The following is a 72,089-nucleotide window of genomic DNA, read 5'->3' as shown; positions in this document are numbered from 1 at the left end:
TGCCGAAGTGGCGCGTCAGGGGGCAGCGTCACAACGGCCTCCGGCGGATGTCCGACCCACAAGCAGTGAGTCGGCAGTCACGCCATCTGCCCCGGCGGCGGTTGCAGCTAGAGCTGCTCCGTCAACCGAGGAGAAGGGACCATCGACCCCGCAGGTGGGCGCAGCCGAGGCCGCCTCAACCTCCCAGGTCCCTCCCAGCGCAGGCAACGGCCGGCGTAGCCAAATCCCTCAGGGAGCGCCATCGACCTCCGGGCTGGTGGGCGCACGGGTCTTGCCCTCCAAGGCGGGACTCCCCCTGAAAACCTCTCGCTCGCAAGAGCACGTGTCCGGCGCCTCACAAGAGGCAATGGACACAACACCTGTCCTCAAGGCACACCAAGCGCCTAAGGAGCGGCGAGGCTCGCTCGAACGCTCCAGGAAGGGCAAAACTCCCGTTACAGGGCCTTGAAAGGGCTCTGTAATTTAATCACTGTTTTTCCATAATCACTACTTCTGTTTCTGTACACACAGCACCTATTAACTCCCAATATGCAACCACAAATAATTCAATGGAATGTCAGAGGTCTTCTCAGAAACCTTGATGATGTGCAGGAACTTATACAAAAACACAATCCAAAAGTGCTGCGTTTACAGGAAACACACTTAAAAACAAACACACAAACTTTCTTCGACAGTATCTAACTTCTCGCAAAGATCGCGATGATGCTGTCGCATCATCGGGCGGTGTTGCCATAGTCACTCATAGAAGTATAGCGTGTCAACCTTTACAGCTACAAACGCCCCTTGAAGCAGTGGCGGTTCGAGCTGTCCTATTAAACAAACTCATCACCATTTGCTCGCTTTACATACCCCCGCATTACCAACTAAACAAACATGAATTTCAGTCCTTGATAGATCAATTGCCAGAATCTTATGTTGTTCTTGGCGGTCTCAATGCGCACAGCAGCCTGTGGGGAGACTCTCGTATCGATGCGTGCGGTCGTCTTGTTGAGCAGTTCCTTTTTTCGTCCGGTGCGCGTCTGCTGAATAAAAAGACACCCACATAATATTCTCTCGCAAACAGAACATTTTCTTCAATTGACCTCAGCCTAATTTTCCCTTGTATACTGCCTGAACTCGAATGGGAAGTGACCAACAATCCTTACGGGAGCGACCACTTCCCCATACTGCTAAAAACACACAAAGAAAAAGAATGTCTACCACAAGCTCCTAGGTGGAAGTTCGATACAGCCGACTGGGAGAAGTTCCGAAACTTAACTAGTATCTCATCGAATGACATGCCTTCTTTAGGAATTGATGCTGCTGTACAGTATATCACAGCCTTCATTATATATATTGCATCTAAATGCATATCAGAAGTAAATGGCTTGGCATGTAAACGGCGGGTCCCGTGGTGGAACGACGATTGTAGGATCGCTCGTAAGAAGCAAAACAAAGCGTGGGGGTTGCTACGCGCTTGTCCCACTGCAGAGAATCTAGTCAACTTTAAGCAAGTAAAATCCCAAGGCAGGAGAACCCGCCGACAGGCCAGAGGAGAAAGCTGGCAGAAGTATTTATCCAGCATTAACTCGTTTACACACGAGGCCAAAGTCTGGAACAGGGTAAATAGAATTAGAGGGCGACATACATATTCAAACAATTGTTCGCAATCTTTTCTCATATATAAACAAATAGAAGAACGTAAGCCATTAAGAAGAAAAAGTCGACAGAATGAGACTTACAGCCATCCTTTCAGTATTGCCGAATTGAGAGCTGGCTTGAGCGCATGCAAGAGCTCCGCACCAGGATGTGATAGAATCGTGTACGAAATGCTAAAAAACTTAAACAATGACACGCAAGTGACACCACTTACACTTTTCAACACTATCTGGGACGCAGGGTACCTTCCGACCGCATGGAAAGAAGCCATTGTGGTCCCTGTTTTAAAACAAGGCAAAGATCCTTCCTCAGTGGCAAGCTATTGCCCGATAGCCCTCAAAAGTTGCATGTGTAAGGTATTTGAAAAAATGATAAATCGGCGACTGATCCATTTCCTTGAACAGAAGAAAATGCTTGATCCCTATCAGTGTGGCTTCCGAGAAGGGTGCTCCACAACCGACCATCTTGTACGTATTAAAGGAAATATCCGGGACGCATTTATACATAAACAGTTCTTCCTCTCGATGTTTCTTGATATGGAAAAGGCGTATGACACAACGTGGCGATACGGGATCTTGCGAGACATATCGGAAATGGGCATTCATGGTAATATTCTCAGCGTAATAAAAAGCTACTTGTCCAATCATACCTTCCAGGTGAAAGTCGGCAATGTGCTGTCACGTCCTTTCACACAAGAAACTGGTGTACCCCAGGGAGGCGTCCTCAGTTGCACACTCTTTATTGTTAAGATGACAACGCTTCGTGCTTCCTTACCACCAGCCATTTTTTATTCCGTCTATGTGGACGACATTCAAATAGGCTTCAATTCCTGTAACCTCGCAGTATGCGAGAGACAGGTACAGCATGGTTTGAACAAGGTGTCACGGTGGGCAGAGAAAAATGGTTTTAAAATCAATCCTCAAAAGAGTTCTTGTGTGCTGTTTACAAGGAAGAGAGGCCTGGTTCCGGATCCTTGCTTGAAAATGTGTGGAGAACAGATACCTGTAAACAAAGAGCACAAATTTCTAGGTGTTATACTTGACAATAGACTCACATTCGTCCCACACATTAAACGTCTTAAAGAAAAGTGTCTGAAAACAATGAACCTAATGAAACTTCTATGCCAGGCTACGGGGGGTAGTGACAGGAAGTGCCTAATGAATCTTCATAAGAGCCTCATCCTGTCACGATTAGATTATGGTGCCATGGTATATAACTCTGCCGCCCCGAGCGCCCTAAAGATGCTAGATGCTGTTCACCATCTAGGTATCCGCTTAGCCACGGGCGCTTTCAGAAGAAGCCCGATTGAAAGCTTATATGCCGAATGCAATGAATGGTCTCTCCACCTACAGAGATCATACATCAGCGCTACATATTTCCTTCAAGTACGCTCTAATCCTGACCATCCATGTTTTGATACCGTTACCGATAAAACGTGCGCTACACTTTTCAGCAACCGTCCCTCCATAAAACAGCCTTTTTCGCTGCGTGTGAAGGAGCTTAGCAATGAAATGCATGTCCTACTCCTCGAGCATCGCTTAATGAACACAATCAAGCTCTTACCTCCTTGGGAGCGGCAGGTGATACAATGTGACATATATTTTATAAAAGTTACAAAGCACGCTCCTGAGGCCAAAATCAGAATGCATTTCCTAGAACTTCAGTACAAACACTCCTGCGCAGAGTTCTACACAGACGCTTCGAAGTCAAATGCCGGGGTATCCTATGCAACCGTCGGCCCATCCTTCTCGGAATCCGATGTACTACATCCGGAAACAGGCATCTTTACGGCCGAGGCCTACGCATTACTCTCTGCCGTGAAGCACGTATAAAGACTTTCAAAAGCAGCGATCTATACAGACTCTCTAAGCGTCGTGAAGGCTTTGATGTCACTCTACAAACATAAAAATCCCGTATTCAATGAACTGCATTCGGTATTATGTAAAGCGTACTCATCTAACAAGAATATCATAATATGCTGGGTCCCTGGCCATAGGGGAATCGAAGGTAACGTTCTCGCGGACGAGATGGCCACGTCTATCACATCGCAAGCTCTTAACCCTACCGCTGATGTGCCTGTCACAGACCTGAGGCCTTTCTTACGAAATAAACTCCGAAATCACTGGCAGTGCACGTGGGACGCGCAAACAAATAACAAACTACACGTTATAAAGCCCCAGTTTGGTTTTTGGCCCTCCCCAACAAAATGTCGGCGAACAGATGTCCTATTCTGTCGCCTCAGAATAGGAGACACATTTGCGACCCATCATTTTCTACTTGCTGGAATTGAACCTCCAACCTGTGGTGGATGCGGTGAGAGGCTGACCGTACTCCATGTCCTCTTGGAGGGTCGGAAAGCCGAACCTGAAAGAATGAAACATTTTCCACTTGCATACCGTAATTACATCCCTCTACACCCGGGTATGTTTCTTGGTAAGGAACCGCTTTTTAACACCAAGGCAGTCCTCGACTTCTTAAAGGATGTAGTTCTACAAGTTATAAGCCCATTAAATTCGTAGAGTATCCTCGCTCTAGAGGATGGAGCTGCGAAAATTGTTTTGAATAGCACATGCCTCCAGGCCCTTGTGCTTCAAGGGCTCTAAGGAGGTAGTAGTGCTCTAGCATTTCTTATAATCTGATATGTTTTACCTATCGCATCATTCTTTTTATATGTTCATAGTACAAGTCATACGTTATCGCCTTACTTTATTACACATATTTTACGCTCTTTAGAGCGTATATTTTAAGGCCCCTTTACAGCCACGTCACACCAATTTCATAGTAATCATAGTTACACTGCACACCCACTACCACAGACATGGCGCTCTTTGGCCATACCTGGCCCTTGCGTCATAAAACCCCATACATCATCATACCAAACAATTACTAACATGTCTGGCCAAATCTCCCTTCAGGAGGATATTAACCGCTTGCAACAATGGTGCGATTGCTGGTTAATGACACTTAACCCAAATAAATGCAAAGTAGTGGTATTCTCCCACCGACGTAACCCATTAGCTTACCCATACACAATTAATAACGTAGACGTAGAAACTTCGCAGTCTCACAAATATCTTGATGTTATCCTTAATAATTACTTGACTTGGAGCACAGATATTACTAACGTCATCTCATCTTCTACTAAATCCTTTGGTTTCTTAAAACGAAACTTCAAGCAAGCACCCAAGCATGTGAAATTACTAGCCTACACAAGCATAATCAGACCTAAACTCGAATACGCCTGTGCCGTATGGAGCGCTCATCAAGCATATCTAATCAATGCACGTGAATCGGTGCAAACCCGTGCCATAAGGTTCATCCGTTCAACGTATTCATACGATGTCAGCGTATCATAATTGGAAAAAGAATCCGGATGGTTCACACTCGCTGATAGCCGTCGCATCTCAGCTCTCTCTTTCTTTTTCATAAGTTTTATCACACCTCACTTAATCAACCACAATACATTATTCCCGCTGCCCGTACATCACTTCGCGCTCGGCACGTGTACCAAGTTGGCCGCCCTCGAACTCATACTACTACTTTTTCAGGCTCGTTCTTCTTTCGCGCAGTAACAGATTGGAACAACCTGCCCCACCAAATCGCCGCCATAAGCTGTGCACCTACATGCATGCAAAAACTAACACACCATTTTTTCAGAATAAGAAAAATGTACGGGATATGCTATCTGTGTGTGTACTATATGGAATGATGTACCTAATTTTCACGGGTGTTGTAGCTTATGCTCTGTTATTCTAACTTATGCTCTGCTATTTGTAAACTAATGTATAATAAATATATGTATGGCCACCCGTTATGTAATGCCCCTGTGGGGCTTTTAAGGTAATAAAATGAAAAATGAAAATGAAAAGGGTTGGCAACTGTTACGATTGTGATATTGCGACCGTTATGACACAGCCAATGACCGATACCTTTGCGGTTGTCAACAACCGGTGACGAGACGTCCGTGCTCCCGTCTGCAGACAGCCCAGGGCGCAGAAGTGCCATTCCATGCGCACAATTAGGTTGGCTGTGTTGGTTGCACCCAAGTTCGTGAAAATTTGTGCAGTGTGCCTTGCGAGGCTGTTTTCATTTCATGTGGTTGATTCGCTGTGCGTTTGTGCGCAGTGTAAAACTGTGCAAGATGGATTCACTGGCAGGCGACGACTTGTTAATTGAAGAAGCGCGTTAGCGACCCGTGCTTTTTGACCAGCGTCTGAGAGCGTACAGGGACAAACAACGTCAACAAGACGCATGGGAGGAGTAATCCACAGTGCTGATACAACGCGGTAAGATTTAATTTAATGTTTGTGGGCTTGATGGTGACGTTAGTAGAACCGCTGAAGTGTATCGAAACGAGCCTCTTATTTCGGTGAGAGCGTCGCCCGGGAGTGTCTGCGCGGCTGCGATCTGCCGGGTTGCTCCGTGGCGCGTGCGTCAATTCGCTGAGCGGCATGCTGTCTCCCTGGGCGCTTTCTTATGCTAGCGAGTTTTCAACCATATGACATCTTGTAAAGATTGTGACACGGTCTAAATAGTGAAGGCTTATTCAGACAAGGCCGACACGACACCGATTTTATTGTGCCGACTGTGGACGACAGAAGTTAACAGGACGGCAAACGCGTGGCCAACGGTTTAAAAGAAGGAAGAAGTCGGCAGACCGAAATTGGTGTTGTGTCGGCCTAGTGTGAATCAGCCTTTAGGAATAGTATATACGAACACCATTGTGTCTGATCGCTGCAAGTGAATTTGGTATATGCTATGAAAGCTATCCTGCACAAAACACAGCGTTAGACTACCAAATGGGATTAATGAAGTGTGCATAATGCGATATGACTTTCAAAGTTGTCACATAAATATTGAATTGATACTTTCCCATTCGGTGAAATCATGTTTTCGTCGTGTTTGAAGTATTTGAGATTTCGGATTACATTTCACGGATAATGTTCGCTCCGTTTCTTGGAAATCAAAATGGCGCAAGACCCGGGAGCGTTTTGGCAAGTGTAATACCGATCTTCACAACAAAGCGGAGCTAGCGGGCTGTATTGTTTTTCTACATCCCGCCAGTATATTTTAGTACATTTTGTCTCTTTTCTTCAGATGGACAACTTTGAATTGTAGTGTGCCGATGAAGTACCCACTGGCGAATAAATTCATTCGTTTTTAGGAAATCAGTAACAGAGTACCGTGTATTTTTCTCTTTTCATCCACGCAGTGCCTGACAGTCAACACAGATGGCAGAGCCTGCGACAGAAATTTTTTCGGCTGCGCAAGGCATACGTGAAGTCTGGAAGCAGCTCCGACGCCGTAAAGAAGAAGTGGGCACTCTTTGACAACCTGACATTTCTGAACGATGCAATTCAGAGCTGAAGGTAAGCTACCTGAAGTTTGCGTTTTAAATTGCTCATTGCAAGTCGGTGCGCTAAGCGCCTGCTATGCAGTGCTATATCTGTGCATGCCCCGATACTTCTCTCGTTTTCTCTGCCCCCCTTCTCTCTGGAATAGTATTCTATTTCAATTCATGCTGTTCCTGTGCACATGTTTGTTTGGCACGCTGAAGTGGAAAAGTTGTTTTCAGCAGCCTCAACATGTTGTTCGACACTAACAGTTTATTTTAAAAATATTATCGCGTCCATTTCAACGTCAGTTTAACTCAATGTTTATGTTTGAATAATTTTGAAATCCTTCAGATCCAAAAAAAAATTGCACATGATGCATAGCATCTTTCTATTTTGAGTGGACACCTAATGCTGGCGGTCACAGATGTTGCTCTCATTTTGTTTGACGCAGCACTGTGTCCAACATAGAAAGAGGACCCAGCCATGTGGCACCGGAAGTACGACGTCCGCGTACCTTTATTCCAAGCAGTGATTCGAGCATGTCGGCAGAGGCACAGTTTCAGTCATTGTATGTGGACAGCAGCGAAGATACCAATCTAATTCAAGGCGTTCCCATTGTCCAAGCTGCAGACGTCACAGAAGTCGGCGACACACTAGCTCCGTAAACCTCACTGTCCGACAATGATTTCGCTGAAGGTAATCACCAAGGACCTCCTCCAAGCAGGGCCGGTTGAAGTCCGTGTGTCGTTGCACGCCCCACCCCACATAGAGGCCACAAATAAAGGACTCTCCCAGAAGAGGAAGCAAGCCAGCGTTGATGAGCTAATGGTCACGGCCTTATAGAAAATAGGGAGCGGCTAAATGAACTAAAACCATCATGGAATACCGATCCAGACGAACTATTTTTTTGTTCAGCATGAAGCCGCTTTTAGCGAGACTGGAGGACGGCAAGAAAGAAATGAAAAAGCTCCGAGTTCACAAGTTGTTAATGGAAGCTGGTTTCCCATCTTGTGTGCCGGGAAGTGGCAATAAAAATATTTGAAAAAGACACAGGAAGTGCTGCAAACAAAGTATTTTATTGCCATGTCTTTGTTTCATGGAAATTGTGATATGTTTTATGCATGAGCTCAGCTGCGCTCTTCTACAAAATACACACTGCTTCTTTCTTCTGCGGTTCTTTTGTTGTGAGCGAAATAAATAATTGTTTCTTGAACGCATGAAAATAATTTACCATGCGTTCACGGTGAAAGTAGACAGCACTTCTTCATTAAAGGAAACTGCCATGGCAGGGCGCCAGGTCTATGGAAGTGGGTGACAAAGCTGTCACGCACGTCTGCTGCCCTCCTAGAGTAGGTATTAGAACCTTGCGGTACGCTTGGGGGAGTGGTGGGGTGGATTTCCTCCAGTCACCTGAAATAAGCTCTCCTGAGCTTCCACTGGTGTCTGTAAACTGCAGAGGACAGTAACCACCAGCCTGTCTTCCCTCCTGTAATAGGAAATTGTTCAGGCAACAGCAGACAGCTACTGCTAGGACGGCATTGTCTGGTAGAAGGCTCATCCGGTTCCTCAACTCCCTCCAGCGCGCACACATAACGCCGAAAGCATTCTCAATGCACCTACGAGCTCTTGAGAGCCTGTAGTTATAAATCCGTTTTGCACTGCTGGCCGCTTGCATCCCAGGGTACGGCTTCATCAAATTTGTCTTCACAGAGAAGGCGTCATCGGCCACGAACACATAAGGGAGCACTGGGCCTCCGTTTGGAAGTGCACAAGGGGCAGGCAAATTCTGGTGACCATTATCTACAAACTTCCCCAGCTCTGACGCCGCGAATACACCACCATCACTTTCACGTCCGTAGCATCCTATATAAAGAGAAGTGAACTTGTAACCGGCGTCACAGGACGCCATCAAATTCACTAAACCCTTGCTTATAATTGAAGTACAAGGTACCGGAGTTCGGTGGCGCATCTAAGTGAATATGTTTGCCGTCAATTGCGCCCCGCGCAGTTTGGAAAGTTCCACTTCCAGCAAAATTCTTCGGCAATGGCCTTTATGCTTTGCTCATTTACTGGTTTCAAAAATCTAGGCTGAAGAACGATCCATACCGCCAGGCACACCTTCAGAACAAGTGTCGAAACTCTCGATTTTCCGACCTTGAAGATGTATGACCGAGACTGGTAGCTGTTTTCAGTGGCCAGGAACCTAAAAAGAGAAAGTGAAAGCATGTATGAAGGTGGGAAAAGTGGTAAAAGAAGGCAAACTTCAATATAAGTAACAACACACGCAAACGATTTAGCGAAACAGTGCTCTGTAGCGAAACGCATATGCAGCGCACAAACTCTTGAGCGGCTCGGTACTATGCCATGATGGAGGCTAGTGTGCCGACTACAGTGTGTCGACCGAGATGGATTTATGTGCGCCGCAATATGATTCCTACACGCATCTCCTTTTGCTAGAGGAGTACTGCCTTTAAAGTAAAAAAGGAAGGCTTTGCCTGAACTCCCACACCGCGGTGAGTTCTGTTTCCACAGAAATAGTTATCGTGATACTGGTACTCTGCAATATTGTCGTACAAATGCCGCTGCTGATGAACGTCGACACCAATTATTTTCAGAAGTATGATAAGATGTCGGCAGAAAATATTGAGGAGCTCCGTGCTCTTGTTGAGGGGCCGCTCACGAAGCCCTTCGTTGTATGGGAACCCATGCCGTCACGCGCAAGACTTGCAATGACTCTCAGGTAGTTCACCACTTTCCATTGATGAACTGCAAATGCGAGTAAGCCAAGCTGACATTACTTCGGCGTTGCCCCCCAGGTACATGGCAACAGGGATGCAAATTCAAGAGGTCGCCCTGGCAATCTCTGTGGCCATCTCCGCAGCTGATACTAGCAAGTAGCAAGTAAATAAATATCGTCCTATGCGCGGGCTTTCCCGCGCTAGACGTCCATTGGTCACGTGGCGAGGCGGGCCGTCATTGGTCCGGAAACGGTGCTGCCCCCGCGATGCAATTCCAACTTGCCCAAACCTCGCCGCTCTAGCCGCTAGTGTCGCTGCTGTTACTCGAAAGAGGTTTTTGTGTCGCAGCGGCTGGAAGCGCGAGCATTTTCGCTTTCATGTGAAACAGGCTCTAGGCTTATCTTCCAACAGTCTTCAATGGGAGCGAACATTGTCGGATTTTGTGAGGTCGTCTACGGGCACGGATGTAGCCTTGGCTCCTATTCTTGCAGGCAACGCTAACCGAAGTCTATACCTCTCCTACTAACCGTAGCAAGTCCGGTGACGTGGATGTGAGCGCAGCGTCGACCAGCAGCGGCAGCGTTGCTTTCACACTGTGTGGTACAGCGCGAAGCGAGACAGCGCACACGTACAGGAACAAAACGGGGAGAAGCGCCTACTGCCAACTGAAATATTATTGCCTCCTAGAAGGAGTTATATAGAAAAATGGTCTGATTGTTGTGTTCATATGGGAGGTTGTGGCCAAGTACTGCACCAGGGTGGCCAATCCTGCTCTGGTGAGGGAGTGCGTTACCGATTCTGGTCACCGGGATCAGGCCGCACTTCAGGCCTGTTTGTGCAATTTTATCAACACACGGATTTTTCTTTCTTTCATTTTTTTAAATCCTGTGGAATATTGCGCGGCGCCGCGACTCGAACCACCGTCCGCTTGCACGCGAGGCGGATGCTTTACCTCTACACCACCACTGGAATCTGAACCTGGCAACGTTTAACGCTAGAACGTTATCTAGTGAGGCGAGTCTAGCAGTGCTATTGGAGGAATTAGAGGGTAGTAAATGGGATATAGTAGGGCTCAGTCAAGTTAGGACGACAAATGCAGCATATACAGTGCTAAAAAGCGGGCACGTCCTGTGCTACCGGGACTTAGCGGAGAGACGAGAACTAGGAGTCGGATTCCTGATTAATAAGAATATAGCTGGTAACGTACAGGAGTTCTATAGCATTAACGAGAAGGTGGCAGGTCTCGTTGTCAACCTTAATAAGAGGTACAAATTGAAGGTCGTACAGGTGTTCGCCCCTACATCCAGTCATGATAACCAGGAAGTCGAAAGCTTCTATCAAGACGTGGAATCGGCGATGGGTAAGGTCAAAACAAAATACACTGTACTGATGGGCGACCTCAATGCCAAGGTAGGCAAGAAGCAGGCTGGTCACAAGGCAGTGAGGGAATATGGCATAGGCACTAGGAATAGCAGCGGAGAGTTATTAGTAGACTTTGCTGAACAGAATAAGATGCGGATATTGAATACCTTCTTCCGCAAGCGGGATAGCCGAAAGTGGACGTGGAGGAGCCCGAATGACTAGACTAGAAATGAAATAGACCTTATATTCTGCGCTAACCCTGGCATCATACAAGATGTGGACGTGCTCGACAAGGTGCGCTGCAGTGAAGCAATGAGCGACAATATTGTGGGCATCATTACGGAGTCTGCAATAGAAGTCGGTGGCAACTCCGTTAGACAGGATACCAGTAAGCTATCGAAGCAGACGAAAGATCTGATCAAGAAAGGCAAATGTATGAAGGCCTCTAGCTCTACAGCTAGAGTAGAACTGGCCGAACTTTCCAAGTTAATCAACAAGCGTAAGAGAGCTAACATAAGGAAGTTTAATATGGATAGAATTGAACATGCTCTCAGGAACGGAGGAAGCCTAAAAGCAGTGAAGAAGAAGCTAGGAATAAGCAAGAATCGAATGTATGGATTAAGAGAGAAAGCCGGCAATATCATTACTAATATGGATGAAATCGTTCAAGTGGCTGAAGAGTTCTATAGAGATTTATACAGTACTAGTGGCAACCACGACGATAATGGAAGAGAGAATAGTCTAAAGGAATTTGAAATCCCACAAGTAACGCCGGAAGAAGTAAACAAAGCCTTGGGAGCTACGCAAAGAGAAAAGGCAGCTGGGGAGGACCAGGTAACAGCAGATTTGTTGAAGGATGGTAGGCAGATTGTTCTATAAACTGGCTACCCTGTATACACAATGCGTCATGACTTCGAGAGTACCGGAATCTTGGAAAAACGCTAACATAATCCTAATCCTTAAGAAAGGGGACGCCAAAGACTTGAAAAAATTATAGACCGATCAGCTTATTGTCCGTTGCCTACAAAATATTTACTAAGGCAATTGCAAACAGAATCAGGAACACCTTAGACTTCCGTCAACCAAAGGACCAGGCAGGATTCCGTAAAGGCTACTCAACAATAGACCACATTCACACTATCAATCAGGTGATATATAAATGCGCGGAATATAACCAACCCCTATATATAGCTTTCATTGATTACGAGAAAGCGTTTGATTTAGTCGAAACCTCAGCAGTCATGGAGGCATTGCGGAATCAGGGTGTAGATGAGCCGTATGTAAAAATACTGAAAGATATTTATAGCGGTTCCACAGCCACCGTAGTCCTCCATAAAGAAAGCAACAAAATCCCAATAAAAAAAGGCGTCAGGCAGGGAGATACGATATTTCCAATGCTATTCACAGCGCATTTACAGGAGGTATTTAGAGACCTGGATTCGGAAGAACTGGGGATGGAGAATGGAAAATACTTTAGTAACTTGCGATTCGCTGATGATATTGCCTTGCTTAGTAACTCAGGGGACCAAATGCAATGCATGCTCACTGACCTAGAGAGGCAAAGCCGAAGGGTGGGTCTAAAATTAATCTGCAGAAAATTAAATTAATCTTTAACAGTCTCGGAAGAGAACAGCAGCTTACCATAGGCAGCGAGGCAGTGGAAGTGGTAAAGGTATACATCTACTTAGGGCAGGTAGTGACTGCCGATCCGGATCATGAGACTGAAATATTTATAAGAATTAGAATGGGCTGTGGTGCGTTTGGCAGGCATTGTCAGATCATGAACAGCAGGTTGTCATTAACCCTCAAGAGAAAAGTATATAGCAGCTGTGTTTTACAAGCACTCATGTACGGGGCAGAAACCTGGAGGCTTACGAAAAGGTTTCTACTTAAATTGAGGACGACGCAACGAGCTATGGAAAGAAGAATGATAGGTGTAACGTTACGGGATAAGAAAAGAGCAGAGCGGGTGAGGGAACGAACGCGAGTTAATGATATCTTAGTTGAAATCAAGAAAAAGAAGTGGGCATAGGCAGAACATGTAATGAGGAGGGAAGATAACCGATGGTCATTAAGGGTTACGGACTGGATTCCAAGGGAAGGGAAACGTATCAGGGGGCGGCAGAAAGTTAGGTGGGTGCATGAGATTAAGAAGTTTGGAGGGACAACATGGCCACAATTAGTACATGACCGGGATAGTTGGAGAAGTATGGGAGAGGCCTTGGCCCTGCAGTAGGCGTAACAAGGCTGATGATGATGATGATGTTGATGACGATATAGAAAAATTGAGGGAAAACGCCATAAAAATATATACGTAAACTTCAAACAATACGGATGAAAAAATAAAGAAGAAAAACACTATAACGGTGTCATCACCGCTCACTGCTCGCGCTGCCATTTTATAAGAATTCGAACTCCCTTCGCGATAAGGCCTGGGATGGCTAACGTATGCACAGGTATTCTTCACGCGCCATGCTAGCTGATTCGACAAAGATGCGCGTTCGATCATCCCTGTACGTAAAAAGCCCTTTTTTTTCTTCAAACAGATTGATGCATCCACATGCGCTGCAATGCAGGGCTAAGAACCCTTGCTTTCGATTCTTAACATTATTCGCATGTTCACGCAGACGATCGTTTAGACACCTCCCTGTCGGATGTACGTAGCATGCGCCGCATTTGAACGGGATTCTGTACGCAACCCCCTGCATATACAATCCACGTAACGGTTGCGGTACCTGACTTAGCACTGTGCTTTTTGTTTCTTGATAGGGGTGCTGTTGCTTGATATCGAACAAAGTTTGTGTGGGACAGAGAAAACTACACGTACACCAACCCGCTCACCGATTCTTTTAAGTCGATGGGCCATTTGATGCTTGGGTGGAATCACCGCGACCTTAGGGTCCTTTGATGCTTGTGTGGGCTACTCTTCGGTGACCATGGTTTCGCCGTTAGGTTGTCTTCTTTTTCTGTGGATTGCGTCAGCTACTGAGACAAGTAATCCGTCAGTATGGCACGAGGTTTTCAGGCGTGCAATATGAGCTTGGAAACTGCCATTTAGTCTGTGGTGGAAGGACCAGTCTAAAGAGTTAGAGAAACATGCCTGAACAATAGCCATCTGTACTAGCTTTCTCTGTGCTGAGAAGTGCAGGAGACGTTTGTGCGCACGAGTTCATATTGCTACACGGGTGTGGCAGTTGATTGTTTGAACGAGGCGCGTGGGCGACATCACCCGAGATAAGAGAAGGAAGAACGAACTTGTCTCGCGCGGTGAATCTAACCGGTCAGCGCTGCAACCGCTTTTGTAAATATGACCTGTAAATAGTTGCTCGCCTTACTGACTCGTCCTTCGCGTAACAATATGTCCAGCGAACTTGATCATTAGAAAACACAAGCTTGAGGACGAGGAAACGCATGGAATCATCTTGTGGCTTTTCCTGTGTTGAGACCAGGAGGGATAGACATACTTAGAATATGCCGACAAGTTGTGACGAAGCGGGAAACAACTCCGAGGCAACACAGTGCAAAACTACCAAAAAGTCGTCCACGCATCAGAAGGTTCTTAGAACCTTAGTTCCTTCTAGTAGTTGCTCCAAGACTCTGTCGAATTTTGCCAAAAGCAGGTCGCTCAACAAAGGCGCAATACAATACCCGATGGACACACCTTTGTTCTGAAGATATATTTCATCATTGCATTTCCCGTATGTGGATTCAAGGTAAAACTGTACCAAGCTGAGGAAATTTTCGGAGCTCAACTCTGCTCTGTTTTCATAGTCAACCTCACCTAAATGTAACACGCAGTTCCATTTAAAGCAACACTGCCTCCCTGCGAAAACCTACTACCCGACAGAATACAGACGCACGCCGCATAAAGATATCAAATAAGCAGTTCAACAAAGGTGTTATTAGTGCTCATTAAAGGGAGTAAATATTTTCGGAACCTCTGTCCAGTTATCCTATGAAGTTCGTATTTGCTATTAAATTGTAACGATTTGCACTCTAATAAATAAATGATACGGTTTAATCCGCTGGTACGTTGTTCAAATTATACCCGCCGTGGTTGCTCAGTGGCTATGGTGTTAGGCTGCTGAGCACGAGGTCGCGGGATTGAATCCCGGCCACTGCGGCCGCATTTCGATGGGGGCGAAATGCGAAAATACCCGTGTACTTAGATTTAGGTGCACGTTAAAGAACCCCAGGTGGTCGAAATTTCCGGAGTCCTCCACTACGGCATGCCTCATAATCAGAAAGTGGTTTTGGCACGTAAAACCCCATATTTATTTTACGTTGTTCAAATTATGAATACTGTCTACGCGTGAAAACGTTGCTCATCGCCACCACAACCCGTGCATGAGCTATGCACATATGTAAAAGGCGCGAAGCAGAAGCAGCCCTGTGGCTACTAACGTATGCTGTCTACATAGTTGGTACATGGCTTTTAGAAACGGTTTTAGGTGCAAAAGATAGCACACAGACAATCGACAGGCGCACACTCGCAAGTGATTTTTATTTTCACTGGTGATTCACCTATATACCCTAAGGCATGCGCACAAGAACATACACAGGTGAGGTCACGTGAGATACAAACCAAACCTAATAATATCCTATCAGCCAGGAAAATAAACTCGTATCGTGAAGTGACAATGGCTTTGCTGAAACAAAGCTTTGTTGAAGAAATTTTGGCGTGAGCCTACCAATGCTTCAGAAGAATTCGAAACGAAGCAGAAAACGCGCCTTGCTGCCGTTCCCTATATACACAAAGTTGCTCATTCGCCAAGGAAAGCAGCTTCTAGGTTCGATCTACGGGTAGTGTTTTCTGCGCCTCTGAAACTTTCGCACATTTGTGCGTACCTGTCTTCCGTAAATATGGTCGAGTGTGTAAAGAACCACTTAGAGTGTTTCTTGAAAAAATGCTCCGCTGGCGTCGTGTATAAGATTACTTTAGACTGCGGCAAGGTATACGTCAGCCAAACTAGGCGTTGTATAAATGATCGCCTGCAAGAGCGTGTGCTATCACTGAAGAATGGGACTGGCTCACATATTCCCTATCACTGCAATGTGTGCAAGTGTGAACCTTTGGTTGAAAACACATGCATGTTACGAAAATTAAAGATACGATGGCAGTGGAACTAGTAGAGGCGAAGTATGTATGAGAAAGTGTCACGACCAGTGTATCAGCATCGCGCCAGTGTCTCTTAACGAAAGTGACTTTAGTTTCCTGGCTGATAGAACATGATTAGGTCTCGTTTCTATCTCATGTGACTTCAACTTTCTACGTTCTTCTGCACATGCCTGAGGGTATATACGGAAAGCATCGGGGAAAATAAAATTCACTTGCGAGTGTGCGCCTGTCCGTCTTCAGCTCGCATTTTTCAACCAAAAAACGTCGCAACCTTTCATCCGCCGGCCGACCAGGACTATAATGCAGGTACGTGAATGAACCTACGAAACCACGAACACGTACTTTCACGCAGTCAAAAGCTGAAACTAAAGTAGTTACGCACTTGTTTGAGCACACCGTGTGTATGCGCCGTGTTTCGGCAACACGAAATCTCAACGTACGGGCATTTACGCCTTAAAAAGTAGTCCTTTTCTCTATATTTTTGCGGAATTCCAACGCGACATTATTAACGCCATTCACCGATTGACGCCGCAAAGTCTCGCCCCAAGTGCTCAGCACGGCTCGGACGAACTTTTCCGCCGATTTGCTTCGGTAACCCGGCAGTCGTCATGCGCTACGGTAGGGACAACATAAGCGGCGCCATTGTCGAGGTCTCGCCAAGCGCGGGAGTGGAGCGGAGATAGAATGTGGTTGCCGCTAAAACCCCACAAACTTCGTAAACTAGCGACATCCTCCGCCTTCACTACCCTCAGTTCTCCTCTCGTTCATGCTGCTTCCTCGACCACGGCGCCGCTTACGCCGCTTTAGCGTAGCACACGGCATTTCGCAGTGTAAATGCACGCGTGGCAAGGCGGTGCGCTTTAATTATTCGCGGTGGCTTTCTAGCTCCGAGTAACTTCGTGTACAGCATATATTTTCTAAACAGATGGTTATGCAAATTAAGTGACGACAGCTTTTTCTAATCTTTTGATAGCTATTTTTCGAAAACAAAAGTATCCAAACGAGCATTCACGCTATGCAGCGAAGACTCCGAATGTATCGCGCGCGCTTCAATTCGGTAACTAACCTCTGTGATGTACTTGTCGCAAGATTTTGTTTCGAATAGTTGTGAATAACACATGCACGATCGAATGCCAACATCCTGACCTCTAGAAAGCCCTCAGCAGCCTAAGTATTCCGCGCCATGCTTACCGCGCGAATTCACAGCGTGTATGAGCTATGACGTACAAAGGACGACAGAAGGCACGAACGAAAGCTGCTCTGAAGGTTCGAAAAAGTATTACAAGCTACAGTGCCGCCAACGTGCGTGTTTGCCCATCTTCAGAGCACGCGCAAAGGCTCAGAGCTGGGCCATTGGCCCACCTCTGAGGTGGGCCAATGGCCATTGGCTCAGTGGCGCTACCTTACCAAGTTTAAGGGGTTTTAGTTGGCGCTACTTTTAGAGATCGATGGGTTTTAACAAAATGCACGCACGAGCGCAGCAGACAAGTCGATTGTTATGGCGATGTGCAGATGGGCTACTTCGTTGCCATGGCGTTCGGGCTTCTGCGATGGCTTTTCGCTGCCGTAGTCGCTGCGCTGCGGTTCGCGTTGCGCGGTGTCCGCAGCGACCCCTTCAACGTGGCAGCCGAAGGCGAGCTGTCGGCGCCAGCCAACACCTGCGACGCAGCTGAGGAGCCCGACGTCGAACTACTAATCAGATTGAACAAGCACAACAAGAGAGCCCTACAGTACCTGCGAAATGCCATCGCATACGATGAGGAGAATGGCGGTGAGTCTGAAAATGCTGCCAGCGTGCTTTGTTTGTGCTGACCTGCGAGCAAGCTGCCCTTCGGAGGGCAAACGGGCGCGTCGGAGCGTAGGGCTAGTCTTTAGCGGAGCACTTTGCTCACACGTTGATTAACACTGTGGTATAAGATGGCTGTCATATGCACGTCTCTTCCTGTTCGCTTACTCGCGGTCCTGTAGCCCGTCTCGGTTCTTTGCCTCAAGGGCTGAATCTGCGCATGGCTGCCATTGGCTGTTTTTAAGCAGACGCTCTTCCGATGCTAGTTCCAAGGCCCCTTCAGTTACGGCCCTAGCAGGAGGGCGATACTTTGGTAAATTGGCGGCGCACAGGAGCCGCGAGTCGCTTCTTCGCCCTAGCGCTGTTTTTTCTTTTTGCTTTATTATTACGGCCAGCTACGTTCCCTTTCCACCAATACCATGCCCCTCTCCTCATTACTTTTGCTTTCTTGCTGCCTGTCAGCGGCGCGTATTGTTTTATGTCACGTGCGCGCTCTACGCCCGGCACTGGCATGGTAAACTGGTGCGTGGTGTGCCACTAGTTATTTATGTTGTCGCACGCATGCAGCTTTGTCCATACTTTGAGTATGCCAGCATGTGCACCAACACTCATAAATTCCACTTCCAACACAACAGATCTTTGGCCTCATTTTATTGACTTCCGTTTCGGGGAAAAATTTTTTTCGCATAACTTCGTATGATACACCCTCCGAAAATGAACAAAAGGGAAAATGCATGACATGTACATTATAGACACGAAAGTTCAGACAGTAAAATAGGGAAAAAAATAACTCAAGCAAACGCGAAGGCCCTTTCATGTACCAGCAAATAAAAAGAACATTTTCCATTATGCCATAAAGACAAAAGTATAGAACAGCTTCCGATGTACTCTCGATATATTGCAGAAAACTGGACGATGTTTAGAGCAGGCATGACGCCTAAAGAAATCGCTTCTAATGGCGTAAACAATAACGCGCGAAATGCAAAGACTGTCTTACTGACAGCTAAAAAGAAAACAGGAACTTACACAGGTTGTCGCTCATAAATTGAGCCAATGTTCTAAATATGACAGGCACTGCGGACGCGTATGGAACCGCATGCGTAAAGATTGCACTGGCCTAGAATTACTGGCCTAGTTAATTTTTTTATTTTCCCTTTAATTAAAGCATTATAGTTTTGTTTAACTAGCAATTTCACTGTTGGTTGCAGACCCCAAGTGTGATAGCAAAGTTATAGGGCACCTTGAGAAACCTCTGAATAAATTGTTTCTATCGCGATATATATCACTTGGACCTTTCCTCCGCGTTCCAAGGAAAGCCGAGAAATATGAACTTACCACGTGACGGGCGATTGTGCACTGTTGTGCTGCTCTCTCGCGTGTGATGGATGAACAAGGTCTGCTGCTGCGAGACTAGCCCGGGCCAGGGCGTTATGCCTGGCTTAGGTATCTGGACATGCAGCTTTTATCGGATGACGGCGCAAATGCGTGCTGCTGGCTGAGAGGCAGGGTTGCCATGTTTGGTGATTGTTCTCCGAATTTACTATTTGAGGGGCTCCTGGGGACTGAAAATCGTGATTGGCAAATTGGCTACTTCCTGGGAACATTTGGAGTTGGTAATTGGTATAGGCAGAACCCTAATCACACTCCTCCCCTGACGAGCAACAGCCGCAAACGCCACATCAGGAAGGTCGTGCCTTTGTTTATTGGAAGCGCCTGAAGCAAATTCAGGAGCTGAAGATATATCATAGCCGCCGTGTGGTCCGTCCTTCCTGGGTTGTCCAGGACTGCCCGAGATGCGACATATGCAACACTCGTTGGCTCACATCAACGTTTCGTGCAGTCTGCAAGTGTTGTGGACGCATAAATTGAACAGGCACAAGCAGGCTTAAATAGTCTTCAAGGAAATTCTTTTACGTCCTTCGTAAAACTGAAGTCATATATGGGGTACTAATATAACTACCAGTGACTCTTACATCTATAGAGTGCCTCGAAGACAATGGTTCTTAGTACCAGAAGCGGCTGCAACCGGAAACGCGTCAAGGCAGCTATGACGTTACAGATGTCGATCTCTGACTATGCAACTGTGTTCAAGGGATAGAAGCATCTGACGTCACACACTTCACACGGTGACGATTGAAATCAAGTCGTAGGTGTGTCATCATTGAAGCAGGAAACTACATATCTTTCTCTTTTTTTTCATTTTTCTATTGTGACAAGTTCGCAATTGTTAGTTTTTCGCTCCGCGCCTACTTCTTTGGCTACCAAATAATGCTTCGCTGCAGTAGGCCACTTTTCTGGCTACTTTTCGTAATACTTCAGCACCTTTTCTCCCGAAGACCTGGCAGCCCTGCCGAGCAGTTCCTGCCTGTTAGTACCAAAGCGATAAAGCGTCTATGGAGGCTAAATAGAACAAGAACATAGCTTTATTTCTTGGTGGTTGAAATGGGCAATAGGTGGCCGCTTGCCGATGGAGCGTAATGAGGGTTGGGTGGGGAGGCGACGTTAGGGCTGGAAGGATTTTCCAGTGATCTTAAATCCGAAAATCGCCCTTTGATGACAATGTGTCTCCGAAGGGATTCCCATATGCTGCAATGCACATTTCCGGGACATTTTCCGGGACAATGCACATTTTCCGACGAGTCCGTGATCGTGGTATCGTGGATGGAGTTGCAGACTTGTTTTATTTTCCTTTTATGTTATCTGATGTTGTGGTTGGCGTCTTTTACACTTGATACATGACGTAGCCCTAGAAAAAGAAATCGAATGCAATTAAATCTGGTGACCGTGCCGGCCAAGCAATGGGTCCATGCCTTTCAATCCACTTCTGTGGGAATACTTCATGCAGCCATTGGCAAGCTTGGCTGCTGCCATGCGCGGGAGCACCACCTTGCTGATACAAAATATCCTCGAACCTAGCCAGTGGAACTTCACAAAGAAAATCTTAAAGCGCACCATCAAGGATGTGGTTGACGTATCTTTCAACCATAAGCACGTTATCAAATAAAGGAGGTGCCAGTGATAGTGCCACCGTAAGTTCCCCAGCACTCGTTACCCGACCGTTGATATTGCTAATATGACTTCGAAACCCCTTGAGGGTTTTCGTCGCTATAATAGTGAGCGTTGAGGATGTTCACTTGGCCATTAGAGGAGAAGCTAGCTTCATCGGTTCACACTTCACTTCACTTCACTTTTATTTCCTTAAAGACCCCTCAATGGGGGTATTACATAAGGGGTGGGGTTTACAAATGTGCATTTTAATTGGTGGCCACATGAGTTCAATGAAGAATATTAGTATTAAGCTTATCAGCAAACGTCGTTGAACAGGTGATTTCGGTTATGTGATAGGGCAGGCCGTTCCAGTCGCTTGATGATCGGCAAAAGAAGGATGCAGAGAAGGTTGTAGTTCGGCTGCGTGGACGGGTTACTTGCAAGGAATGCCCTGTACGCAGGGAATGGCGAGGGGGTGGGGCCAGCACATATGGTGCATGATGAAGTGAACTGTAATAGAACTTGTGAAAGAGGATTAACGAATCAATGCGACGCCGGGATGATAGCGTGTTTAAGGCGGACTGTGTTTTAAGTAGTGATACGCTAGTGTTATAAGAATACGAAGAATGAATGAATCTTGCCGCACGATTCTGAATTCTTTCAAGTGCATTGATAAGGTAAGTTTGATGTGGTGACCAGATGGGGGATGCGTATTCAATTTTTGGACATACGAGAGTCTTGAATGCTAGTAGTTTGACGTGTTGCGGTGCATGACGCAGATGGCGTTTTAGGAATCCCAGTGTTTGGTGAGCGGATGCAGTAATGCGCGTTACATGAGCAGACCAGTCTAAGTCGTATGAAAGGGTGACGCCGAGGTATTTAAATGTGTCCACTTTTTCTAAGGTAGTCTTAGTAATATTATACGGTGAGTATAAGGGCTGATGGCGGCGAGTGAAACACATTACTTTACATTTATTGGCGTTAAGGGTCATTAAGCAGTCGTTGCACCAGCCTTGCACTTTGTTAAGGTCATTTTGTAAAATACCGTGGTGAGAGTCATTAGTAATTGTGCGGTAAATGGCACAATCGTCAGCGAACATACGGATTTGAGAGGAAACATTAAGGGGAAGGTCTTTAATATAAATAAGAAAAAGTAAGGGGCCTAGAACGCTACCTTGTGGGACGCCAGAAGTTACAGGGAGGGGCGCGGAGGTGCGATTGTTGACATGCACTGACTGTGATCGGTTAGTGAGAAATTCAGTAACCCAATTTAAGACGTCAGGGTGCAGGTTCAGCTGAGAGAGCTTGAGTATTAGACGTTGGTGAGGTAACTTATCAAATGCTTTAGCATAATCCAGAAAAATGGCGTCGATTTGGGTGTTAGCATCAAGATTAACGTGTAAGTCATGGACGAACATAGCAAGTTGCGTTTCGCACGAGAGACCTTTGCGAAAACCATGTTGGGATGGGTGAAAGTAGTTGTTAGTGTCAAGGAAGTGCATAATTTGGGTGAAAATGACGTGCTACATTATCTTGCAAGGTACGCTGGTTAGGGAAATTGGTCTGTAGTTAAGAGGAGAGTTTTTGTTACCTGATTTGTAGATTGGAACAACCTGCCCTTCCTTCCAGTTGACGGGGATGCTACAGCAAGATAAAGACTGTGAGAAGATTAATCTAAAGTATGATGCGCAGATGAGTTTAGTATTTTTTAACAGTTTAGAGTTGATGCCATCCGCCCCCAGTGACGATGAAAGCTTTAGCTTTTCAATTATTGCCGTTATGCCATGTTCAGTGAATTCGATGGGTGCCATAACAGATTGCACAGCTGACGGTGGTATAGGTAACAGAGCATCCGGTTCAGTGGTGAATACTGATGAAAACGCGCGGTTAAATGCATCAGCACACTCTTCTTCGGGGATTACTATATCGTTATGGTCGGCGATAGTGATAGCATTCGGTGGCTTGGGGTTTAGTAATTGCCAGAATTTCGGGGGGTTAGTGCTTAGTACGCGAGGCAACGTGTCATGAAAAAATGAGTGTTTTTCGCGGCGTATAGCCGAGAGATAAACTTTCTCTGCCTGGTAATATTTGTCCCAGGCCACAGCACAATTGGTTTGCTTTGCCGACCGAAAGAATCGTTTCTTCCTGTTTTCTAAAGTTGATAATTTTTTTTTGTGAACCAAGGTTTATTGCTGTTAGTCGGTACTGAAACAACTGGAATGTGGTTATTAGCAAGGTCGATGATTTTTTGTTGGAAGATCGACCAATTGGCTTGAATTGTGCGGTTGTGGAATTCATCACTGAAAGTGGGGTAGAAGAGCATTAGTTCGTTGTTAATGGCTTCGTAGTTGCCTTTATCGTATAGGCGTATTATTTTATTCCACGATTCTCGTTTTGGAAAGGTAAAGTTAAAGACAGTGTGGATTATTTTATGGTCGCTAATTGCCGGGAGATAGGATATCGAAGATAGGCTAGACGGATTGTTAGTTAATATGAGATCTAAAATGTTGGCCGAGTCGTTCACTACGCGTGTTGGTTCTAAGACTAGCTGGGTCAAGTTGAAATTTAAGCAGACTTCGAGGAAATCATTTTCGATTGTACTATGTGACGAAGGAGGACATTTATCCCAATTGATATTATGGAAATTAAAGTCTCCAAAGAGCAAAATCTGAGCGTTAGTGTATTTATTCATTAGTACGTCTAGGACGTGGTTGAGCTTGTCAGTGAAGCTAGTGTCTGCTCGCGGGGGGGCGGTAGCAAACGCCAAGTAAAGTAGTTTTCGGGGTTGCACGAAAGAGTAGCCATAATATTTCTAGGTCACTTGGGTTGTGAACAACGGATCAGGGTATCGTATTACTAACGGCGATGAGCACCCCGCCGCCTCTAGAGTGCTGGCGATCGTTACGGAAGACGTGGAAACCGGGTAGGTCATCCATGACCTCCGTGTCGGATACGTCAGCGGTTAGCCAGGTTTCGGTAAGTATCAACAAGTTACATCCAGATGATAAAACCAGATTAGGTACAACGTCACGTTTGGAAAGCAAGCTACGTATGTTAGAATATATTGCTGAAATAGTACTGTTAGGGCGGGTTGTCGTTATCGAACGGTGTGTTGGATGACGGCGATGCAGCGATTGCTATTGGATTTCTTTTACACATTTTGTGGTTTCGTCGTACATGTACTTAGCAGATCCTATAAACAGAGTTTTGTAGCGTAATAAATATGCAGCTGACTTGGTCCTTGCAAAAGCCAAAAGATGTTTCCGGGCATTCTGCACAGTACGAGAGTAGTCTTCGCGAATGCTATAGTTAGTCCCTTTCAACTTGCGGCCGTTAGACAGAATTTTTTCTTTTGTTTTATAAAAAAGGAACTTTACGATTATAGGACGGTTTCGGTTATCAGCATGGCGGCCGAGACGATGCGCACGTTCAATCGCCTCAGGATGCACGGTTATGTTTAATTGGTCGGCGCAAAGCCGAATGATTTCTTCCTCTGCCTGAGCGGCGGATGCAGACGCACTTGGGTCGGGGATACCGAAGAAGACAAGGTTGTTGCGGCGAGCTCGGTTTTCTGCTTCATCGATGCGCGCTTCTATATCGGAGATTGCCCGTGTCGTCATGGCCGCAGAAGTCTTAAATGTTTCAACCTGTCGCTGCACGTCCTCGATGTGTTGACAGTGGCTGTCGACGGCATGCATTCTTCTGTTTAGTTCAGAAATCGAATTGTTAGTCTCGTCTAGTCCTCTTTTTAAACCTTTAATCTCGTTAATTAACTGTGATTGCCCAGCGGATAGCTTCTTTAGTTCAGTTAGTATAGCGTTAGAGTCAGGACCGGGATTATTTTCTATGTCGCCCGACAGTAGCAGCAAAGAGCGCGAGACATGAATACAATTCATTGCTATGGCAAACAGACACTGGGGGCTCGGCTGCAGTACCAAAACATAGTTGCTTGATTTCTTAGCGTAGAGACTATAGCACTGACTAACCTGCATGTTAAACAGCAGCAGTTTAGTAGACTGTATCGTGGCACAGCCACCGAGCCCACAGGTTGGCGCGTGAAGGCGTTGGTCTTTTATAGGTGATCTGCCAGATGTTGCTGACGCAGGCAGCTCCCTGGTGGTAGGGCTGATCACGCTCGTCACAGGCGGCGCTAGTAGAAGCGTAGGGGGCGCTAGCGTGACTTGGCGATAGAGAGCAGGGGCACGGCCAAGGCATGGTTCCAGGCAGGTTGAAGTTGCGTGTGCGACAGCCGAGATGGTAGCGGGCAGAGCTGCGCCGATCAGTGCGATGATGAGCACCTGCATGTTAAACAGCAGCAGTTTAGTAGACTGTATCGTGGCACAGCCACCGAGCCTACGATTTTGTTTACGATGCCTAAGTGCTCTTCCTTCTTGATTATAAGCCAGTTTCGGAAGTCCTTTCGATTATAGGAATGGCGGCGCTCGAACAACTCGTGCAGCTGCTTGTGGCTCTACACACTCTACACACTGAGGGTTTGGCAGTCCAGATTTAGCACTCGCACTACGAACACTTGCGCGTTGGTCTCAGGAAAACTTAGACAAAATATCAGTCTCCACGTCCTCGCCCAGTATTGAAGATATATGTTTCTTCGTAAAAGTCCCAATCTGTCTCAGTGTTTCGTATGCACGCCCAATCGTAATTGACTTCCGACGCTTATCTGGATGCCAGCGTTGAAATACTTCAAATGCACGCTTTCTATGTCGTTTTTACGCACATAAAGCCAAAACTATATCTGCATTTTCCTCATTGGAGCAAGCCTATCTGCTGATCAACGGCGGGCACGCCCAAATAGCGTTGCTGTGTGGGACGCTCAGGAATACGGGCGCCTCGGGAGAAGTGAATGTGTTACAGTTCACTGGGATTCGTTTATACAAGGAGCATAAGGTATGGACTACAACCGGTAAACTGCAACAGCCTGTGGGCGCACTCTCTCAGGGACTGACGCACCGGTTGCGCTGCACAAGTGTGAAGCCAGACGCGGCCACCGGATACTGCGCCCGCGAAGCGGAGTGCGATATCAAAAAGAACGTCTGGTAGACAGTAAGTGTGGGAAGCAGAGCAGATGGTGCCATTGCGAAATGAGTCATCGTGGGAAGGCATGCGCAACCTTCTTTGAATATGGCCAAGATTTTTTTTTAGCATTAGTTAGTTTTGTCCCCGTGGTATTATGCGCCATTATTGGAGTCCTAAGGTCTAAAGTTGTAGCATCCTCGTTCCATTCAAAAACCACTACACGGTCATTTGTGTACGACGGCAAATTTTTAGCAGCCGTCATCGCCTTCCGTCGTTCTCACGGCCTTCGCAATTTCATTCTTTCAAGCAGAATCGAAATGCTGCTTTCGTCTTTTCTTTTTCGTGGCCTTAGATGCTTAATCACCTCGGCAACGCTTGGCTAGGAGCATGTGAGCACCAGAGCACCACGTGAGGTATATCATGTTGGAAACAATTTATTGAAAGGTATCTCAAGGTGCTCTGGAACATTGCGTATCGCACTTGGCGACAGCAAGCAATACCTACGAAGTTGACTAATTAAACATTACTACTCCATTATTTAAGGCAAAAAATAAAAGCAGTGGCCTGAATAACTCTAGGCCAGTGCCAGCATTATGCATTTGGTTCACCTTGTGTCCAGAATGCCTTCCATTCTTTAAAAGATGACTCGACGTATGTGGGACAACGTGCATAACTACACAAAAGTATATGAAATACGTGACATGTTCATTACTTCTAAACAATGAGAAAAAAGACATGGCAGAAAGAAAATAACATTGTACTAAAAAGATAAATGCACATTATCACATTATTTTGCAATTGTCCAGAACTGGAGTAACGGTGGCAAGGGGGAGGAGAAGGGAGTCGGCTTTTGCAGCAGCACATAGGTCGCATTAGCAGACAGGCCTATCGCTCAATCAAATACCAGCGGAATAAGCCAATTACACGACTTTTCTTTCACCACGAATGCAATGCTTAGAAGTAAAATTGCGTCAACTATGAGCGAACTGCTGGGCTAGGTGGTTATCCGACATAATAAACGAGGTTTGCGCCAAGCCACACAGAAAGAGCCCGTGTTGTCTCCTTTCTTCTGTGGGTGGTCGTGGTGAAAAACTCGTTTATTATGACAGTTAACGCACTAAGTGATACCCACTAGGTACTCAGTTGTGTAAAAATAGGAACTGCTAAAATCTGCATATAGGACACTTGCACTGCTCATGCTTTCAACAAAAAAAGAAGCGTGTCGTGCGTTCACATTTACGTTGTTTGCGCGGATTTTCGATCTGCAATTACTGAGCTAATACACAAACATGTGCATAAATTTTTCAGCTGTTTGTACGTTGGTACAACGCTGACACGCGGAAAAAGCACTGGGAGTGGAATGGAAACCCTGGCGAGGTACTGAAGTTGCACAATGAGACTTGGACCCAATCGGATAAATCTAGGCGATTCTACAGGTCCCTATCTTCTAAGGATTGGTGCTGGTTAGGTAGCACCGGTTAATACAGTTGCCTAATTAAATCTCGGTACCAAAGAATATTACTGGAAGCTACTCCACTAATTAAGGAGAAATCGCACATCCACCCGTTCGTAGCAATTGCTAGATAGGAAATCCAAAGCAACCTACAAGGGTATTTTTCAACTGAAGCTTTTCTTTCGAGGAACTCGATTGTGTTTCCCTTGTAGCAGTTACTACGAGCGGGTAGATGTCTGGTTTCCCCTTTATTAATTATCGCCACCTGGTGGGCTTCCGCAGAACTATTACTTCATCTACTCCACTGTACTGTAAGCAATATGCGCCACGTTTTCTTCCAATAACGCATTTCTCCTCTTTTTAAATCTTGGTGGGCGATTGTTAATTGGGACACGCTGTATATATTTGACAGTTGAATGCTACTGACGGCGTTTCCATCCCTAAGAAATGTTGTAAATTGTTAGAAATTTTTTCTTGAGTCATTGGCATTGCTTACTGGAAAGTGAAGGAATACTGACTCGCAACGTGCACGTGCATTTCGCCCACTGCTGAACGGATTACTGAAGTCTTTGTGTTTTTCCATGGTAAAATAAAAGCACGCAAAGCTGTTCGACGCCTGGGGAACATACAGCAATACATTCTTTCTCTAGGCACATGCTACCCATATCTTTAGAAATAATTTTTATTCGCTGCATAAGTCTCTTTAGAATATATATTGCACTTTGTCTTGTGCGTGTATTTAAATATATTGTGTGTGTAAGCTGTTTACAGTGGAAATTTAAAACCATATTGGAGTTAAAAATATACGTATGAGGCAGCCGCCGCTAGTGCTTCTAATACGCGTGTCCTCCGATAATGAAGAACCCTCAAATGATGTAGGCGACAAAGCCGTGGTAATGTCACTTCAGTTGTGACCAATGGGCTCAGCGCTCCCGGAAAACTCTGGAGGGGGATCGGGCCCCGGAGCCCCCCGTAGCCCCTGCCTATGGTCGTAACACTACACGCAGTGTATTGTTATGCGAAACTCTAGGCCTGCTTGCGCGGGCAGCACTGGCGGACCGTCCAGCTTCGCTATAGTTCTAGTTTGGCGTACCTCCGCTGATGAGCTGAGCGGAAGCGCGCATGCGCCCTTCGCATGGCCACAAACACGGTAGGCTTGCAAGGTTCCTGAGTGGAGCGTGCTGCGCAGCCGTTCGCTAGCGTTGGCGTCAGAACGGATTGGGTGCAGAAAGCAGGATCGCTGGCCATCACGTAGCATTCCCCAAGACGGCGCTTTGTTTTCCACTGGATAAAATTGACTGGTACTGCACTAGATGCGCAAGTCTCCATACTTCTTGGACAAATAAGTCCGGACAATTTTGCCTGTATTGGCTACGTTTACACACACACACACACACACACACACACACACACACACACACACACATATTTATGTATACATGTACGTGCATATCTATATGTGTATATGTATATAATGAACGAGAAGAAAGGAAACGGCCTGATATTTGTACAGTCTCTTCTGTACACCACGTAAACTGACATCCTATAACGTGCAAGCGCTCTCCGCTATAGCTGCATATATGCCTTTAGGTGCTCGAACTTGTAGGCGAGCGCGCGCTATTACGGGATAACGGTTGCACGCGCGCACTTCCTGGCGCAATTATGTCTGTGAGTGTGGGCGAGGTCGGTGTCATTTGCATGGCCACGGCCGCTGCATAGGCGCGCGCGGAGGGCTCCGTCTGTTTTGCTCGCAGGCGCGCCCTCTCGCGTCGCCTCCTGTCACCACCGTTTTTCCGCGGTGCTCGCGACGGCGTTGGCTCGCTGTTGGCGCCTTTGGTGCTACTTAGCGAATGTTGCAAATTTACGTTTTTAAGAAAAAAAAATACAATGGAATGGTCTTGAAATGCCAGAGAATCATGCTAAACGCACTGTGAACACGTTTGTATGTCAGTAAAGGCAGCTCTCCAGTGTCTGCTGTCTGCTTTCAACACGGACCGAATGTGCAATTAGTAGCGGACATCCGATTACTCCACCATTACGCAATCGACAAGGGACACATCATCTGCTAGTGGATGCCGGGTCACTGCGGAATTTCGGGAAATGACAGTGCGCAAGACGCTGCCCGTTCGGCCTATGATGGTGCCCAGAATATACCCATACAGCTGTCAAGAACAGATGCAGCCACAAGTCATCGCTCCCTCGCACGCGAGCTTACGCAAACTCTTTGGAACGCCAGTGAATTGACGAACACAGGTCTTCACAGATTGGATCCAAGTTTGCAACTCCGTCTTCCACCAGTGTTGCCACGAGCGGAAGCAACACTTCTGTATCGCCTATGGCTCGGCGTGGCATTCAGGAACTCATATTACTTCCGTATTGGAATGGCCGATAGTACTGCTTGCGACACCTGCCGCTGCAAGGAGACGATCGCGCACCTCCTCTATCAATGTCCAGGTTACAATGTGCCAAGAAAAGTGCTCGTGACCGCACTCGAAAAACTGCACAATCGCCCTTCCCAGGAGAGAATGTTCCACGACACTTGTCCAGACGGGTTTTGGCACTCAAGGCCTTAAGGGCTTTGCTTAAGTTCTTCAGGACATGTGAATTGTGCGAACGCCTTTGACTGTTGTTGCGCGGAACATCGCGTTACTGTGTCCATTTTTGTTGTTTTTTTCTCTTCCTTCTCCTTTTATTCCATTTACCCCTTTCCCCAGCGCAGGGTAGCCAGCCGGTATTTACACTGGCTACCCTCCCTGTCTTTCCTTCCCTTTTGTCTCTCTCTCTCTTGTACGTCAGAATAACACAGCGATATGTCCGAAACGGAATGTAAAGAATGGTGCCGCACTTGTACTTCAATCCGCTTGGTCAAGTTTTATGAACATGACTCGTACTTCCATTGTGCTCTGTGGTTGTGGAAGCTTCCTTTTGTAAAACGCGCCTTGGTTCGTTAGCACTCTGCCTCAATTGCGGCGTATATTAGTACTCATGACACTTTGCTGCAAGGATCCAGAGCTTGAGGGAGTTCTGCAGTGCCCAGTGCTTAGACTAATTATGCTAGCCTGCGCATTCCGCTATACTACAATAGGCCCAAGTTCCTTGCTTACTGACATTCACAGCAGTTCACTGAGCTTGTACTTTCACTTGCCTTGATATGATGTGCAGCTACTTCTACATGCAACTTACGTAACCTGCATCGTTTGACAAGTGTGATTAAATTTGACATGCAAATAGGGCAGTTGCCGTAGCATTTTCAAATGCAACCTGAACTGTGCCAGCCGTTGTGTGTTGTCAATGAATGGTGGATATTAAGGAAGGAGTGTTGTGGCTGATGGTGGATTGAACTGAATCTGTCAAACGTGTATATGGAACTATGAAAGCATTTACACAAGTTAGAAGAAGAAAGTCAAGTCTAACCTTCGTGCCTTGCGACACCACGTACCCGAGCCCACGAGGGTTGGACCCTCCCGGGTGTAGCCGTGCGCGGCTTAGCCGTGTCTGGGGAAAGGGGGATCCTGGGGGTTGAGCCGATGCCGGGTAATTGGACCTTTAAGGCCCCCCGGCGGAGGCAACACACCTCTTTGGCCCCTGCTTCACGTAGACGGCACCCCCGGACTGACCCACACGGGAGAAATCGGCAGTCGCCTTTTCCTGTCTTTCTCTCCCTCCAACCTTCGTCTTTCTCTTTACTTTCCATCTTTCCTGTCTTCTCCTAGCTTCCACTCACTTCCAATTTTCCAGGCAGCAAGGGTTAACCTTGTGTGAATAACCAACCTAGGTTATCTCATATTTGGTTATAGTGATAACGTACAGCTGGCGTTTGCAGGACCTGTTCTTACAGTCCCTGTAGCGCCCCCTTGTAGGACTCCACGGTGGGTGGCTGGCGTTATTGCCGAAAATTCAATCCCTTTATGGCAACCTCTTTCCCACCGCTTCCTGATCGCCCAGAGCGCACCGATGATGTATTCCAGTTTTTTGGTCGGCAAAAAGAATCCTTCCCTCGTTTTCACGTGATCCACTCTGAAAAACCAGCTAAACCAGTTGTAACAATCTCACCATTCTTTGTTTCTAAGACATTGAGTGAAGTTATTGGTCCAGGTTATAAGGCGTCGAGGATGGCAAGCGGTGATCTCCCCTTGGAACTCCCCGATCAGAAACATTATGAGAAATTGACAAAACTAGTATCATTTGGGGAAACCCGCACCGTACGATGAACACAAGCCGCGGTGTTGTCTCGGACGATGACTTGCTGGAGCTCACTGAGGATAAACTCTTGGAGGGCTTCAGTGACCAGAATGCTATCAATGTTAAAAGAATAAAGATCAGGCGTGACAGCAAAGAAATCAAGACCAAACACCTTATATTCACTTTCGGCTCAAGTATTCTGCCCGAGTCTGTAGAGGCCGGGTACATGAAGCTCCGTGTTAGGCCATATGTGCCAAATCCCCTCAGATGTTTCAAATGCCAACGTTTCGGCCACAGTTCGCAGAGCTGCCGAGGCCGTCAAACCTGTGCGAAGTGCAGTGCCCCGAACGTACCTCTGAAGCTTGTGAGAACGCTCTCCATGGTGTAAACTATGAAGGGGAGCACGCCACATACTTGCGGTCGTGCCCATCCTGGAAAAAAGAAAAAGAAATTGTGACTATAAAGGTCAAAGAAAATATTAGTTTCAAGGAGGCCCGCAGGCGACTATCCTGCCTGCCCAAAAACACATTTGCCGATGTGGCGCGTCAGGGGGCAGTGCCACAACGGTCTCCGGCGGCTGTCCGACCCACACCCAGTGAGCCTGCAGTGACGCCATCCCCCCCCCCCCCTGGCGGATGCAGCTAGTGCTGCTACGCCAACGCAGCAGACGGGGCCATCTACCTCCGGGCAGGTGACCACGAAGGCCTCGTCCAACATGCCGAGGCCTTCACGCCAAACAAAGCGCTCGAAAGAGCGCGTGTCCAGCGCCTCGCAAGAGGCGATGGACACAACCACCAGCCACACGGCGCCACCAGGGCCTAAGGAGCAGCGAGGCCCTTTCGATCGCTCCAAAAGAGATAAAACTCCCGTCACGGCGCCTTCAAAGCGCCTGTGAACTAGTTAGTTTCCTAAACACACAGTACCAAACACATTTATCAAAATGGAAACACAAATACTGCAGTGGAATGTACGAGGACTTCTACATAATCTCGACGACATTAGAGAAATAAGACGCAAACATAATCCGAAGCTGCTGTGTGTTCAAGAGACACACCTCAAATCTACCAATAGAAATTTTCTTCGAAACTACACCATCTTCCGAAAAGACCGTGAGGAGGCTAATGCCTCCGGCGGTGTAGTAATAATAGCCGACAGGGCGGTAGCTTGCCGGCCCGTCGCCCTTAACACGCCCCTTGAGGCAGTGTCTGTCTAGGCCATTCTTTTTAATAAAATAGTAACTGCGTGTTCCATTTATATACCGCGAAATCGGCGGCTCGAAAAAACACTTTTATAACCTCATTGACCGGTTTCTCGAGCCTAATATCATAGTGGAAGATTTTAACACTCATAACACAATGTCGGGAGACTCGCGATGCGACGCGAGAGGTCGACTCATTGAAAATTTCCTTTTAACCACCAGTGCGTGTCTCTTTAATAAGAAAGAAGCAACGTATTATAATCCTCATCATAACTCGTACTCATCAATAGACCTGGTGATCGGATCCGCTTCCATCTTTCCAGATTTAGAATGGCATGTAATTAAAGACCCATTCGGAAGTGATCACTTCCCAATAACGCTGAACTTCCTAAACAAACATGACTTGCATCCACACTTCCCTCGCTGGAAACTGGCCTCAGCTGACTAGGAACGTTTTAGAGAATCCACCCACATATCACGGGATTTTATAGATAATTTTACTATAGATCATGCTGTTCCATACGTCACCGCTTTTATCATTGACGCCTCTGAAAAGTTCATTCCTCAAAGAAGAGGCACTTCATCCAAAAGGCGGGTCCCCTGGTGGAATGACGATTGTAGAGAGGCGAGGAAGAGACAAAATAAAGCTTGGAGCAAACTACACGAAAGTCCTACAGCAGAAAATCTAATAGAATTTAAACAGGTTAAATCGCAGGGAAGAAGGACGCGACGACTGGCAAAGAGGGCAAGCCGGCAGATGTATAAAGTATTGGACGGGCTGAAAAGACTTAAGGGGCAAGAAATTCATCCGTATCCCCTAGTAAACGGTGAAGCAAACCGCTTGGAAGACCAGGCAGACGCCCTTGGCGAACACTTTCAATATGTTTCCAGCTCTAAGCATTACTCCAAGGCGTTTCTGAAACACAAACAGGTAGCAGAACACAAGGCTATCGACCGCAAATGCAGACATAACGAACCCTTCAACGCGCCTTTTAACATCGCCAAGTTTAGAGCCTCCCTGGCTGCATGTCAGAGCTCCGCACCTGGACCGGACAGGATCATGTACGACATGATCAAACACCTTCCCAGTGACACACAAATTACTCTGCTAGCACTTTTTAATGCAATATGGGCTGCGAGATACCTCTCTACCGCATGGAAAGAAGCGTTGATCGTTCCGATTCTTAAACAGGGCAAAGACCCCACATTAGTAAGAAGTTATCGCCCAATTGCGCTCACAAGTTGTATATGCAAACCGTCGACTTTTGCACTTCCTTGAATTAAATAAATTTCTTGATTGGCATCAGTGTGGTTTTAGAGTAGGACGATCTATAATCGACCATCTAGTGCGCATGGAAGCAAATATTCGCGACGCCTTCGTGCATAAACAGTCCTTCCTATCCGTGTTTCTCGACATGGAAAAGGCGTACGATACAACTTGGCGCTATGGCATCATGCGTGACCTATCGACGCTGGGGATCCGCGGCACTGTTAAACATTATAGAAAGCTACCTGCAAATCCGTACATTCCGAGTGAAAATAGGTAATGCGCTGTCGCGTGTATTCATACAGGAAACTGGGGTTCCCCAGGGAGGCGTACTGAGCTGCACGCTCTTTGTAGTTAAAATGAACCCGCTTCGTAAAACATTACCCCCAACAGTAGTGCTTAAACGAAGTCCCCAAGTGGGCAGACGAAAACGGGGTTCAAAGTGAACCCCAACAAAAGTTCTTGCGTTCTTTTCACCAGGAAAAAAGGGCTTGCTGCAGATCCCACTGTTGAAATATATGGGCAACGAATACCCGTAAACAAGGAACACAAATTCCTAGGCGTTATACTTGACTCCAGGCTTCCATTCCAGGCTTCCATTCCAGGCTTACATTCATCCCACACATAAAATATATTAAAGCAAAATGTCTTAAAACAATGAACTTTCTTAAAATCCTATCCCACACAACATGGGGTAGCGACAGAAAGTGTTTACTGAATCTTTATAGGAGCCTAGTTCGATCACGACTGGACTATGATGCCGTGGTTTATCACTGCGCCGCACCGAGCGCGCTAAAGGTCTTAGACCCTGTTCATCATCTGGGTATCCGTCTCACCACTGGCGCATTTAGAACAAGCCCCGTCGAATGTCTATATGCAGAGTCAGACGAGTGGTCACATTTTCAGAGAACATACATCAGCTTCCCCTACTTTCTTAAAGTTTGCTCTAACAAGGAACATCCGTGCTTCACGACAGTGAACGACTTAACGTGCGAAACACTATTCCGTAACAGACCCTCCATAAGACTTCCTTTATCGCTGCGTATAAGAGAACTTAGTGAAAAAATGGATGTCCCAATACTCGAAAATCGCCAAATGGCTCCTGCTAACTATTAGCGCCCTGGGAGTGGCAGGTGATAGAATGTGACACATCATTTGTAGAGGTCTCGAAGCACGCTCCTGAACTTGGAATTGCCATGCATTTCCGAGAGTTTCAGTAGAAGTACTCCTGCTACGAATTTTACACAGACGCGTCCAAATCCCATGTTGGCGTATCCTACGCTGCAGTTGGTCACTCTCTTTCTGAATCTGTACTGCATATGCCAGTACAGTCACTCTCTTTCTGACAGTACTGCATATGCAGAAGCATATGCAGTACTGTCTGAAGTAAAACATATAAAGACACTGAAACTTGAGAGAGCAATAATATTCAGACTCCTTAAGTCTTGTAAAAGCACTCATTTCTTTACAAAAGCAAACAAATCCTGTCTTCAGTGCACTCTACACACACTTATGTAACATCTACTCATCACACAGACATGTAGTAATATGCTGGGTTCCTAGCCATAGATGAATCCAGGGAAATGTGCTTGCTGACGAGGTGACCAAATCAATGACATCGCAGGGTACTCGTTCTGCTGCAGTCCCTGTCGCAGACAGGAAGCCTTTCCTCAGAACCAAACTGCGATGCCACTGGCAACGCTTGTGTAACGCAGAAACGAGTAATAAGCTTCACCTAATTAAGCCTAAGTCAGGTTTCTGGCGCCCAACAACGAAAACACGAAGAACAGACGTCCTGTTTACTAGACTAAGAATAGGACACACGTTCGGCACTCATAACTTTCTCCTGACTGGTAACGAGCCCCAACCTGTGGTAGATGCGGCGACAGGCTTTCTGTCCTCCACGTCTTCCTGGAATGCCGCGAAGCCGGAAGAGACAGGAGGAAACACTTTCCTTTTGCATACAGCCATCACGTCCCTCTGCATCCGGCCATGTTTCTTGGTGTAGAACCACTTTTTAAGACCAAAGAAGTCCTCACTTACTTGAAAGATGTTGTGTTACACGTGACAAGCCCAATTATTCCGTAGTGCATCCTCTTTCCAGAGTATACATCTACGCTAGTGTTCTTTGTATAGCACATGCCTCTAGGTCATTGGCTTTCAAGGGCTCTGGTTAGGCACAAGTGCTCCAGACATTTTAACATCTCACGTATTTTATATATTGTATCATTTTTTCTCAATGCCTTCTAATGTTCATAGTACACGTCAACAGTCATTCCCATAATTTTATTACTCCTACATTTTATGGAATTTTGATCAACTCTTTTAGGCCCCTTTACAGCCACGGCACATTAAGATCACAGAACCCTGAAACAAGTGTATTTACGGCTGAGGCCCATGCACTATTTTCGGCTGTGAAACATATCAGAAAATCAAATATTCAACAATTTTATTTACAGACTCCTTAAGCGTCGTAAAAGCCTTGAAGTCACACTGTAAACACAGAAACCCCGTAATAACTGAGCTCTATTCCATTCTCTGTAGAGCGTATAGTATGTCTAACCAGCATGTCATTACATGGTGGGTGCCCGGACATAGGGGCATCGAGGGTAACGTTCTAGCAGACCAGATGGCGACATCAATTTCATTGCATGCAGCTAATCCTACTGCTTCGGTCCCTGTCACAGACCTGAAGCTTTTTTCAAGAAGGAAACTGCGAAACCACTGGCAACGTAAGTGGGACGCAGAAGTACATAACAAACTGCACGTGATAAAGCCACAATTAGGTTCTTGGCCCTCCGTAACAAAATCACGGCGAACAGATGTCCTATTCTGTCGCCTCAGAATAGGACACGCATTTGGCACACATAACTTTTTACTCACTGAAAATGATCCTCCAACCTGCGGTAGATGCGGGGAGAGGCTGACCGTCCTCCTGGAGTGTCGGGCAGCCGAATCTGAGAGAAGCCTTTTCCCCTAGCATACCGGCAGCAGATCCCCCTTCATCCCGCAATGTTACTCGGCCCAGAACCGCTATTTGATACCAACGCAGTCCTAAGTTTCCTGAAAGATGTTGTCCTGCATGTTGTTAGCCCCACTAGTTCATAGCGGGTCCTCTCTTCAGAGGATGCCGCTGTGATAGCTCTTTGGTATAGCACACGCCTCTAGGCCCTTGTGTTTCAAGGGCTCTGGTGAGGCAGCAGTGCTCCAAGTAATTTTACCACCTTATATATTTTATATTTTGCATCATTCTTCTACGATGGATTTTAATGTTCATAGTATTCGTCGTGTCATCGCCATAATTTTATAGAACGTAGATTTTACCCACTTTAAAGCGACTATTTTTAGGCCACTTTACAGCCAAGTTACACCTTCCATAATACATCGTCAACATTACCAAGGGTCATGGCGCTCTTTGGCCAAACATGGCCCTTCCGCCACCAAACACCACACATCATCATCATCAACCTGCGGATTTTGCTACACTACAATTGGCCCAAGTTCCTAGCTTACTGACATTCACAGCAGTTAACTGCGCTTGTACTTTCAGTTGCCTTGACATATGGAGCTACTTCAACATGCCACTTACGTAACCTGCATCGTTTGACGAGTGGGATTGGATTTAATATGCAAATAGGGCGGTGGCCATAGAATTTTCAAATGCAACCTGACTGTGCCAGCTGTATCAGCTTGATAGAACTTAATCTGTCAAACATGTATATGGAACTATGAACGGCATTTCCACAAGTTGCAAGATGAAAGTAAAATCTTCCTTCCTGCTTGCAGATCTCAAGAAACTGGCCATCGGGCTCTACCGCAACGGCAGTGAGCAACTCCAGAAGGGTATTTCTATTGACTTCTCCCAAGGACAAGGTATGGTTCCTTATTACTTACCGTTTTGATTGCTTTATGTCAATTTTCAGTCTTTGGCAAAAAAAAAACGTGGTTCTCCTTCAGATGTTGTAGTGTAAGAGCAGAGCCGCTTCACTAGCTACCTGAACTGTAGTGTCATAAGTGGAACCTTTAGCTCGGGACGAACTCCTATTTCTGTATTCAAATAGTACATGTAAAATGCTGAAAAGCTCGCACTTTGCAACTGTTCTAACAATTTCAATGAAATTTGTTGCTTTTGACGGAAAAAAGTTTCTTTGCCAACTGTGGGAAGCAGAATTTGTGGGAATTCGCAAGTATAGAAAGAAGGGATGCCATGGCAACATGATCAAGCGAGTGATAGGCGCCAGGTGAGCATTTTTGTCTCCCTTGGTTCAGGCATGGCTGCGCATTGCTACATGTGCTGCCTAATGCTGATGCAGCCCATGTGGTGTATCTTAGAGGTTGTGCGCGGCAACTGCAAATGGTGGGCAAGCTCAGATGCTAATCACTTCACGTGCACTAGCTTTCCAAGCGCCTAGTCTTGTAAGTTGTGTAACTTCAAGTTTTAGAGACACCTTAGAAGGGCAAAGGAGCTTGAATCGCTCGATTTCAAGACCGGCGCTCTTCATCATGTCAGCATTGTGACACTGAGTGCTTCCAGTCATGAAGTGATAGCCAAATGTGCCTGTGCATCCGTGATACCATGCTTAATTAGCGTTATTTTAACCATTGAATGTGTACTGCTACCGTATTTACTATAATCTAGGCCAGCCCCGATTCGAAGCTGAGCCCCGAATGTCCAAAGCCAGAAGAAAGCTTACCTGAAATGTAGGGTGCACGAAAAAAGTTCGGACAGCGTCCGCGAATTCATAACAGCATTTACTTATTATGAACATGCCGAGCTCACTCTACGTCATCCCCACCATCAGCCTCGTCCCTATACCCAGACCACACGTACCCTTGTGGACGCGCGCGCAATTGAGCGTCCACGCCCATGCATGCGCAGACAGTGCGGCGTCGCATGCGTCAAAACGCGGCGTGATCTCGGTGAACAGCTCCTCACTGTAATTGCGCACTTATCCTCCTTAACTCTGTGGTCTACATGTTGCGGCACACGCAAAAGCGCCTCCCGTTGCTCCTTCCACCGACGGGCGTTCTTGTTTTAGGTGATGAACTCCTGCCTGGCTTGCTATGCATCTGCTGCTTGCAGTAGTAGTTGTAGTAAACTTTATTAATAAAGGAATCGGGAAGAAGGGTTCGAAGAGCGATGTGTGGCTCCCTTAGTCCAGGGCTCCACTGGCCTTGGCCGCCTGCTGGACTTGTTCGAGGAGCGTCCTCTGCACCCCCAGGTCCGAGCTAGCGAGTTGTACCTCCCACTGCTCCGCTTATGATTGTTGTTTGTTTATGCTAGGCTGAATAGCTAACTCCGGCCGGCACTCTTTCACATGCCTGCGAGATGTGGGAAAAGGGTTGGTCTACCACCACACTGCGGGCATCTATCTTGATATTGCCTAGGGTAGCGTGCGTGTAGTTTTCGGATGTGTGGATAAACATCGTTCTTGATGTTTCGGAGGTTTGTGGCCTCTTCCCCGTTGAAGGATTTGTGCAGGGAAGCGTATTTTTGGCGTGTTAATCGCTGGTGTTCCAACATTGTTTCGGCATAGGCAATGCCTGTGAGCTGGGCTGCTCCGCTTGGTTACGAAAATCACGAGCTAGATCATCAGCCCCCTCGTTGCCTACGAGGCCTGAGAGTCTTGGGCACCATATTACAGCCTGGTAAAGTTGTAGCTTACGACCTAGCAACCTAAGGGTAGTAGAAGGTGAACGGCCTGTCATAAATAGACGGCACGCCTCTTGAGAGTCAGGTACTATTGTTGAAAAGTGGCGTCTCCTCTCCTGATTTTGGATAGGTAGGACTGTCGCTGCAGTCTCCGCAAATGTTATGCAAGGTGTGGTTAGGAATACGGTGACAAGGGGCTAGTGGTTTTGGCTGCAGGTACTGCTGTGTAACGTTATTTTGCGTATGTAGCAGCATCTACATATGTTGCATATGGTTTGAGTGCCAACTGGTGGCGTAGCCATTTGACCCTGGCCGAACGACGAACTTGGCGGGTATCATGATGCATATGCTTGGAAACGGTATGGTGCATATGCGCTTGCGATACTCTTTCGTCATATCTTCTAAAGCATCCTCTATACATATAGAGGGTGGCACTTTTATGCGGGCTAACATAGTCCTGACTTCAGGGGTAGTGCTGAGGTGGTCTCTCTGCGAAACCAGTACCGCAGGTTAAAGCTCCGCAAAGTGTCATGTAGGCCCAAGGCCTAAAGCCTCTTAGCTGGAGTTTGTATAGGGCAGCACTAAGGCAGCTTTATACGCGCTGGGAATTATAGCTTCTACTTCGTATTCTTCGGCCTTGCCCAGGTGGTGGTAGTGAAGCCCGTACGATATTAGATTAAGGACTAAAGCTTAGACTGGCCGTACGGTGTCTCATTCCTTTATGGTGATCAGTCCAGCGGCGTATCATCTTACAGATCTGTTTAGCTCTGCTGCATAAACTTTTGATTGTGCGTCTAGCCTTGTCATTGCTTTTACTGAGAAACGCAGAATTCGGGCTTGGGTGACTTCAGCAATGGTGCGGCGGTCCACGCTGAGACTTATTTGTCCACTCGTTCTATATCGAGGATTGTGAACACCGATAACGTCTTACTTTTGAGGGGCGCACATAAGTCCGCTGTTCCTAGGGAAACTAGACTATGTCGGCCGCCTCCTGAAGCGTTTGCTCTTTTTGCGCTAGAGAGCCCTATGTAGCCCAAAAAGTTATATCGTCCGCATATCAGGTGTAGCCTAATTCCGGGACTTACTCTAGGGTATGAGCAAGTCTGCGCATAGCTGTTAAATAGAAGTTCGATGCTATTCCTCCTTGAGGAGTTCCTTTGTTAGGCATGTCTATAGGATCGGACCAGGTCTGTCCAATGCCTGTTGCTGTTTGGTTAGTGAGGAAGGACTTGGCATATGCAAATATCCGCTCACCGCACCCTATGGCATTGATTTCGTTGTGTATAGCCTTATATAAGATGTTATCGAAAGGCCCTTGAGGTCGAGGTCAAGAATTAGGTGCTCGCTACCCCTAGGTATGCAGTATTAGATTTCTTTTAGAAGAAGAAAGGCGTCCTGTGTGGACAGTCCTGATCTGAAGCATAGCATGGTAGGTGGGAAAAAGCGATTTCATCCGATGTAATTTTAAAGGCGGTTCTATATGACTCTTATAGTTTGCCCATGCAAGAGGTGAGCGAGATGGGACGCAGGACCTCAACTGCTGGAGTTTTTTCCTGCTTTAGGTATAGTTATATTTGCTTTCTTTCACTCTGGAGGTACGCAACCTTGCTCCCGGCAGTGTTGGTTGAGGTAGTCGGTAATATAGTCCAAGATATCTCCACTGAGATTCCTAATAATTGCGTTTGCAATTTTATCTGGCCCCGACGCCGTGGTTCTTTTTCTGCTTGTGCAGCTGTAAGAACTTCTGCTTCGGTGAGCGGAGTATCCAGTTCTGGGTTGGGTGCCCCACTATACTGAGCGTTACAAGCGGGTGAGGTTGGTCTCTTATATAGCTTGCGACTAAGGCTTGGATCAGCTCTTGGTCTGTACCCGGGAACTCGTCCGCTATTCTTTGTAGTGTTCTACTCGTAGCTGTTTTGGATTTGTCGCGATCCAGCTTGTTACGCAGAACGGTTCAGGTTTGTGCTGTGCCAAAAATGTTCTGTGAAGAGCTACAGAATTGTACCCATCCTTCGGTAACTTCATGGGGTGCATAGGCATCGGCTTCTTATTTGAGGGCCGCTAACCAGCGTAACAGGGTGCGTTTGAGGCCTTGGGCAAGCTTTTGCGGCTCTCCCACAAATGACGTAGGTCGTGGTCTGCTGCTGGTGTTTCCAACGAGCGTTCGAGCTATTTGTGTTTGGTCGTGGGTCTCTTTCATATGTTTCATGTTTGTTTCATTCCTGGACATTGCTCGGCATGTGGTCAGGTAATGGGTGGGAGCGAAAGGCAACCCAGTCCGTTAGAATGGCGTCACCTATGGCTCTACGGAGCTTAGAAGATATGGATACTCTAAGGATTCGATGATCGCTTCCCAAGTTCTCTCCTAGGTTGATCCAAGTTGCTTATTTAATGTTGTAAGTGAAGGTGAGATCTAGAAATGTGTATCTACTTATATTGTTGCCTAGGCGTATGGGTGTTGTCGGTAGGATAACTGTTTGTAGTCTTAGCGTTTCCTCCATGTTGAGGAGGTTGTCTTCTTTGGCCGAGTCCCTATGATAGCGCCACGTGGTGTGGGGAGCGTTGAAATCTCTGACAACCACTCTTTTGTCTTTGGCGCCAGTAATAAATTTAGTGGGGTTTAGGAAGGTAGTAAAGTGTCCGTGTTTCACCTGTGTCACATTTGAGTTTTTTTTTGCGACTGTACACATTTAGAACGACTGAAAGGCTCTGCCACTTTTCTCGGGCGTAACCACGATTGTTTGGTGATTATTTTCTTTACGACCATAGGAATAATGGGCAGTGGCAGTTATAGTTTTGAATACCAGCGTAGCGACACAATGGTATTTTGCATTGAAGAGCGTATAATAGCACAATAGTGTTCCTGGACGGTAGTCCACTTCTTGCAAGCAGATTACTTCCGGTGGGCTTAGGGAATTTTATACAAGGTATAAAAGGTCGGTGACATCTGTAGCGTTTCTAATGCGGCAGTAGGCTGGAGCTGTAGAGTTGGACAAGGGTCCTGCATCTGTGCGCTTACGAGCTTCACGTCGTGCGGTCAAATAAGAGTCGTTAAACATAGATATTTGCTGTTGTATTTCTTGCTGCAGTTGCTGCATCTGTTGCATTATGCTTAGCAGCATGACCTCCGTGCCTGATGGGGGTGCTATGGGTTGTGGTGGGGTAAGATTAGCTGCTCCCTCCAGCTTACTAAGCCTCGCACTGAAAACACTCTCTTATTGCAAAGTGTTGCTAGTTCTTCTTAGCTGTCTATTCTCGGCTATGATTCTCTGATACTCAGGGTGTTCTGTAGTAGGAGCAGTGCGAGATACAACTTAAGCCCAGCTCACCTGTTGGGTGTCGTGTGGCCCTGGATCTATCTTCTTAGCTTGGATCTTCAGTTTCTTCGGCAGCTGCGGCGGCCCCGGGGCTCTAGTCTTGGAAGAGAAGGGCGACTCCGTCGAGGTCACGCGTTCAGAGCTGAACCACATACGTCCTTGCTTTCGCCAGGGTGCTTGGTCCTTGCGACTTGGTAGGAACCTTGGCTTTCTAGGCTATAGCCTTGAGGTGACGTATACATATCTTCGCGCCAGCAGCGTGGCCTTGCCAACGTTTAGTTTGAAAGTGGTACGCCACGTCTCATGCCGATAACAGAACAAGCTTCGATACTACACAGGGGAAAACAACTTCGCTGGTGTTATTCAGTTGGCGACTGGCCGGGCTAGTAGCGGCTACGATACTGACTTTTCTGGATGGTGCTAGCTATGGACCACATTAATAAAAACAGGGGCGTTTTTTTAAATCCTCGAGACTCTGACATACCTAGAGTTTTGTATATGAATATTTGTAAAAACGGCCGGCCTAGATTTGAATATATATGGTATATATAACGCTTACATATCTAGGACCCTTACTTTGTGTAGTTGGCTGCTACTTTGCAATCACTATGAATGCTTCGCCCGTGAAGTGAAACTATACCTTTTTCTTCACTGAGAGCCTGGAGGAATCCAGTGTTACAAAGTTCGCTTCTGAGATGCATCTTGGCAAATGCAGGTCCTACCTGGGAGTGGGCAAATACCCTGAAGGAGAAGATGAGGGCCAACCTTGAGATCGCCCAGGACAGGCTCGACTTTCTAGGTTGGTGATGGTCCCTTCTATTGGCCCTAGTTTGTCTAGTGATCCTGCAACTGCCTCGAGGCACCAAAAATTGCAGAGTTTCTTGGTGTGCAGCTTCATCCAGTACGAGGGATGTTAAAGTCTTCATGAAAATTTTGTTTTCATACCTTTACTATAGATTTAGGTGTGATTGCGGAAAACAAAAAGGGTACTTCAGAACGACTTCCTACTTGGAAATTCGAAGACATTAGAAAGAGAATAATTGTGAATCAGGCTCCTGTTGTGTACATGGCATTAGGGCTCAGTGGCCACGTAAATTTTTAGCGGGGCATGACGGCAATCACATTCGGGTGGATATGAAATGCAAAAAAAAACTTGTGAACGAAGATCTGGCTGCTTGTAGATAAAGTGGTCAATCTTAAGGTGCAGCCCTCTGCGGCAGCAGGTCTCGTAGACACTGTTGCTATGAAATGTCTGACCGAATCAATCAAAAATCCCCATTTGCTGAAAATTGATCAATTGGTAGTCTCTGGCCTTCAATAGTACTTGTGAAGCTAACACAACTGAATGATCACAATCTCTCGAGCTGTCTACTTCGAGGCTTGTGTGCCTGATATTTAGTTGTGTTCAGTGCTGAATGTGTTGCTCTCTCTCACCTTTGTGGTCACGAATGTGAACTTGTCCGCACACGGTGTATTTTTGCCTCTTTACTGCATGTCTTTCCTCATCTGATTGTGTGTGGTAGGACTTGGCACTAATGACTTCCGTGTGAGCTGGTAGTCAGTTTGCATGAAGCGAAGATTTCATTGTTGAAAGCCTGCAGTACATACACACAGCACCTACTGTACCACTCACTGCACGGAAATGTTGTGAAGTGAAGCGTGCTGTGCAACTTTGTACAAGGGTGGCCCAGCTGCACCTGTGCATTGCTTTCACCAAACATTCAAAAACAAGATTGGTACGTAGTGGATTGCTGTGAAGTGCCATTGAAGCCCTACGCTTACCAGATTAGCAATGCGGCGCCATGTCACGTGAAATTATTCACAAATTTCTGCACGAAACGGGCCTCGCACCAAATTTGAGATTCTGATAGCTTTGTCTGGAGTTCTTATAATTCAATGTATCACTGCATAGCTTGCGAAAGGTACTGCAGATAGAAATTTTGAACTGATTGCTGCGTACCCAGACGTAAGCCTCTGTGGCCCGTATACTTCTGTGGGCAGCATCATATTACTGGCTATCTCTGAGGCCCCAGTGCGACACATTCAGAGTAAAAGGGGGTTTTCAGCTGCTTAACCGGCACATTTAAATATGGACCTTAACTGTAAGCCCTTCATCAAACCACAATACTGGCACTTGACTGAAGAGAGTGCTGTGCTTCAACAATGCCCAGGGTGCCCCAATGCGCTCTTTGCCCGCTGTTGCGGACAGGGGGGGCGACAACGGTGTCGTTTGCTACGGCGCGTACTATGTTCAGTCTCGCGCCACAGTACTGTGCGCCTAACACGCGAGGTGGTGTTTTTGTATATATACCTTGCTGCAGCTAATAATAGTGCGAAACTTTTGAGAAGATATGTTGCGTTACGTTTTGCAGTTCAAGTTATCCGCCTGTCATCTTCGTCTTTCTGTAACTCGGAAGCAGCTCAATTTGGCTCTGGTGACTTTGTCCAGTGCATCAAAACACGGCTGGCAGACAAAGGTTTTGTTTTCATTGACTGATCTGACGCTGACTACATCTACCGTTGATTTATGCCTATTTTTAACCTATGATTGGTTACTGAATAACACGGGTGCCTTCGACCTTTCTTTTAGAGTTTGACCAGGGGATTTGCCGTAAAGAATATGCACAAATGATTTAGTAGAAGTCAAAGTATTATCAAACACTTTACGCATTTCGAAACTTAGAGATTGATAATCGATTTTTAACGAGTGGTGGTGGTGTTGACGGTGGTGTTGACGGTGGTGTTGACGGTGGTGTTGGTGGTGGTGTGTGGTGGTGGTCGTGTCGGTGCGGTTGACATCTGCAGCGCAGTACTTCGAAAGCGTGTGAATATTTAGTAAGGATTTTTGGACATCAGCAGCCCATAAAAAAATGTCCCACCTCCAGCAAAGACAAAATTGTCAGCGTTGTTGTCAGCCTGGCTCACAAATTGCGAAATGTTCTGCATGGTTGGTTCTGCATTCACAGGAGGAATTGTAACTGCGCTTAACAACCTATACTTTGACCTTTACGACCCCATTTGAAAACAAGAAGGCGGGCGAGTTATGGCGTGCTGGGTCCCGTTGTCGCTCTGTCAATAGACGAGTCAAGCTAACTCGTGAGACACGAAGGCAGCACCACTTTTCTGTGCATTGCAAACAAAGGCTTATCTGCAAATTGCAATACTAAAAAAAGACCAGGAACTGTGCAGACAAGCAGGTCACGTGGACTCCTTACGCAGCCTAAATGTTTTTTTTCCGTTCGGGCTGGCAAAGGTTATTTTTGGTGACTTTTAGTGAATAAGTAAAAATGTAAATCAACGTTTAACGCAATAACATGGCTTGTTTTAGCCACTACGACAGGGAATCATTCCATCGGCAGGATTATCTCGATTCATATTCTGAGCGGTTGTATGTTCCGTTGTTCTTGTACCTCTCTGAGGGTGGTAAACATTCAATTAACTGCACAACTGATGCGCGCAAAGACAAGCAAAATCAAATATCTGCAGTGCGTTTAAAATGGTGCTCAACGGTCTCTGGTTAGGTACGTAAGCTAATCCTGCTTTATTTGTAGTAATAAACTCTAAGGCATGGACAGACCCACTTGACAAGTCTTTATGAGTTCGAGTAATACTAATTGAGTGCGATGGAGATCATCATCGAATCTCTTGGCATTCAGTTTGCACAGGACCTGTTGACACTAGATGCTCTCAAAAAAGTAGAGCGCAAGATTAAAGAAAAAATACGCGTAAAACAAGCAATCTTTGGTCCCACGAATAATCTGGACCAGGTAGATCGACAATATTGTTAAGTGAGAAGACGCAGATGAAAAGCTATATACAAGTATATTTACAACGTAATACGCCGCACTTGGACAAGAGGCAACAGCCCGCGCTAGCCTAGCAATAGCAATATTCCGTAGCAATATGAGCTAAAGAAATTGTAGCTGCAGCTGATCTTTCGTACCAGGGTCCTTCCATTAGTAATTCATATTCCACGGCGAACGTAAGTCTGAACTATGGAATTCCGATTAAAACGAATGTATCCGAAACAGATTTCTTTTACGTCTTAAGACCCCCCTGCAACAAAGTTCTCGATTCATTGGTACATGCACTTCGCTTATTTCTGGCATTTTCCTGCTGCACGCCCATGCAACGACTTGAGACGTTCGACTCAGATCTGCCTGTGAAGGCTTCGAAGCACACGGCACATTAGCATCCAATTTAGAGTCGCTGTTTCACGGTGGTAGAACTTGCACAATTATTTTGTCATCGTTCAGTACGGCACACTGGGACACCACGCTGTAGACCTCTGCTGTCTTCAAATGCAACAGTGGCTCACTGCAGCCTTTCAGGTCATCAATGGTATCCGCATATGAGCACGTTGTGATAGGCGGTAGGTTCAGGCTGTTCAGTTGTGGAGTCATCTGGGCTGCGGGGCACCGTTGGTACCATTTACGCGGCCTTTCAATAAGTTCACGAGAAGGACTTCCTGGAGCCTGCAGTGCGCTATCTTGAACGCAAAGTAAACAAACACACAATAGTGGAACGCTGTTCCAAAGGCAAACTCAAACAGTATGGTGAGAGTAGCGCATGGGTGGAGTTGCTGTGAAATAATCTCATGATCGCGATGTTGACGTGCCGTACAGTTCACGCAAAGCCTCAAATATAGGCATTGCAGTTAACTCTCTAGCCTAGTGCTGCGAACAAGGCAAGGCCTCGGCGACGGCAGTCTAACGTGCAATCTCTGATGCCATAATTGATGTCTCGGATCTCAGGCCGTACTTAGTGCCTTGTCAAGGTTGCCAGAGGAGGTAATGCCAGCGAGCCAGCGTAGGCTACATCCATGGAGTCCAGATAACCGAATGTAGAGCTGGCTGCTGTACGAAATATCGGTTGTCTTTACAAATGAACTCTACGAGGCCATTGGCAATTCCGCGATGCTGTATGAATTACCGCGTCGTGTCTCCTTTCTTGTCGCTGTCAAAATACGCGCTCTTCTGCTTAAAATGGCTTACCAACTCGTCCAAACATCCGTTTGAAGGAATTAGTGATCACGTCCGGATTATCGGTGTCCGATATATTAGTCGGCACCCGTGTTAGCAATGTCGACATGCACGCACAAATGTAAGAACTGACAATTTACTTGACTGGCGTTTCGCATTGACATTTTAGTCAGCTTGTTAGAGTGATGGCATGTTGCCTGCGCTCTGTATTGCTGCTACATTTGTCTTGCATTTGTATGCTGCGCAGAAACAATGGTGAAGATACAACACCTCGGTGATCATCTGCCCTGGCATGCGGGCGTGGCCCGGCGCCAGGCCACACCAAAGCGGCGGCAGTGGGAAAAGGTAGCCCGGAAAGGCGCCGTCAATAGTGATGACGGCCCCTCGTGGCTAAAGAGGGCCATGAACGGCGTCAGAATGACCAGCCAGGCAAGTGGGACAGGCGGCGCATGTCACCAGCGCACTTGCCCAAGACACAACTTGGGGGTTTAGTGCCTTTGTTATGCAATCTGAACTGCCTGGCCCTTGAAAGTAATTCGTTGCTTTGCAGCAGCAAAACACATGTCACCCTTCATTAGGAATGGTAAATGAGGCCTTGATAAGAAGTGGCCAGTGTTTGTGGTTCATTGGCAATGAAAAGAAATGAGTACTAGTGACCCGGTATAGGCGAGGTAATGTAAGGAAAAATGGCGATGCATTTAACATCTTTGCAGCGAGAGTGCCAGGCTGTTTCCACTTTTAACACTCAAATGTTGTTGGGTAGACAAATGCACTTTTGTATGGTCACCATATGAATGCAAGTTGCAACATGACTGCTGTAATACTGCTCTTGTGAATAGCTACCTAATTCCTCTGTATCACTAGCATTGTAAGAGCCTAAAGTGTTATCTGCCTATGCTGCACTGTCAAGCGCACCGTCGCTTGACTATTCTGGTCTCGTGCTAGACTTTTTATTTCATTGGCGCTGTAACAATGCCCAGCCATGTGGCAAGCACAGAGGCTCTCTCCCTGTCACCTGTATTACCATTACAGCATTTCCTTGTTGTTACTTAGGTGTTCCCTTTACTAGTGGTCCATACTTGGACGCTACAAGGGAGTCCACCGTATTCCAGAGCTGTAGTAGTGTTGTAATGTGCAATGGGCATTCTCAATCTGGTGAATTCACATGTGCTGGTGCACACAAACGAAACCTATTTTCGTTAGAGAGCCTACGCTCATTACAAAGGACCCATGTACAACAGACTTTCGATTATAACGCGCCATACTTTCACATTAGTGTGCTCTACCTATCTCATTAATGCGACGAAGATCGCTTTTAACGGTCAGCACTACAACGAACTATCGGCTACAGCCAAAGAAATTAGCGGTATTGTTCTTCAAAATCGGCGGTATAAAACGGACTTTGCCGTGTCGATACGGCTCAATATTGTGCCAGTGAGGGAGGGGGTGGGAAGCAGGGCAGAAGTACGCCGTCTTTCCTGCGTGATGCACGGGGTTGGGGAGCGATGTGGTTCTGCTCTGGCGGCTGCTGTTAACGGCGCAGGCACTGTATATTGAAAGCGAACTGTGATGCGGACAAAGTGTACCCAGTGCCGCTAGCTTCGTAGGCCTTGAAGGGAGACAGCAGGAACGTGAATTCGCTCACTGTTGCTGCCATGTTTCCTCGCTCCAACGTTTCGGCAGTGACCTTCCGCGGTCATCGGGTGTGATGTGTTCTTCTTTACATGTGCGCACGTGACACCATGCTTGTTAACATAGTTGGTAAGCTAATCTTTGCAACTTTACGGGCTATAAAACTACTCTCCTTACTTCGAATAGCCGTCTACTAATTTGCTACCGAAATCGATGCTCACCTTTAAGGTGAAACTGGCTTTATTTATTTATTACTTAGGACTTTCGTCACTATCTTTTTACCGTTGTTACGCATCGCGACCAAAGATATGAAAGTGAGGCGTTTAGGATATTACGAACTTTGGATAGCACAAACATTTTTGTAGCAGTATCAGGGTCCATTCTAATGATAGCCGTGTATTTGTGGTAAATACGTTTGATATGTGATGTGCAGCCGTAGTGTTGCCCATTCACTCACTTCTTTCGAAGCAAAGGGAAATGTAACCTTCGAATGAAATGCTTGTTTCGTTTACCAGGGTGAGCAGCCGCCTTCACGGATACCGCGACCCGTCGGGAGGCACGGGCCAAGGTTCTAACTTTTCAGTCTAACTACTTTTCAGTCTAACTACTTTTCAGTCTAACTACTTTTCAGTCTAACTACTTTTCAGTCTAACTACTTTTCAGTCTAACTACTTTTCAATGTTAGTTTTCGATGTTAGTTTTCGATGTTAGTTTTCGATGTTAGTTTTCGATGTTAGCTTTCGATGTTAGCTTTCGATGTTAGCTTTCGATGTTAGTTTTCAGCGTTATTTTTCAGCGTTATTTTTCAGCGTTAGTTTTCAGCGTTAGTTTTCAGCGTTAGTTTTCAGCGTTAGTTTTCAGCGTTAGTTTTCAGCGTTAGTTTTCAGCGTTAGTTTTCAGCGTTAGTTTTCAGCGTTAGTTTTCTGCGGTAATGAGGGGGGGGGAGGGGTCAAACAGGTTGAACTAATGGAGCAACCGTGATGCGCCGGATCGTTGAAATGGAGGGTGAAAACCGAACGCATCTCGAGTTAATCGCGCGGGCACCTAATCGATGTCAAGACGCGTTCACGCCACTGGAGATGCCGATAACTACCACCATCCAAAAGGAGCGAGAACTGCAGCAAAATGTTGAGCGCTGAATAGCTGTCAAGTCTCAAATTGATTTGGCAGTGCTTTAGTAATGTTTGTGAGGTGTGGCGGCACACTTAGGAGGGGCATGCCTCTGTTTCGGGAAGGGCGCCGTGCCCCCTCCTTACCCCCCTTGGCCCGTGCCTGCCCGGCGGAGGCTCCTTCCGTGGCAAATAAGAGAGGCGAGTGTCGTATCAGCGCTGAAGGGTGCCGACTCTCAGCTGGCGCACATCATCCTGGAGGAGATCGTGGATGGCTGTCCCGAGGTGCTGTTCAGCGACATTGCTGGCCAGAAAGAGGCCAAGCAGGCACTCAGCGAGATGTTCATACTGCCTACAGATCAGCCATAGGTGAGTTGGCAGCGGTTATGTTACTAAGGATGTGGACAGCAGAGGTACTGCGGAATTTTGCTTGAACTGTTTGGCCGAACGTGCTAGTATAAATACGTACTATACCACGCACGAAAAATTGCGAAAGAAGATACATGCATGTCATGTTATAAACCAACTAACGCCAACTAATTTTATTGTGCTAAACGCTCACCTGTTTCTAGCAATGTAAGGAATGAGTGTTATGCAGCAGCTGTGGGGCTCTTTGGTGAAAAGTGAGAATATGTGCCTCTGCTAGCATGTCAAATGAATCAAGGAATTGCACAGAAGAGTATTTACATCGTGTATTTACAAAGATAGTTATAGTTTTGTGCAACTTGGCTGACAGCTCAGCAAAGGGCCACTTTCTCTTCTTTGGGTTGACTGTGCTCATCTTTGAAGAAAACCCCGCAGGGGCGTCTCCGTGAGCAGGCGTTTGGTGTGTTGCGACACCGCGGACCCGAGCAGATGAGGGTTGGACCCTCCCGCGTGTAGCCGTGCGCGGCTTAGCCGTGTCTGGGGAAAGGGGGATCCTGGGGGTTGAGCTGATGCCGGGTGTTAGGACCTTTAAGGCCCCCCGGCGGAGGCAACACACCTCTTTGGCCTCTGCTTCACATAGACGGCACCTCCAGACTGACCCACCTGGAGGAAACCGGCAGTCGCCTTTTCCTGTCTCTCTCTACCCTCATCTTCGTCTTTCTCTTCCCCTTTTCATCTTTCCTGTCTTCTCATCTTTTCCATTCACTTCGAGTTTTCTTGGCGGCAAGGGTTAACCTGGTGTGGCTGTCCTACCTTGGGTATACCATATTGGGTTATAGTAACGGCATACTGCTGGCGCTGTGCAGACTTGTTTACATGTTCTGCCACGTCCCCTTGTTGGGCTCCGTGGTGGGTGGCAGACGCCGTTGCCGAACAACCTACTTTTTTCCATGGGATCCTCGAACCCGTTTTCACCCGATCGTGCCTCGAAAAGGGTACGCACCGACGGAACCTCGCTATTCATTCCGAAAAACAAAGAAACTTTCCCGAAATTCCACGTACTTCACTGTGAACAGTTATCTACTAAAGCTAGAGTAATCTCACCATTTCTTGTCGCCAAGTGCCTAAAAGAGACCATTGGAGCTGGCTACAAAGTAACAAAGATGGCAAGTGGGGATTTGCTCCTGGAACTAAAGGACAAGGAACAATACAACAGACTTGCACACCTCGTAGCATTTGGTAACATCCCTGTTTCTGTCAGCGCACATCGAACTATGAACACAGTCAAAGGCGTAGTTTCAGATGAAGACCTAATGACACTGAATGAAGAAGAACTCCTGGATGGATGGAAGGACCAAGGCGTAATCCATGTGCAGCGCATCAAAATCAGACGGAATGACAACGAAATCCCAACGAAGCATTTAATACTCACTTTCAGTTCAACTACTTTACCCGAGTCTCTTGAAACCGGCTATGTAAAACTGCATGTTCGACCCTATATTCCTAACCCGCGACGTTGCTTCAAATGTCAGAGATTTGGTCACGCATCCCAGAGCTGCCGAGGACAGCTTATGTGCGCAAAGTGCGGCGCAACCGGTCACTCTGCTGACGACTGCAATAATGATGAGGTACATTGTGCGAACTGCGACGGCAGTCACCCTGCGTACTCCAGAGCTTGTCCAGCCTGGAAGAGAGAAAAAGAAATATTTACAGTAAAATTTAAGGAGAACATAACATTCCGTGAAGCACGACAAAGGGTCTCTTCGTTATTTTCACTGAAAACATCTTTCGCTGAAGTGGTGCAACGGGGGGTGGCACCACAACGGCCTCTGGCGGCAGCCCGGACCACGCCTAGCGTGCCGAGGCTAACGCCACCCGCCCCTACGGTGGGAGCAGCCAATGCTGCCCTGCCATCTCTCAAAGTGTCCACACCAGTGGCCTCTTCAAGCTCCGGCAGCAGCCAGGGCACCGCAGAGGCCACAGGGGTCCTGTCGACCTCCGGCCCCGTGGGGACGAAGACTCCGTCGCTTGAGACGAAGTCTACGCGACGCACACATCGCTCTCTGGAGCGGGTGTCCCCTGCCTCGCAAGAGGCCATGGACACCAGTCCAAGCCAAACGGCGCAGGTAGCGCCGAAGGAGCGGCGAGGTTCTCTTGACCGCTCCAAAAAGGACAAAACACCAATCACAGGGCCTAACAAAGGCCCTGTAAAGTAATGTCATTCTCCTCTCTCTTGAGACACACAGCACAATTTTTTTTAACATGGATGACATCATACAGTGGAATATCAGAGGATTATTAAGAAACCTACAAGACATCCAAGAAATTCTGTGTAAGTTTAAACCTAAAGTGCTGTGTGTGCAAGAAACCCACCTAACTTCCAAGCACACTAACTTCCTTCGACAATACATGACTTTCCGGAAAGACCGCGAGGATGCTGTCGCATCATCTGGCGGTGTAGCTATCATTGCTGATAGAAGTGTAGCGTGTCAGCATTTGAGGCTCCAAACGGCCCTTGAGGCCGTGGCGGTTCGAGCCGTACTTTTAAATAAACTCATTACCATCTGCTCTTTGTACATACCACCACATTATCAGCTTCACAGACGCGACTTAGAATCATTAATAGATGAGCTCCCGGAGCCCTATATGATTCTCGGTGATTTTAATGCACACAGTAGTTTGTGGGGCGATTCACGCTGTGATGCGCGAGGTCGCGTCATTGAACAGGCGCTTTTTTCCTCCGGAACATGTCTCTTGAACACGAAGGAGCCCACATATTTTAACCTAGCCAACAAGTCATACTCTGCCATAGATCTTAGCATTTTATCGCCGACGCTTTTACCCTATTTTAAATGGAATGTGCTTAACAACCCGTATGGGAGTGACCACTTCCCAATAATCCTAACTACGCCGAAACAAGATCAACTTCCCCCGCAGGTCCCTCGGTGGAAGGTTGACTCAGCCGATTGGGAACAGTACCGAACTCTTACACACATGACCTGGTCTGAGATGTCCGGTATAACCATAGATGACGCTGTTGCATATTTTACAGCTTTTATACTGGATGCCGCCTGTAAATGTATTACACAAACGAGCGGCATGGGTTCCAAGCGGCGTGTTCCCTGGTGGAACGATGCATGCAGGCAAGCACGGAGGAACCAGAACAAAGCGTGGGCGATATTTCGCGATTCTCCAACAGCTGCAAACCTAGAAAACTTTAAACATGTGAAATCCCAGGCAAGGAGAACGCGCCGACAAGCAAGACGAGAGAGTTGGGCAAACTTTATATCAAGCATCAACTCCTATACAGATGAGAGAAAAGTCTGGAATAGAGTGAAGAAAGTTAATGGGCAACAAACATATTCCTTGCCTCTAGTAAATAGCCACGGAGAAAGCCTTGAAGAACAAGCCAACTTTCTTGGAGCACACTTTGAATACATATCGAGCTCCTCACACTACTCCGAAACCTTGCTAAAGTACAAAACGCAAATAGAACAGCAAAAGTTAGAAACAAAATCTGCTAAAAGTGCGGCGTACAATGAACCATTCTGCATAGCAGAACTTCAGGCAGCACTTAGCTGTTGTAATACATCCGCCCCAGGTTCAGACCGCGTAATATATGATATGTTAAAACAACTACCATCCGAAACACAGAAAACCCTCCTTTACCTTTACAACGTTATATGGTTTTCCGGCGAGATCCCCTCTGTTTGGAAGGAGGCCATTGTAATTCCAATTCTAAAGCAAGGAAAGGATCCTTCCTCTGTATCAAGCTACAGACCCATAGCATTAACAAGTTGCCTCTGCAAAATTTTCGAAAAAATGATTAACTGTCGCCTACTACACTTCCTCGAATCAAACAATTTGCTCGACCCATACCAGTGCGGGTTTCGGGAGGGTCGATCTACCAGTGACCAGCTTATACGCATCGAGGCACGTATCCGTGAAGCTTTTGTCCATAAGCAGTTTTTCTTATCTGTATTCCTTGATATGGAGAAAGCTTATGATACTACGTGGCGGTTTGGGATATTGAGAGACCTCTCACACTTAGGTATACGTGGTAATATGTTCAATGTTATCAAAAGTTATCTGGCTAATCGCACATTCCGTGTTCGAGTGGGCAATGTTTTGTCACGGAAATTTGTACAGGAGACTGGAGTGCCGCAGGGCGGGGTGCTCAGCTGCACGCTATTTATAGTAAAAATGAATTCTCTCCATCTACACATACCGCATAACATCTTTTATTCAACATATGTTGACGATGTGCAGATAGGATTTCAGTCAAGTTCTCTCGCAATCTGTGAGCGACAGGTCCAGCTTGGTCTTAACAAGGTCTCCAAATGGGCTGACGAGAACGGGTTCAGACTGAACCCACAAAAAAGCACCTGTGTCGTTTTCTCTAGAAAAAGAGGCCTGCATCCTGATCCTGAAATTGTGCTGCATGATGCGCGTCTGCCTGTAAACAGGGAACATAAATTTCTAGGCATAATTTTGGACGCGAAATTAACTTTTATACAGCACATAAAGCATCTTAAAAACAAATGTATGAAAACAATGAATATCTTAAAGGTTCTCTCACGCACAACCTGGGGCAGTGATAGAAAATGCCTCATAAACTTGTATAAAAGCCTTATACGCACACGACTAGACTATGGAGCCATAGTTTACCAGTCGGCTACTCCAACTGCTCTAAAGATGCTAGACCCTGTCCACCACTTAGGAATTCGCCTGTCCACAGGCGCCTTTAGAACAAGCCCAGTGGAAAGCCTGTACGTTGAATCGGATGAGTGGTCTCTTAATCTGCAGAGAACATACTCGTCTTTCATGTATTTTCTGAGAGTGAACGCAAACAGTGAGCATCCCGCGTATTCCACTATAAATGATTTGTACAGTTCTCAACTTTTTCGCAACCGACCCACAGTCGCACAACCTTTTTCACTGCGTGTTAGAGACACAGCTGAAGAAACAAGGTTTCCCCTGCTTGAATACCACCTTATGTCCCCTGCTATACGGCCCCCACCGTGGCAGTGGCAACAAATAGAGTGTGATACATCCTTCATAACCGTTACAAAGCGCGCTCCTCTCGCGCATATACGAAACTACTTCCTGGAATTACAACACAAATACTCCTGTCCTGAATTCTTTACAGACGCATCAAAGTGTAATTCTGGCGTATCTTACGCAGCAGTCGGTCCATCCTTTTCGGATACCGGTGTTCTGCACACGAGCACAAGTATCTTTACAGCAGAGGCCTACGCCATATTGGCTACCGTTAAACACATTAAAGAACTGAATATCTCAAAGGCAGTTATATATACAGACTCTTTGAGCGTCGTAAACGCATTGAAAACTGTGAAGAAATATCAAAATCCTATAATTGTATCTCTGTATTCAGCATTATGCACCGCCTATGCGTCCAGGCAGCATATCGTATTATGCTGGGTGCCGGGGCACCGCGAGATTGAAGGAAACGTGTTGGCTGACCAGCTAGCCACATCCGTCCACACGAACGCTGCAGACACTTCCACGACTGTCCCTGTAATGGACCTCAAGCCCTCAATAAGAAAAAAGCTAAGGGCTTTCTGGCAGCGCTTGTGGGACAAACAAACAGAAAATAAACTACATGTTATCAAGCCGTATCTTGGTAACTGGCCGCCGATATCAAAGAACCGCCGCACGGAAGTAACACTTTGCAGACTTAGAATAGGACACACATACAGTACACACGCATACCTCTTGTCAGGTGGTGATCCACCCAAGTGTGATAAATGTGGTGAGCCACTTACCGTGGTTCACATCCTGATGCAATGCAGAGAATTAGATGCAAATAGGGAAAAGCATTTCCCATTACCTCACCGGCAACAAATCCCACTTCATCCCCAAATGATTATAGGTATGGAACCTCTCTTTAAACATCAATCATTGTTTCAATTTTTAAAAGCTGTACATAGTTTTCATATTATAGCCCCAGGAAATCCGTAGTACAGCCTCTTAACAAAGGTTTCTGCTGCGGTAGCTGCATTAAAAGAAAGCACCTGCCTCCCAGCCTTTGGGCTCAAAGGCTTTGAGGAGACATATGTGCTATTTCCATGTTCATGCATTTTAGCCCCATGATCACTTGTCACTCGTACTATACCCAGAGACCACTCCACGTATCACTGTCATAATTTTATACCTATATATAGTTTTATGCTCCTACAATAGCGATTAATTTTAGGCCACTTTACAGCCATGTTACACCCCGTCATCGTGACTCACCAATCAGTGCTTAACACATCATTATCAGTCATGGCGCTCTTTGGCCACACCTGGCCCTTGCGCCACTAAACAACACACATCCATCCATCCATCTTTGAAGAAACACACGTAGAATGAGTCTAGCAATATGTAATTGTATCGACATGTTGCATTATGTAATTTCCTCCACATACACATTCCTTACGTGACAGCAGATTGGAAACTGCGCTACTTCAACATAGAGGTAGCCGTGGAATCCTACCCTCAGAGGCATGCAGCTGCAAACACCTGCTTACTACAGCCAGATGACTACGTCGGCACAGGGACCATCGCAAGGCTACTTAAGCAGGGTGCATCGCTGTGACGTGCAACTTGACGGCAGCGGGGCCGCTGAGAAGCACGCTCGCTAAAAGTTATCTCCCCGTTCATGCAGGTTTGGATTTTTTTACATATTTCAGCCTATTTCTTTCTGTGTTTTATTCTTGCTGCCTTTGCTGTTGCAATTATCTCTCCATGGTGTGCCTCATCTATGTTCTTGTTCGACTGCACTGATTGAAGTAGAATGACTCCCGGTCTAGATAACCTCTGGGAGGAACTTAACAACGAAGTCAAGGAAATAAAATAAATAATTGATAGACCTAAGAAAGGAACTCGGAGACATGAAGAAAAGTGGTGCTTTCTATGACAATGTATGAGAAAAAGGAGGAAGTGAATGAACGACTCGTAAAAGGAAATGTTGCGCTAAAGAAAGCATACCCAGCTGTAGAAAACCAATGCAAAAGTATGAGAACGATGCTAGAAGATTAGGAGCAGAGATTCGCAGGTAGTAAGCAGTATTCCAGGAAGTGCAATTTGGAGAGTAAAGGAATTCGGCAAGCAGATCATGATCTAATAAAGACTGTTTGTCGAATTGGCATTCTCGTTAATGAACCGCTCATGCCAGATGAAATCGAAGTGTGCCATAGGGCTATGGGTCGTAACAATTCTAAGCACCAAACATAATTTTTCAGTTCAAAAGACTTGTATGAATAACGTGTAATGCACATCACATCGAATACTTTGTTTTCGTCTACCATAAACTTGGCAGTAGTTCATCGCCCACCAGGTGGAAATGTGGATAACTTCTTTCTCTCAATAAAATTTTTGTTTAATTATGTAAAGCAAACCAGCATATGCTTGTTCAATGCGATGATCCCAGCCACGGCGGCCGCATTTCGATGGGGGCGAAATACGAAAAGACTGATGTACTTAGGTTTAGGCTCACGTTAAAGAACCCCAGGTGGTCAAAATTCCCGGAGACCTCCACTACGGCGTGCCTCATAATCAGAAAGTGGTTTTGGAACGTAAAACCACATATTTTATTGCGAAGCAATACTACATTAGGTCGCACTTCAGCCCGTTCCATGGCGAGGCGGTGGTAGGCACCATTGACCTTTAGCGTGACCTCGCTGCGTGACGCTACACCACGTGACCTAGAGTGACGGCACACCAGCTGTGTTAAAAACGGGGCTCCATCTCACGCCGTTGCGAGGCGAGGCGGTAGCCACCAACGGCGGCCTAACTCCCGCTCCTCTCACCAGGGGCGCTAGGGTCGGTGTGACGTCACACCAGCTGTGTAAAAACGGGGCCCCATCTCACGCCGTCGCGAGGCGAGGCGGTAGCCACCAATGGCGGCCTCACTCCCGCTCCTCTCTCCAGGGGCGCTACGATCAGAGTGGGCATATCTTACGACGCGGAGAAAATGGAGTGTTACCGCACCGTCGGCCAATCGATACTGGAAGATTTTGCAATGGGCACGCTGGTGAGGGAAATGTTTGTCGGCATACACGGATTCGACGGATGACTTCCTCTTAGATGATTCATTGTAAGCCGTAACACTAGCATAACCCAAGACTGCCACCAGCCATACTACCAGCTGATCCGAGAATAACACACTATTGCTTCGCAATCACCAGGCTTAACCAAGCTAAGCCACGGCCGTCTTTTCTCAATTATGACACACAACTTTAAAACACTTCTATACTCACATGGATTTAGTAATGTTATTTAAGACGCCACACGGACCACAGAATGGAGAAGTACCTTGATTTACCTTTTTAAAGCCAACCAGCCACCCGACACAGTTGACACTTGCTCGCGCGCTTGATGTAAGCAACGTTCTTTTTCATAGGTTTGCACGCTCAGGATTAAAGCCATTACTATACGTGTCTTTCTTAGCTTCTACTTTTTCAACCCGACGGGATGTCGTGTTGCAGAGACGCCCTCCAGGTAATTGCAGACGTGTTACATTGCTGTGGCTCAAAGTAGTCTTAGATGTCAACGTAGACTGCCTACAGTATAAGTCAGAATGGGAGCACACCCATACTACTCACGCAGTCATTGTAGCTTGCTCACGAAGACGCGTAAGCCACTTACATTCAGCTGAGTGTACTGCTCTCTGCTGCAGCTCCACACTGGTAGTGAAGAGCGGATTCTCGTAATGGGTGCCACAAGCAGGTCTCAAGAGTTGGATGCTGCTGCACTAAGGTGAGTACATAAATATCTTATCAGTGGCATCAGCACAGACTTATTTGAGAAATGGTGGTCTATAGTTACGTTAGCATCGGTCACTGCAGCGATGGAGTAGACGTAGAGCATCCAATTCGCGCGCAAGATGACCGTGGTTCAAATAACGGTGCCCCGCAATTTTCCGCCTGGAGGGCAGGCCTGGAGTACGGCCTGATCCCGATGACCGGAAACGCACTCCCTCACCAGAGCAGCATTGGCCCACCCTGGTGCAGTACTTGGTCACAACTTCCTATGTGAATACAAAAAAGAAACCCCGCAACTCAGTCCCCAGCAACTACGACGCAACTAGCCCCGGCGGCGGTCACACCGGTGACGTAAGAAAGGGTGATAAGAATCTCTGGATCCAGACAGGCACCATTAGAATCTCAACCTGGCAACGTTCAACCCTACAGCGTTATCTAGACAGGCCAGTCTAGCAGTGCTCTTGGAGGAATTACCGGGTATTAAATGGGATATAATAGGGTTCAGTGAAGTTAGAAGAAAAAATAAAGCATATACAGTGCTAAAAAGCGCGCACGTTTTATGCTACCGCGGCTTAGCGGAGAGACGAGAACCAGAAGTAGGATTGTTGAATAATAAGGATATAGCTGGTAACATGCAGGAATTCTATAGCATAACGAGAGGTTGGCCGGTCTTATAAAACATAATAAGAGGTACAAATTGAAGGTCGTACAGGCCTACGCGCCAACATCGAGTCATCATGACCAGCAAGTCGAAAGGTTATATCTGGAGATGGGTAATGTCAAAACGAAATACGCTATACTGATGGGCGACTTCAATGCCAGGGTCGGCAAGAACCAGGCTGGAGAAAAGTAAGTCTGTGGGCGAATATGACATAGCTTATAGGAAAGGCAGGGGAGAGCTAGTAAAGTCTGCAGAACGCAATAATTTGCGGATAATTAATACCTCCTTCCGCAAGCGATATAACCGAATGAGGACGTGGAAGAGCCCGAATGGAGAGACTAGAAATGAAATACACCTCATACTCTACGCAATCACTGGCATCATACAAGATGTGGACGTGCTCGGCAAGGTGCGCTGCACTCACAGTAGGATGGTAAGATCTGGAATTACCCTAGACCTCAGGAGGGAACGGAAGGATCTGGTACATAAGAAGCCGATCAATGAGTTTGCGGTAAGAACGAAAATGCAGCAATTCAGGAGCAAGCTACAGAACAGGTATTCGGCTTTCACTCAGGAAGAGGACTTTAGTGCTGCAGCAAAGAACGACAATCCTATGTGTATCATTCAGGAGTGTACTAAAGAAGTCGGTGCCAATTTCGTTAGACAGGATACCGGCAGGCTATCGCAGGAGACGAAAGATCTGATTAAGAAACGTCTCTTTTTGAAAGCCTCTAACCCTATAGCTAGAATAGAACTGGCAGAACTTTCCAAGTTAATGAACAAGCGTAACATAGCTGACATAAGGATCTATAATATGGATAGCACTCAGCATGTTCTCCAGAACGCAGGAAGCTTAAAGGCAGTAAAGAAACTAGAAATACGCAAGAATCAGGTGTATGCGTTAAGATGAAAAGCCGGCAATATCATTACTAATATGGATAAGGTAGTTCAAGCGGCTGAAGGGTTTTACAGAGCTTTACACAGCACCAGTTGCACCCACGACGATAATGGAAGAGGGAATAGTGTAGAGGAATTTCACATCCCACTAGCGATGCCGGAAGAAAAACAGAAAGCCTTGGAAGTTATACAAAGGGGCAAGGCAGCTGGAGAGGACCAGGTAACAGCATATTGTTGAAGGATGGGGGGAGATTGTTCTAAACAAACTGGCCACCCTGTATACGCAATGCCTCAATGCGTCGGGCATACAGGAATCTTGGAAGAACGCCAACATAATCTTGATCCATAAGAAAGGGGACCTACAAAGTATTTACTAAAGTAATCGCATTTAGTCAGGAACACCTTAGATTTCCGTCAACCAAAGGACCAGGCAGGATTTTGTAAAGGCTACTCACCAATAGACCACTTTCGCGCTATCAATCAGGTGATAAAGAAATATGTGGAATATAACCAACCGTTTTATATAGCCGTCATTAATTACGAGAATGCGTTTGACTCAGTCGAAACCTCAGCAGTCATGCAGGCATTTCGAAATCAGGGTGTACACGAGCCTTATGTAAAGATACTGAAAGATATCTATAGCGGCTCCACAGCCACCGCAGTCTTCCTCAAAGAAAGCAACCAAATCCCAATGAAGAAGGGCGTCAGGCAGGGAGATACGATCTCTCCAATGCTAGTCACAGCGTGTTTACAGGAGGTATTCAGAGACCTGGATTGGGAAGAATTGGGGATCAGAGTTAATGGAGAATACCTTAGTAACTTGTGATTCCCTGATATTACCTTGCTTAGTAACTCAGGGGAACAATTGCAATACATGCTCACTGACCTGGAAAGGCAAAGCAGAAGGGTGGTTCTAAAGTTAATCTGCAGAAAACTAATGTCTCGGACAAGAACAGCAGTTTACGATATGTAGCGAGGCACTGGAAGTGGTAAGGGAATAGATCTGCTTAGGGCAGGTAGTAACCGCGGATCCGGATCATGAGACTGAAATAATGAGAATAAGAATGGGCGGGGGTGCGTTTGGCGGGCATATTCAGGTTATGAACAGCAGGTTGCGAGTATCCCTCAAAAGAAAAGTATAACAACTGTGTCTTCCCTTTATTCAGGTACGGGGCAGAAACCTGGAGGCTTACGAAAAGGGTTCTCCTTAAATTGAGGACTACGCAACGAACTATGGAAAGAAGAATGATGGCTTTAACGTTAAGGAAGAAGAGCAGATTCGATGAGGGAAGAAACACGAGTTAATGACGTATTAGTTGAAATCAGGAAATGGGCATGGGCAGGACATGTAATGCGGAGGAAATATAACCGATGGTCATTAAGGTTACGGACTCGATTTCAAAGGAAGGGATGTATGTGTAAGAGGATTGCATGGACAACATGGCCACCATTAGCACATGACCGGGGTTGTTGAATTATGGGAGGGGCCTTTGCTCTGGACTGGGCGTAGGCAGGATGAATATGAGTTATCTTCGGTTGCTACCAGTGTTACGTTTAGCCTACGACGCGCGGTATAGCCGGCGCGGACGCAACGGACGCCGGGGCTTCGTTCAAAGCGGCGGACATTTTGGCCCGTTCAGCGCTGCCGCAACGCCTCCCCGCCAAGCGCGTCCAGGCATGTTTCAATGCCACGTGTCTTCGGGTGCGCGTGTGTGTGTGTGTGTGTGCATGTTGGTGCCCACGCTTGTCAAAGCGTGGCAGCCGGGGAGAGGAGCTCCCCCAACTGTGAAGCGAGGAGGTCTGACCGGCGCCGGCCCGGCGGATGCGTCACCTACTCGTCCCAACGTGCCCGAGCGGCGCCGTCACGTGCGCCTCTATCGAGGCGTTCCCTCATGCCCTCAACTCCGAGAGTATAAAAGCAGCTGCCCCCCGGACGCCGAGAGAGGCTCCGATTTCTTCTGTTGAGTAACGTGCTCTCCCTTTTCTCCACTTCGGTCGGCCTGACCGGCCGCTCTTTTGCGATGCTAGAATAAACAAGTTGTTCTGTTAGCAGTCGACTCATGCTTTGCCAGGACCTTCGGATGCTTCCAGTTGTGCCCCAGGCCGCCAGGCCAACGCTACCCTTGGGGCTTACTACCCATATGCAACAACTCGTGCCAGCGGTACGATTGCAACACCAGGTGGAATTCAAAACGAGATTAATGCTGCTGGCAAATACCATAGCCGTGGTGAGAAGTCCCAGCAGGAACCGGTTCATAGTCACATTTCTAGTCAGTCCACATCACGAAACTGACCTAGTGAGCTTAATACCCTCCCTGTTTGCTTTGGTTACCTTGTCAGGAGGTAACAGTGGCAGTGAAATTCTTCTGTAGGCTGTTCTTTTTCTTCTATATTTCAAATTGTATCGCAGCAGTATAGGTGATCCAAAACAAGCCCCTACAAGAATCATAAGGCAATACCAAAAAAGAGTTACCAGTCCCAATAAGAACCAAGCTTGTGCTTCTTTATTTAAAGCAACACGGTTAGGGAAGCGCGGTTTAACAAAATTATCATCCTTGCTATATCCCATGCAATATTTATGGGTAAGGTTAGCATGGGTACCTAAGCAACAAATGCAACAATGGGTACCTAAGCAACAAATCTCAAAGTGGAAGGTGCTGCAAATGTGAACTGAAAATGGCCATGCGTGATGGTGTTATCTGTATTACTCTTTGCAGGCATTTTAAGAAGTGGGTGTATGTCACGCGTCTGGACGTGAACACGCGGATGGTACTCCCAGAAAAGCTGCTCAGTAAGCACAGAGAGAGAGAGAGAGAGAGAGAAGGGAAGAGAGAAAGGCAGGGAGGTTAACTAGACTGAGTCCAGTTTGCTACCCTACACGTGGGGAGGGGAATGGGGAGTGAAAGAGGGAGAGAGAGAACTTAGGTATAGGATGTCTACAGTCTGGCACTCAAGTCTGTTTCCCTCAGGTAGCGAAAAAGCGCTCGAACTGCTTTCTGGGCCAATGAACTATGAGGCCAGGCCCCCAAGATCTTCGCTTCCGAAAATAGCCTGTCATCCAGTCTATTTAAGGCACACTGGAGAGTCTCGCGTTGATTATCGAAGCGAGAACAGTGGCACAGAAGGTGACTGATGGTCTCTTCACACTTGCACTTCGCGCACATTGGTGAATCCGCCATTCCAATTCGATAGCTGTAGGAGTTGTTGAATGCTACTCCTACCCACAGCCGACACAGCAGTGTTGCGTCACGTCGTGGAAGGTTCGCTGGTAATGTAAGTTTCAGTGATGGGTCGAGGCTGTGTAAACGACACTTAGAGTTCTGAGGTGTATGCCAGCAACCCAACGTGATTGTACGAGCGAGACTGCGAAGCTCTCTTGCAGCGTCGACTCTGGATAAAGGTATAAGGAGTGTCAGTGAGCCAGCCTGGGCACGTCGGGCAGCGTCATCGGCGAGGTGATTACCAACGATGCCACAATGTCCCGGCAGCCACTGAAATGTGATATTATGTCCTCTTTCAGAAGAGCAATGGCAGGTTTCGTGGATTTGTGACACCAGCTGTTCATAATTGCCACGTCGTAAACTTCTCAAGCTCTGGAGGGCTAGTTTCGAGTCACAAAATATTGTCCATTTGTTGGGCGGTTCTTTTTCAATGTATTCGACAGCAGCGCGAAGAGCGGCCAGTTCAGAGCCTGTAGATGTCGGTACGTGTGATGTCATAAACTTGATGACGACCGATTGAGATGGTAGAACAACGGCGCCCGTAGAATTTTCCGAGACGGAACCATCCGTGTAAACATGAATTCGGTTAGAGTATGAACAATGCAGAAGTTCCAATGTGATCTGCTTGAGAGCCGCGGTGGTCAGGCTAGCTTTCTTCACTATTCCTGGAACAGCAAGGTACACAGGAGGCTTCTTCAAGCACCACATAGGGGATGGCGTTCTTGTTGCGGGTGAGTGCCTCAAAGACAAAGAGTGCCGGTTAGCCGCAATTGATCTGGAGAACGCTGCCCTGGGTCTTTTCTCAGGCAATCGAGCGAGATGGTGGTCAGGGACTCGGGATATATGGCGAACATGCACCCGGAGTGCGTCGATATCTATATAGGTCCTTATTGGGTGGTCTCTCGCGGTGGCAATTGTTGCCACGGTTGAAGCATTTCGAGGTAGCCCCAGACATGTTCGAAGGGCTTGGCCTTGAATGCTCTGTAGGACATGGATGTTAGTTTTGTTAGCGTTCGACAGCACTGGTGTGCTGTATCGCAAGTATCCTAGGAAGAGCGTCCTGTATAGTTGAAGCATAGATGCCACGGATGTGCCCCACGTTTTACCGGCGAGAAACCTTAGTATATGCGAGATAGAAGTAAGCCTCTTCTTCAAATATGTGATGTGGGGGCTCCATGAAAGGTCTCTGTCTATAATAACGCCTAGGAATCGGTGAGTTTTTGCGTAGGAAATTGGTTGGTGGTCAATAGAAATGGGGTACCAGGTCATGGGCTTGTGGGTAAACGCGACTAAGGCGCACTTCTCGGTCGAAATGCTGAGGCCTTGCGCACGCAGTAAGCACAATAGCCTGCTGTCTCTAGTCGAGCTGAAGTACTTGGGCAGGTATGTACGGTGCGGTTATGCTTTCTTTAGTTTTGCCTCAGTTGGCTAGGGGTGTGCAAGTATTGTCAAATTTCTAACAACGAATCGAACATTGCCTTATTCGATTCATAGTTCCCATTGAATATTCGCTTTATCTAAATACGAATATTTGTTGGAGTCGTTTTCTCAAAATATAAAATGTGAAGTTTGCCCGATCAAACTTAGATTTCGAGCAAAAGTACAACAATTGTCATCCCCAAGGGATGAAATTGATATAGTATACACTATTGTATACTATAGGCATAAAGCATGAGAACTTGCATAGTGCCGCGAGCTAGGACACTCAATGAGCCGTACTTAACGTCTATCTGGCGATTTCTCATCCTTGCAAAGAATTTCTTGCGATAAAATAAGAACACAATGAGAACAATATAAAGTTTCAATTTGCCCAGTATCAGCTTTGTTTGATTGAAGTTCACTAGAAAACGTGATATAATTTCGTAAAATCATTATGTAGTCAATCGTTGTGTTAGGTGGAGTACATTTTGTTGTAGCTTAGGTCACAATGCGAGCATGCATGTGTACTGACCTAAGTGAAATGCGAACATGCATGCGTACTGACCTTTAGGTGCACGTCAAAAAACCCCATGCGGTCATAATTGAGTCCCCCACTACGACATGCCTTTAACATGTCCACGTTTTGCCATGTACAATTTCAGATTTTTTTTTTTTGATGGGTGGGTGCAACAGGAAGAAGCTGAATATATGTTATAATACCGAGAGCGACCCAGTTGTCCAACGCTGTTTTTCAAAAAAAAAGGCAACACCCCAGCTCATGGGCGAAAAAGTAGCAAAGGAAAAAGGGTGATGGCTATGTACAGATCAAATTGACTAAGTACGCTAATGGTGCTTACACAAACTTCCCCCCGTCATGGAAGTGACCAGCCTGGCCGCAGATTAGAGATAGCGTAAACGGGGAGTGAAGGGCTTAATCCGCGAGACGTGAACAATTTCGGCATTCCGGCGTCGCTGGTCAGTGACGGAGTGTGCTGGCGGGACGAGATAGTTCACTGTAGTTTGCTGCACAACGGTGTATGGGCCAATGTACCGTTGCAGGAACTTCTCACAGAGGCCTGGAGTGCGGACTGGAGTCCAAAGCAGGACTTGGTCTCCAAGGTGAAAACGTAGGTCGCGGCGTTTGTTCTCGTAGCGACGTTCGCGCTCAGCTTGGGTAGCTTCTGTATTTTGCTGGGCGATTTGACGGCAATGTGGAACTCGGGCACCAAAATATTCTGGAAGCGACGCGTCAGGCGAAGAAGGCGCTACAATGAATTCTCTGTCGAATATGGTCGAAGGAGATCGTCCATACACAACGAAGAAAGGGCTGTAGCCCGTAGTCCATTGAGTAGCTGTATTATATGCGAATGTCACAAAAGGAAGAATTTAATCCCAGTAGTGTGGTCAGGACGGATGTACATGGAAAACATCAGACAGCGTACGGTGGCAGCGCTCAGTAAGGCCATTGGTTTGCGGATGATAGGTAGAAGTAGATTTGTGGACGGCATTAGTGGCCCGAAGAACTTCCTCGAGAACTTGTGAATTGAACGCCTTGCGACGGTCACTGAGAAGAACGCGAGGAGCCCTGTGGCGCAAGACGATGGAGTGCAAGAAAAAGTCGGCGACCTCAGAAGCGGTACCAGATCGCAGAGGGGCAGTCTTGGCATATCTTGTTAAATGGTCGACCGAAGCGACAATCCAACGGTGATGGGAAGGCGTCAACGGCAAGGGACCATATAAATCAATACCAACAAATTCAAAAGGTGCGTCAGGGCAAGGGAGATGTTGTAGTAAACCGGCAGGAGGTAATGTCGAGCGTTTGCGGCGCTGACATGACGCACAAGAGGCAATGAATTTCGCCACCGTTGTGAATAAACCAGGCCAGAAGCAGCGGGTCTTTATGCGGTCATAAGTCTTGTGGAAGCCTAAGGGGCCAGCCGGTACGTCGTCGTGAAGTGCCTCTAATACCCGCAGGCGAAGGCAGCGAGGTAGAACTGGGACCCACCGGTGACCTATTGGGTGGTAAACGTAGCGGTGTAGCACGCCACCTTCAAGGTGGAATTGTCGAAGTTGGCGTCACAGGCGGCTCTTCGGTGCTTCGGCGAACCCACTAAGGCGATCAATGAGAGCTCGACAGTAGCAGTCGGTGCGCTGAAGCGAGACGAAATCGGAACGTGATGAAAACGTAACTTGGTCCAGGGGCGCTATCGAGAGCTGGTGTGAGGCAGGCGTAGCATCGGAACCACGTGGTGAGGAAGACGACGGCGCGTTACCGGGAGAGAGCGAGAGTGGGCAGCGAGACAATGCGTCTGCATTGTCTTGTACATTTTCCAGACTAATACATTATTGTAAAGTCATATCGCTGCAAGCGGAGTATCCAGCTTCCTAAGCGTCCTGACATGTTTTTCATTGATGACAGCCAACACAGAGCATGATGGTCGGTGACGATGCTAAAGTGGCGGCCGTAAAGGTATGGGCGAAATTTCTGAATCGACCGAACGATAGCGAGGCACTCTTGCTCTGTAATGGTGTAGTTCCGCTCAGCTGGAGAAAGTGTTCGGCTGGCATATGCTATGACTTGCTGTTTGGAGGCAGCATTACGTTGCAGAAGTACTGCGCCAATACCTTGTGCGCTTGCGTCAGTATGGAGTATGGTGGGAGCTCGATTATAGGAGTGGCGAAGCAGTGGTCTGGAAGTAAGATGTCGCTTAACAGATTGAAAACCCAAGTCACAGTCTCTAGTTCACGTGAAAGATGCACCATTAACCAGTAGAGTGTGTAGAGGAGCTGCTATTGCAGCAAAGTTGCGTAGTTGCGTATAAATCGACGAAAATATGACGCCAAGCCGAGGAAACTACGTAGATTTTTCTGCTGCGGGGGGCGAGGAAACTGGAGAACACTAATCTTTTCGGAGTCTGGGTGCATGCTATCTTTTGAGACGACGTGGCCCAATACGTTAATTGTCGTGCTTGCAAATTTGCATTTTTGTATTGATCTGGAGGCCTGCATTTGCAAGGAACTTGAGAACTTCGTCTAAGCGATGATATTTGGTGAAGTCAGATGAAGAGGTGACGGTATCGTTCAGACAACAGAGGCACGTCTTCCATTTTAAACCACGAAGTATATTGTCTGTCATGCGCTCAAATATGGCAGGAGCATTACAGAGGCCAAAAGGCATCACGTTAAATCCATGAAATCCGTCTGGTGTAGCGAATGCGGTCTTTTCTTTATTAATCCCGTTCATCGGAATTTTGTCAATAACCTGATCGAAGTTCAAGGTTGGAGAAATACTCCGCCCCTTGTAGTGTCTCCAAAGCGTCGTCAATTCCAGGTATTTGATACACGTCCTTACGTGTGATCTCATTGATAAGCGAACGCATAAGCGACCGGAGCCATCGTTTTCATTACCAGAACCACGGGAGAAGCCCATGGGCTAGATGAAGGTCGTATTATCTTCCGCGCAAGCATGTCAGCAACATGTTTTTCAATGACCATTCGCTCAGACAGCGATACACGATAGGGGCCTGGTCTTACTATAGCGGAACCATTGGTTTCGATGCGGTGTGTAGCCGCAGAAATTTGGCTCAACACAGGAGAACATCTATCGAAACAGCCCATGTGCTTCGCCAAGACCACCAGTAAGGCTTCGGACTGCGCGGCTGTTAGGCCAGGACCAAGAACGCCTGGAGCAAGGAAAAAGTCACGCAAACCTGAGGTCGGTGCTGGCGATGAAGAAGGGCAAAGTGTGACTATAGAGATAGGTTGAGTGTCAGCGAGGGTTGCCAGTCATCCCTTTGGGCAGCATCACAGGATCTGCGGTCATGTGGCAAGCAGACAGATGGGCGCGGCCATGTGAAAACCGGACGAGACAGGTAGCAATGAGAATTCCGCGGGAAGTACCGCGTGAACAAGGGGCGACTAGGGCGTCCGCATCGGCGATATGGCTAGATGTTATGGCTACAACGTCTTCGTTACCGGGACGCAGGACGTAGTCTGCAGTCATGGCGAAAGTCACGCATGAAAGTGAAGAGTGTGTAACAGGTACAAGCGCTGTATCCATGACATGGACAACTTCCTCTCTACATGAAATGATGGCTGAAGCAGAATGTAGGAAGTTCCAACCCAGTATAAATTCATGGATACACGTCGGAAAGATGAGCTCAATATGGTGGCTTATGCCGTCGTTGAGAACACGAGCAGTACTGTCCATCGGGGTGAATGAATGCATTATTAGCACCACGCAAAATAGGTCCAACATAAAACGTTTTCACTATCTGGAGCTGGGAACAGATCACTACGAAGAACAGAAACGGTGGCCCCGGGATCGATCAGAACTGACTCGGAAATACCTTCGACAGGTACAGAAAGCATGTTGGCGAGGCGAACAGGACGAATTTTCGAAGACCGATAGAAAGCAGTTTTCTCTCCAAACACTGCAACAGTTAGTTTTCTGAGTGCTGGTCAACAAGATGGGAAGTAGGGTGAAGCAGTGATGTAGAGCACCGGTAAGGTGATGGAGAACGCCGTCGGCCCGAACGGGAGCTATGGGGTAGGTTGGGAGCAGTTGGAGGAGACGGAGAACGCTGTTCAGGGAACGAGTACAATCCGGGATAGTAGATGTCTGGTCGGCGAGTGCAGTGTCTCTCGTGCTCAGCATAGCCTCGTCTTTCATCCTGCTGTGGACGGCGGCGGAAGCGGGATATATGGCCGCGTATATGGCCGCGTACTAAAAGCAAACCGGACGAGGTGAACGCCACTGAGGGTAGGATGGCGCAGCAAGTGCTCTTGTTCCCATCGAAGCCAAATGGTCATAGGAAACGTCAGTAGGCACGGAGGTCACGGTAGGGGTGGGTAGCGAAGCAACATACGCGTAGGTAGGTGTGGGGCGCGCTACTGGAGCGAGATGCGTCGTGGGTGTAGTCATCGCTGTCAACTCTTGCTTTACGACCTCGCGCAAGTCGATGGTAGGTTTGGGGCACAGGCAGCAGCTGCACGTCTTTGGTCTTGTATTTGAAGCTCTTCGCGGATGATGGTGCGGATAAAAGCACGTAGATCTGGGGAATGGGGAACCCGACGATTGCTGCTGTCATGTTGAGAACGAATAGACTGCAGCTCCTCTAGGCGTTGACACGATGAAGGGATGTCTTGGACAGAAGCCGGATTTTGCACGTTAAAGGCATTGAACGCGACAGACCCAATGCCTCTTAATATGTGGCGAACGCGCTCGGCTTCCGTCATGCTAGGGTTGGCACAGCCGCACTGAGTGAAGACATCCTCTATGTATAAGGTGTAAGACTCTTGTGAAAGTTGGAGGCGCGTGACCAGCTTCTGTTTGGCGACTTCTGCACGACCAGACGAGGAAGCGAGGATTTGCCGCAGCTTGGAGGCAAACGTGGACCAATCCGTGATGTCGGATTCGTGGTTGATATGCCACGTCTTTGCAAGACCGGTCAAGAAGAATACGACGTGCCTCAATTTCTGGGTGTCGTTCTACTTCTTGCAAGAAGTCACGTGGTCGTAGTGGTCAATCCAATCATGGACCTCATCACCGCGGAGTCCCGCAAAGACGGAGATCGCATTGAGGGTTCGTCACAGTCCAAAAGGGCACCGCAAGCGGAGTCGTCCGTGTGGTAGGGCTAGAGGCGCCGGAAGGGCCGGTGTTGGAAGTATCCATCGTTGTAGGGGTAGCCGGGCGCAGGCGGCGACCGGAACGTAGCACCAGGGAGGACGGGAACGCGAGAGGACGTCGGGATCTTGACGTACCTCCACCATTTTATAATATCGAGACCGACGAAGTTGTCCAGCGCTGTATTTTCCCAAAAAAGGCAATGCCCCAGCTCTTTCGCGGAGAAGTGCAAGAACAGGGAAGATGATGATGGCTATGTACAAATGAAAACAAAGAAGTACGTTAGTAGTGCTTACAATATTTAAAATTAGCAAACTGAAATATATAAACAAACTAA

General features: G+C 46.9%; 1 protein-coding gene across 1 annotated transcript; it reads left to right on the top strand.

Annotated features, from left to right (window-relative positions):
• Positions 1–17,723: 17,723 nt before the first annotated feature.
• LOC129385323 (spastin-like) lies at positions 17,724–51,163 on the top strand. Its single transcript, XM_072284614.1, has 5 exons — positions 17,724–17,964; positions 37,888–37,974; positions 43,787–43,870; positions 48,301–48,486; positions 50,895–51,163. Exons 1-5 carry the CDS (start codon positions 17,724–17,726, stop codon positions 51,161–51,163), a joined length of 867 nt encoding a protein of 288 aa, XP_072140715.1.
• Positions 51,164–72,089: the final 20,926 nt, after the last annotated feature.

The sequence above is a fragment of the Dermacentor andersoni genome, chromosome 9, assembly GCF_023375885.2.
Source record: "Dermacentor andersoni chromosome 9, qqDerAnde1_hic_scaffold, whole genome shotgun sequence".
Classification (NCBI taxonomy): domain Eukaryota; kingdom Metazoa; phylum Arthropoda; class Arachnida; order Ixodida; family Ixodidae; genus Dermacentor; species Dermacentor andersoni.
This window is presented reverse-complemented; position numbering and strand designations above follow the sequence as displayed.

Excerpts from the sequence above, each read along its gene's own strand:
- LOC129385323 (XM_072284614.1), top strand. The coding sequence starts at position 17,724 with ATGGCGTTCGGGCTTCTGCGATGGCTTTTCGCTGCCGTAGTCGCTGCG. Across the intron at positions 17,965-37,887 it reads ATACGATGAGGAGAATGGCG|ATCTCAAGAAACTGGCCATC; the intron begins GTGAGTCTGAAA and ends TCCTGCTTGCAG. Across the intron at positions 37,975-43,786 it reads TGACTTCTCCCAAGGACAAG|GTCCTACCTGGGAGTGGGCA; the intron begins GTATGGTTCCTT and ends TGGCAAATGCAG.